The 72089-nt window shown below is 44.1% G+C and overlaps 1 protein-coding gene across 2 annotated transcripts; it reads left to right on the top strand.

The window, feature by feature from the left end:
* Positions 1-17381: 17381 nt before the first annotated feature.
* On the top strand, positions 17382-46877 carry PHB1 (prohibitin 1). 2 transcript variants are annotated; one of them, XM_069237792.1, is made up of 7 exons: positions 17382-17501; positions 36361-36480; positions 37172-37333; positions 38666-38808; positions 39155-39271; positions 45540-45635; positions 46088-46877. In XM_069237792.1, exons 2-7 carry the CDS (start codon positions 36393-36395, stop codon positions 46298-46300), a joined length of 819 nt encoding a protein of 272 aa, XP_069093893.1. In that variant the 5' UTR covers positions 17382-17501; positions 36361-36392; the 3' UTR covers positions 46301-46877. The 2 variants fall into 2 exon arrangements, with proteins under 2 accessions (XP_069093893.1, XP_069093894.1); XM_069237793.1 differs by lacking the exon at positions 17382-17501 and adding an exon at positions 28385-28404.
* The last annotated feature ends 25212 nt before the right edge of the window (positions 46878-72089 follow it).

Below are 72089 nucleotides of genomic sequence, written 5' to 3'. Positions count from 1 at the left end.
ATTCTTTAGCAAGTGCCAGAATACTTAATATAGAACCAATAATATAATGAATGTATAAAGGCAGCCAAATGTTTCACAAAGAAATGATAGACATAATGCAAGAAAGACCCTTTCAATCGTTCATTCAGTAACTACAAAAATGCAAAAAAGTGAATTGTGTGCTCAAAAAAGTGATCATGTGACGCATAGGTGAAGTAGTAAGAAAGAAGTGTAGAGTGTATCAAAGGTGAAAAAAAAAGTCAATTCGAGGCTCGAAAGAACATAAAGGAGAGACAATCAAAAATAAAGGATTCTCATTAGAAAACAATAGTACCAAGTGAAATGGTCCTGAAAAAAGCTGTATAAATGTCGACAGCACGCAGCATGTGGTTGGTTAAAATGTCCTCTTCAGGAGAAAGGGGATGTGAGCACAACTGGACAGTGCAACAGAAATTTGAAACAAATTAGCAATAATGTCAGGGAGAGAAGGCTGGGGAAGAACAAAACTTTGATATGTTTGACTTGCTGCGGGCCAAGGAGGTACCAGGGATGATTAAAAAATCATTGTGGTACAGGAAATCACTATACATGTCACAGCAACAGAGTAAACATCTGGTATGGCTAAGAAATAGACATGTGAAAGGTGGAGAGTTTTTGAAGGCTCAATATTGTGAAATTGGTGGGAGGTGAATTCCACATGTAGCATAAATTACGTACAGTACCTACCATAAAAGTCTGAAAGGCCAAAAACCACCAATGTGGCCTTTAGGCATACGTAATATATAAGAAAACTGGAAAAAGTAAGCGACTGTCATCAGTAGAAGGCCATTAGTTAATGGTGGCGTTGAGTACAAAAATGCGGGGAGAGCTGTAAAGGGTCAGCATCGTAGCTGTTGATCAGTTTGCCATTTGGTATCTAGCGAGCTGGGAAGACCCAGGGGGTAGTGTGGCATCCACTGTGCTTCTCACAACAGAAGTACCAAAGTGCATCTTCCAGACTGGGGAGAGCCAGAAGTAGATAATTACAGTCGGGGTACAGAACCCATGGGAAGCCCCAATAATGTCTTCCCAACTAGGCACAGGCCACTGGTAAATTGTGGGTCTTCTTTGAGGATAACCACGCAGAGCAGCAAAGAAAGTCACCATTGGTATTGAAAAACAAATCACTGTAAAAGCACCAGTTGGCATCTTACACACATGGCAACTGCAAAGTGGGACATCATGGTAGGGCTCCCTATTGCATGTGGGAGCATGAACAAAAGGGAAATAAGGTGAAGTGCCCTGTGGAGCATCAGGACCATTAGAGTCAGCACAAGCAAAAGAGCCACCAGTTGCCACCTGACAAACTGGAATGTCTCATTTAACGTCTACATTGATGGCATCCACCTTCACATGAAAAACATCCTCTCCAGAAGATGTGAAGCACTTTTTATTTGAAACTTCCAATATTGATTGTTTGAACACTGCCTAAAACTAAATTCCCAGAAAAAAACATTTCCTGCTAATCTCCCCCACACCCCAAACTTTCTCTATCCCGATATAAGCTTGGCTTGATTCTTTCACAGTTTTGAACTGTAAACTTTTAATAGTGAAATACAAAAAATCTCTTCTACTTAGATAAAAACCTCAATTCCATTCTCACATCAACACGATGGCTAAAGAGGTTCAATTCCAACTACTCCATGGAATCAAATCATTTATCACTGAGAGATTTAAAACTCATAATGCAGTCATTTGGACTCTCAAGAATAGACTATGGGAACTCATTACTCATAGGAATTCTGATACTACATGCGACCCGTCTCAAAGCAGCAATAGATGTGGCTTCCAGGTTGGCCACAGGCTCTAAAACATTCGACAATATCTTTTTTTTTTTTTTTTTTTTTTTTTTTTTTTTTTTTCGTCCTCATAATTATCACCCATGCTTTGGTAGAGGAAAAATGGTACCGGACGGGGGAAACGTAACCCTTGGGTCGTCCCGTTTGGTCTACGTTTTATTATTCTCCCAATCGTATGCCATCAACCAGGATATACTATTTTCTATGAAACCTAGTCATAACCAAAGCATCGCCCAGTATTGGGTAAGGGGAGTACTAATCATTGGACTTAAGTTGCACGAGGAGGAGACCAGACAGCAAAACAGTAATATACTATTGGTAGACATTTTCCCAGTTCATCCAGAAGTTATCCCTTCTAGAAAGGGGACCTCGTTGTTCCATTATGCACATTCGATTTACAGATATTTGCCAATCCTTAGAACGGGGGGGAAAGGGGTCAACCCATTTACGACAAATTTCTCGTCTAGCCAAAAGTATTAATACAAACAACAGGTGCTCCTGATGTGCTGACAATTTTTGATAATTCATACCCTGTTCACTGACCCCAAACACCACCATAGAAAGATCCAATTTTACGTTCACATTAAATATTATCTTTAAAGTGTTTCCTATCTCCTCCCAATATTCCCACAACTTTGAACATTGCCAAAACATGTGTATATCGTTTGCCTTATCGTCACCACACCTCGGACAGTTTTTCTGAGTTTTCCCGATAGCTGTTAATCTGGCCGGCGTCCAGTAAACCCTATGAAGTGTGAACAAATGGTTTTTCTTCAACTCTGCCGGGCTGGTCGTGAACCACAATTCTGAGCAGGACCTATTCCATAAAGATTTCACATCTAGAGTTGGAAAGATCCCCCCCCACTTCGACAAGGGAAGGGATGTCCCATCCCTTGTTGCTTCCAACAGAGCATGGTACCACAGAGCAACTTCCTTATTAATGATTTTCTGGTTTAATTTCCCTTCCCATATATTCCTTCCTATTTCTCCTATTTGTTGCGATTTAACCCAACTAGCTATCTGAAGATACTTGAATTTGGAGACTGTGCCTCCAGTCCCTTCATAAAGTGTCGACCAGCTTAACAGTTCTGGTCCTTCCATTATCTGGCCCCATCTTACAATCCCACTCACTCTCAAAGGAATTGATAATTTATCAGTGAGGCATTCAGGAGTGCCAGGTGAATCCCAAATGGGGGAAGAGCTGCAAAAATAGGGTATCTCTAGCACCTTCCGAAAGTGCATCCAAATGTTGCATGCATGTCTGAGTGTCTTCAAGCGTACCTTCTTGAAGTACTTAGGATGGCCGAATTTATATAGAAAATGATCTGCTTTTTCCTCGAGGTGTGCCGTTAAGGCTTTCCACGCCGGATCATATTCTGACTTCTTATTCAATAGGTTTCTAATGTTTTTTAATTGAAATGCCAGATAATACTTGAAGAAATCTGGAGACGCAATGCCCCCCCACTCTTTTTTTTTACTCATCTTTTTCCACGAGATCCTTACTCCTTTAGAGGCCCATACAAACGAGGATAAATCCCCCTGTAGTTTTTTAAACCAGCAGTTCTTAAACTCTAGTGGAATAGTGTTGAATAAAAAGGTGAATTTTGGGAGAATACACATCTTCAAAATGTTGGATCTTCCAATTATGGAAAGAGGGAGAGCGGCCCACGTCTTTAGCAATTTTTTGGTTTCTCTGTATGTTATGTTAAAATTTAGTTTAGGTACCTCATTTAGATCATTTGTTAATCGTATACCCAAATATCTGAACTCTTGTTTGACTAAAGGAGAAGCATAAGTCAAATTCCAACACATTATTTCTGTCTTTTCTGTGTTTACGCTGTAACCAGAAAGTTTACCAAATTGCTCCATCAAAGTATTGAACGCTAGTAGGGTAGAACTAACATCCTTGGTGTATAGCATAAGATCATCCGCATATAATGCTACTTTTTTTTCCCAGTCCCCACTTTGAAATGGAGTAATTTCCTTACTTAACCTAAGAGAAATTGCCAGAGGCTCAATATATAAGTTAAAAAGCAAGGGAGACAATGGACATCCCTGTCGCGTACCCCGCCAAATCCTAAATTCTTGTGATAACTGGCCGTTGACCAGAATTCTCGCTGAGGGGCATCTATACAATTCCCTGACTGTCCTAACAAAAGGAAATCCCAAGCCTCCTTTTTCCAGCACTAACCTCAAAAAAGACCAATTGACCCGATCGAAGGCCTTTGCTGCGTCAAAAGTCAGGATCGCCAGAGGGGTCTTTTCTTGTTCCGCCAGATCTATTGCAGCAAATAACTCATGTGTTACATCCTGGAGATACCTCCCTTTCATAAAACCCTTTTGATCCGTATGAATCAGATTGCCTATGGCACTCCCTAATCTCCTGGCTAAAATCCCTGTATAAAGTTTGTAGTCGGCATTCAACAGGGAGATGGGTCTGTAAGATGCACAAGACATTGGGTCCTTACCTGGCTTTAAAACTAGACAAATTATAGCCTCTCTCCAGGATTTAGGCGTCTGAGCCCCCTCAACCAGCATAGAATTAAATAATTCTAATAAAAAAGGACTAATAACTTCCCCCAAGACCTTGTACAATTCATTAGGTAGATTGTCTGGACCAGCGGCCTTTCCTTTTTTTAACAACATTCGACAATATCTTGCCGAGCTTGGTCAATCATAAATGGTCCCTGATTGAAGCAAGATCCATTTTTCAAACTTACCCGCATCACAAAGCTTTATTCAAAAGAAGTCCAGACTGCCTTGTTCAGAAAATAACCATCTCAAATGAACAGCATCTCCTACGGAGTGGTAACAACCGAGTGTTGGAAAGTCCTGGTTTCAAAAAAAACTTGGGGGCTGATTTAGAGGATGGGGGTGCAGGTAAGTCCATCTGTGTGACAAAGTACTTTACTCCCATCATACTCAGGGTCCTCCAGCTGCCGTATTTAGAGCTGCCTGCCAGCCCTGCAGACAACTGTTAACATTGGCATAAAATGCTGTCACCGTGTTTTCTGTTAATGCTTGAAACATTTGATTGACAATCTGTGAAACATGACAGCCACCCGTCAAACTTTTACAATGGTTTACTTTTTCCAAAAACAAACTCCCAAAGCAGGAGTTTATTTTTGGAAAAAGTAAAACTAACTTCCCACCCTCCAACACCGTGGCAGTTGTCTCTCACTGTTCAGCGGTGGTTATATATATATATTTTTTTTTACTATCCCTCACTGCTACCAGCCATGGCTGGCAGTGGCGAACAGCAAACAATACTGTCCACTCTAAATCAACAAAACAATGTTATATGTAAACCTCTAACGGCCTATTCCCCGTCAGACTGGTTGGGGAGTATGTCAGCAACAGAGCTGGAGTAGGCTCTGTCACTGACATACTTATGGTTCGCCGGACTGCAAATCAGGAGGTTTGACCACCAGTTTGCCAGAGAGGGTACTCCGTCGCCAAACTCTAAATCAGCCCCTTAAACTCTTAAACAGTCATTTGCAGGGAGTGGCCCAGGGTCTTGGACTTTATTCCTCCTCCCATCAGAGTTTAAAACCTTCAGAAGAGACTAAAAGCATTACTGTTTTAACATCACTTTCAATCCAGAATCAGCAGAAACAATCCAAAATTCTGTACTGTCACCATTCTACCAATGTGTGAATTTGTTGTGTTCTAAGTGTAATGCTATCTGTATTTAACCACGGGCTCCATCTTGACCACTGACTCAAGTTTGTGCTTAGCTTAACTTCAAGCGCCGTCAAATTGGTGATGCAGGTTTTTTTCACAGATTGTTAACGCATTTTCACTTTTTCTCACTGGGGAAGGAAATATAACATGGGGAGGACAATAGATAAGGATATACTAGGCTGGGAATGTTTATGATAGAGCAGGGCACAGCTCGGTTTTGGAAATACACCATGAAATCTGGCCAGTCTCTATGTGTTTTTACAACACTGACCTGGTACAGCCAGCACTTGAATTTCACAACTTACTCAAAGGGAGAGGGGTTTCTAGAACCTTCCTCTTAAGTTTGTTTAAAGTATATAAGGTAGGGAAGCTTGACAGCTGGGAGAAGAAGGAACTCATCTCTGGGAATGAACGCATTCCCCAGAGAGTAATCTCATCAGGACGTCCATTGCCCAGAGAGTAATCCCATGAGGGTGGTTCTCTTTTGTCTTGGTTGTCCAGGGTTCCACAACCTGAAGTTGGCAGACAAGGGATGATGTTGGAGTCAAGCCCCATGGTGATGCATTTTTAATCCTTATTTCTAGCTTTGCGGTGTGCATGCATGAATATGCAGTCACTATATATATATATATATATATATATATATATATATATATATATATATATATATATATATCCAAAAAGCGCATTGCCTAAATGTACGAGCAATCCCAGCGTCACAAAAGCAACATATCACGGCTCAATATCACTCAGCGTATTTAATTCCAAATACTGCAGCAAAATACCTGCCGCGTTTCAGAGCCTCCGCTCCTTGCTTACAAGTTCAAATACACGTCATTAAAGTTTGGTGACATTATAAAACAAACTTCAGTGAAGTGATTTAACAACATAGAAAACAGACCAACGCGCCCTCCTCTGTTTTCTGAGAGCGTGTTGGCCATATTGGAGTGCTTCGAGTTCTATGTCAATTCTACCTTAAACCTATATAACAATGTATACAACACTTCTATTCATTCTGGAATCATTCATGAAATAGAGTAAATTAAATCAAATCTAATAAAGATCCTTCTCAAAATAACTAAATATAAACAATTATAAATATTATTGTTACTGTAACAAATCATCAATTTAAATGAATATAACATTATAAATAAACACCCTAGTGACTTTTCTCATTTTTTGACTAAATCAACCTTAACCAAATTCAAGGATGAATTTCTTCCTGGCATTGTAATCAACCTTAACCAAATTGGTTACTATATTTGAAAATTACATTCCTTTTCATAATATAATAAAGGAAAACAATTTCCTACTCCATAGTCACTTTGGTTGGATCGAATCTCTAACAGCGCTTCAAAGGAATCAGATATAATAACTCTCTTGTATTTCCATGTCTCCATGCCATCTTCCTCTTCACGATGACTCCCTAATAAATATAAACATGCAAAGAATAATACAATTAAATTTCAAACTTAAATATCATATCTAATGTCTACCAAACCCAATACCCAAATAATCTAAAAATTCAAAAAAACTATTATTAAGAACCTGAAATTCTGAATGCAGTAAACTTCAACCTAAATGTACTGATAGTTCTTCATCCACATTTAACCCTCCTGGATGAATAGCTTATTAAAAAACAACTGTGGGACAGTTTGTAAAACATTTCTCAACGTGAGCAAGCTAAGTGGTGGGAAGGTACCACGCTACAAAAATAAGTGGATTTTGATAGAGTACCGCGAGGGTTAAGGATTTTTATCTAACCAACTCTAGCTAATCCTGATCAAGAAATGATTGAAAAATGGGTAGCTAATAATCATAATTCTTCTATAATGGTGTTAAAAATATTAATTAAATATGCTAAGAGAGACGTAGAAAAATCATCATCAGAAATGGACAAATGTATGGAAACACTTAAAGAAAAATGTAGTGTGGAAGAATTTGAGAAAGAAATGGAAATATTGCATACCTGATTGGAGAAATTAGAGGGAGAAATCATGGCCAAGAAACAAAGAAAAATTCATAGAGACGAGGTTGATTATGAAAAAGGCCAAATACTAACTTTTGGACAAAGGTTTGATTATTTAGGAAGCAATACAAGAGAGATAGGATATGAAGAACAATTATTTCGATTAAACACTACAGCAATTGAATTACAACACCAAACTAGAAGCGAGAAGAGAACCCAGGAAGAAACAATGGGAAGTGACAACAGCGAGAGTGATGTATCCAACCAATCTGAATCAGAAAGAGTAAAATCCCAAATTTTAAAAGAGTTCAACCTTATGGCACAAGGGAGAGTAAAAGCCCAAAGGGGCAGAGGTGCCCCAGTTTACAGAGGTCGTGGAAGAGGAGGCAAAGGAGGCAACAGAGAAGACGGAATGAGACAAAGAGATATCAAAAGCTCTATGGGGATTCGCACGAGAGGTCAGACTGCACCAAATCAATGAATAACAAGACTGTGGTAAATTTATCAAATATCATTTTGACTAAAACACAGGAGGAAGTCCTTTCTTTGGGACTTTCCTTTTGTCCTACAGCATTTTTTGACTATACATCAAGTAGAATTGATTTATTTCATTTCATCAGGAAACTTAAATTGAGGTATTGGTATGCAACAAGGTCATCGAAAAAAAAAGAAAAAGTGAGCATTAGGAGTAATCCGTCAAATTTACAGATAGGCGATATAGAAGCCCTCCAAACAATGGGGGAATTAATGGGAAACAACAGATGACCCTATCACTAATCTGGTGAATGAAGGTATGGAAGTAAATTTAGACTGTGGGACAACAAGTATTTTTAAGCCTAGATCTATTTTTTGTCCCCAACTGATGAATGGACCTATTGACACATTTGAAAAATGTATGATAAAGGAGTTCCACAAAATTGAAAACAGAAAGAAATTTGGGCATATTAATTTAAAGAAGAAACAACTTGAAACTATTACAGAATTGAGAAACAACTGGAATATTGTCATTAAACAATACCCTATTGCTAGGCACTTTGCTATGTATCATCAAAAAAATACTAGCTTATTAAAATTTGCTGTGTTGGACGGTATCCCTATTCATTTGAGAGGAGGTAATAGGGAACAGGAACTCAGGAGAATGGAATCTAAGCTCCTTATAAAATACAGAACTATTCATTCAGGAGGGTTAAATTTGGATGAAGAACTATTAGTACATTTAGATTGAAGTTTAATGCATTCAGAATTTCAGGTGCTTAATAGTTTTTTTAGAATTTTTAGATTATTTGGGTATTGGGTTTGGTAGACATTAGATATGATATTTAAGTTTGAAATCTAATTTTATTATTCTTTGCATGTTTATATTTATTAGGGCCTCATCGTGAAGATGAAGTTGGAATGGAGACATGGAAATACAAGAGAGTTATTATATCTGATTCCTTTGAAGCGCTGTAAGAGACTGGATCCAACCAAAGTGACTATGGAGTAGGAAATTGTTTTCCTTTATTATATTATGAAAAGGAATGTAATTTTCAAATGTAGTAACTAATTTGGTTAAGGTTGATTTAGTCAAAAAATGAGAAAAGTCACTAGGGTGTTTATTTGTAATGTTATATTCATTTACATTGATGATTTGTTACAGTAACAATAATATTTATAATTGTTTATATTTAGTTATTTTGAGAAAGATCTTTATTGGATTTGATTTAATTTACTACATTTCATGAATGATTCCAGAATGAATAGAAGTGCTGTATACATTATTATATAGGTTTAAGGTAGAATTGACATAGAACTTGAAGCGCTCCAATATGGCCGACACGCTCTCAGAAAACGGAGGAGGGCACGTTGGTCCTTTTTCTATGTTGTTAAATCACTTCACTGAAGTTTGTTTTATAACGTCACCAAACTTTAATGGCGTGTAATCGAACTTGTGAGCAAGGAGCGGAGGCTCCAAAACACGTCAGGTATTTTGCTGCAGTATTTGGAATTAAATACGCTGAGTGATATTGAGCCGCGGTACGTTGTTTTTGTGACGCTGGGATTGCTCGTACATTTAGGCAAGGCGCTTTTTGGATTCTTTAGGGTTCGCTACCCTACCACGGACTCGCCGCAACAAAGCGTGTCTGCAACTAAGCGACTGAAGGGGATATATATATATATATATATATATACATATTCATTATTGATGTACTGCATCGTTCCCTCTAGTTCTGTAGTAAAGCAGAACAAATTGGCATGGCCGGCAGCACAAGGGTGGAAGGTTGAAACGTGTAAGATTTAAAAGTGAAAAATGTTTGGCAAGAGGTTAAAAGCAGCTTCACAGGCACTTTACCAGGTTGTACATGAGATTCCTGGGTGAGAGAAAGAGCCTTATAATGTTCTTGCGAAAGAATGGTCTTCTGGTGCTGGTTTATGCAAGAGCTGGGAATGATGTCTTAGTGATGCTGAGGCAAAAAAAATTTTAATGTGTTCACAGAAAGTACCTCTTGAACAGGGTTGTGTTTTATCTATTTTAGGCCGAAGAGGCTGGATTCTGTTGTCTGCTTATAGAAAAATGCATGAAAAATGTAAGCAACTGGAACAAGAAAACCAGAAATTAGAGAGGCAGCTAGTTGAAGCTAAAAATAATGTAACCATGCTGTCTTGTCAGAATAAATTATTGCAAGATAAAACAAATACTTATCAGTTTGTCACAGAGAAAGCAGCTGTCAAAGTCACAAAACGCAGGTATCGGAAACAAAGGGGTAAAATCAATCAAAAGAAAGCTCACTTAGCTATTGCTAAAGCAGGGTTAGGCTGGGACCCCGAAGAATGGGATTTAAACATTTGGGAGTCTACCGATTTTTCAAATTCTAGTGATGAGAAAGTTAAAAATAGGTGCGGGCCAGATCGAGCCAGACGAGCCAAAAGTGGTTTGAGCGCACCCAATATTTAGATGAAAAATGCAGGGCACTCCACAGAACCCAGGAGGAATTGAAAAGTACTCCGTAGAACATTATACCCAGCAAGAAGTCAATGATAATATAAATAGATTCAAACAGAAGTCTGGGGAAACATTGCTTACATGGATGGTGAGGTTGTTTGACACGGGTGCCTCTGGAGTGGCACTAGATGAGGGAGATTCAAGGAAGTTTTGCACTCTTAGGTTTGACCCCATTATACAAGAACAATTTAGAAGTTATGGGACTCAAGGAGCGACTAATTTGTTGCAATTGGCACTTATGGGATGTAGTCAGAAATATTATATTGGATCAGATTGGCCGCCAAATGATAAGCCTTGGTACACGTTGAGAGATGCTCTGAAAAGAAGTAAAGAAGAAAGTATCAAAACTGCTATTCTTTTGGATGAAGCTCACAATTTGTTAGATGTTCCCTTAACAATTTCACTACAAAATAAAATTATTTGCCTTCTCCCCCAGCTTATAAGCAGTTAATAATGACTCTCCTAATTAATCAGAAAAGGCAGGCATTGAAAGATGTGCTGGAGGCAGTTCGCTAGTTGGGAGAGCTGGGAGACTGGAATAAACCAGAGAGAGCCTTGAGATCTGAGGGTTGCACAGATAATAACAGTGTATCTAGGAGAATCATGTTTATGGCATTACTGAAGGATGGTGTCAACAATGAGCAGATTGATGGGATAGATACTAAAAGACTTGTGGAAGATTTACTGCAAGAGAGGGCTGGACAGAAAGGAAGGCAGCAGGAAAGTTAACAAGCAAGATAATAAGACGAGTGAATCAGGGCCAGCCACAGGCCACAGACACAGGAGGATAGAAAAGAAAGGGAAAGAAATGTTTCTTCACAAGGGAAAGAGGAGGAAGATCCGGACAGCCAGTGGTTGACTGCTGAGAGCAGGGAAGGAGAGGAATCTACTCGTAGCTATGAAAACATATATCAGCTGACAAATGTTATTTGCGAGAATGATCATACTAGTCTTTTTTACAGATCATACTACGAGGTGTCTGTGTGCTAGCTATGCTACGTGGTCTCCTTTCGGGCGTATGTGTGTGGGGTCGGGAGGGACCCAATGCCCCCAGCTCCGAAATGATTGATCGACCACGCCTATCGACACCTTCACTGCACCTGACCGAAAATGTTTGGACACATCTGGCATGAGTCGTACTCAACTATGGCCCCCATGCAAGGTACGGTGGATGTTATATCCACCTGTCTGGTGGCCGTTCCCACTCCAGCAAAAGTTTTACTTCACATTTTTTATGTCACTAACAAAGATGGAGACGTTGAAAAAAGTGATGTGTTATCCCATTTCAGTCCTTACAAGCATTGTAGACCTTGCCACATAGTAATGGATGAAAAGTGGGACAACTTAACCCTAGTGATTGCTTACAATGTTACCAAGTGTGATATATTTTTACGACATGACCTGTGATTCTCACAAAATCGGAAAATGTGCCTAGAGGCAACAACAGGGTCTCCTCAAGAGATCCCGTGGGAACAACAAACTCTATGCCACTACCGAACCAATAAACATTACAAACGTATGAACAATGACATGCCTCGTCTTCACATGGTGACTGCTACTTGTCACATCAAGCATGTCAAACTACCTGTGGGATGGTTATTCTCTTGTGGAAATACCACCTTTACATACATTCCTGCTAATATAACTGGTTTACCATGTACCTCTACACAATTAGGACTCATGATTGTTCCATTTCATTCTGTACATACTCCCTATCCAAGGGAAATAGTTCAATTAAGTGAGGATTGTGATTCTGAAATTCAGTTATTATCTAAATCTGAATATATGAGCTTAAGTCATTCTATTGTAGGAGTTCCAGGATTAATTGTTTACAAAAATCGAGTTATTAATAAGTTAGCATGTTTATTGGCTAAGAACATCAACCATACTTCCATTGCTTTAACTGAATCATTGCTAGATATACGGGGTACTAGAAAAGCTGCACTGCAGATTAGGGCCACTTTTGATTATGTACTGTTAAATCACGATAATGATTGCTCAGAATTTAAAGGCCTCTGTTGTTTTAATCTATCAAATCACTCTAAATTTATTCAGTCCCATATTGACACTTTACATGAATTGGTGAAAGAAGTAAAACGAGATGTAGACAAAGGGTGGTGGGACTGATTATTTAGCTGGTTGCCTGATTCTGGGCAATTGCGCAATATTTTAGGCGGGATACTCGTAGTGATTTGTATTATACTAATACTATGTTACTGTGTACAATGCATACCTAATCTGCTTACAATATTTAAAGTGAAAAGAGTTAATTTTAGACCAGTATGTTATGAGAGTCACTTGTTAAAGGGTGGAGTGTAATGCTATCTGTATTTAACCGCTGGCTCCATCTTGACCACTGACTGCATTTTGTGCTTAACATAGCTTCAAACGCTGTCACATTGGTGGCGCAGGTATTTTTCCGCACACAGCTTGTTAACATGTTTTCGCTTTTTCTCACCAGGGAAGGAAACATAACATGGGGGAGGAATATAGCTAAGGATGTACCAGGCTGAGAATGTTTATGGTAGAGCAGGGTACAGCTTGGTCTTGGAAATACACAGTGAGATCTGGCCAGTCTCTATGTGTTTTTTCAACACTGACCTAATACGGCCAGCACTTGAATTTCACAACTTACTCAAAGGGAGGGGGTTTCTAGAACCTTCCTCCTAAGTTTGTTCAAAGTATATAAGGTGGGGAAGCTTGACAGCTGGGTGAAGAAGGAACACATCTCTGGGAATGGACGCATTGCCCAGAGAGTAATCCCAGCAGGGTGGTTCTCTTTTGTTTCAGTTGTCCAGGGTTCCACAACCTGACATGGGCAGACAAGGGATGATGTTGGAGTCAAGCCATAAGGTGATGCATTTTTTATTCTTTTTTCTAGCTTTGCACTGTACATGCATGAATACATAGTCACTAAATATAAATTATATTCATTGTTGATGTAGTGCATTTTCTTTTAACATTATTATTCTACTGATGTGATTATTTCAAGAGTTGCATGTGTGTTGCTCATGTTATTATCTTTGTGCAACTTAGGAAGTGCCTTAATAAATTAATTACTCTGACTAAGAGTGCTGCATTCTCTGCATTCCTTTCACTTTGTTCCATCGCGGTCTTAAGTAAAGTAGAATACTAAGTAATCACAGATTTTTCTTGTATAACTAATGTTAATCTTTCAGGCAAATATAAGAGAATCAAGATGACTCTGGTGATTAATGTACCTGCTGGAGAGAGATAGGAGTTTTGTCGAGTGGCAGTTTTGACTCATCCACAGTAGCACAGATGGTTAATATGCCTGCTGCAAACAATGCGTATCATGCAAAGAACAGTATTGTATGTGTATGGAACATTGGGTTACTGCTTTTGTCACAGAGATTCTTTTGATACTGTGCAGTTCAGACTGCATGGCACAAATCAGAAAGTCATTTTTTTCCCGGTCTTTCATTTTCCTTATGCTGCTAAAAAAGGTTTGTTTGCGTAGAAATACATTCCTATTATTAAAGTCATGGCTAACCACTGTGTTATGTTCTGAATCCTGAGTTTGTGCTTCTCCAGACCAAGCACTCTTAGAAAATGTCTATCCATGTAGATTAAGTGAAATCTACACCTTGTATTCCCCTGTAAAGTGCTCCAACACCCTACACTGGTATGACAGGTGCTATAAAACAAATCATTTACATGTGACAGAGAGTCTTTGGAGAGATGAGAGGCCCTTATGGTTTTACTACCTTTCCCCACCACATATTTATGTGAAAACGCTTTCTCAGATCTTATGTATCTAAGAAATAAAAACAGAAATCGCTTGGGAAATGTAGAACCTGACCTGAGGATTCAGCTTAGCTAACTAAAACCGAACATTGAAAAGGTAGTCACTGAGATGCAGTGCCAACCTTTCCATTAAAAGGTTTTGATTTTTGCAAGGTTTTGATTTTTGCATATGTTTTCAATATAAAATAAGTATATCTTTAGTAATTTAAGTATTTGTTTGGGGTGTACTTTGTGTGTATTTTTTACAAATTACTGTTTTAATGTTCAAAATTGCTTGGGGGGTCCCCGGCTTCAAGTAGTGATACATTGGGGGTCCCCAGGAGTCAAAAGGTTGGGAAACACTGGTCTAAATGTTATGAGGAATGTATGTTTTTAATAATTTGGTTTTAATTAACTATCAAATAAAGATTATTCTTATATAAAAAATTAATAAATAAATGTAAGACTATGCAGGTTATTTCACTAATAATGATTATTCATACAACACACAATACAAACAAACATGTTTATTGGTGGTTTTAATTACTACTAAACTCAAACGTCACCTAGGGTATCAACCATTAGGAGCACAAAAAATATTTAAACCCTCCACAACTTCAAATGTATTACTCACTGTAATGTAAATAGGTATGTTTGACCACTGACTTTGGGTTGCACCACTTTGCAGTTGGATTAGTTGTTCAGTGTTCACCAGTTGCAGATTAAATTTTGTTTTCAGTTTAGCTGCCTATTGAGCTTATCGTAGCGTTAGACATTGCAGTTGAGCTGTGTTTTTCCACATGGTAAACTGTGCTTGTCTTTTTGTATTCTTTCTCACCGAACAGTTAGTCAGTCATCATGATAAGAATGTACATGTTTTTTAGTGCAGGAAATGGTTCAGCCTTGGGAAGAGTGCCTTGAGATTTTGGCCAGTTCTCAATGCTTTTCTTCCCACTTGGACCTACAGTAGCCAGCATGTTTGAATATTTCTCTTTCATGGGAGGGGTTTTCTCCAGAAAGCCCTTTCAGTTCTTTAAGATATAAAAAGGTGGCCCTGCTCAGTAGCGGTGGAATTTCCAAGACCTTGGTCAGGATTAGACATCGAATGCCTGACACACTCTTGTCCCGTGAGGGTGGATTTCTCTTTCTCGCAGTTGAACAGGGTCATCTTGCTGGCATGAGAAAGATGAAGAGCTTGGCAGGCCCTTTGGTGATTAATTTTTACTTTATTCTTTGCTTTGCACTTATGCTATAATATAATCACATATATTTGCTGTGTACATTACAGTTGAGAATCATTTTGATATATTTTCCTTTCATTGCTGTGAGTATTTTTAAACGTGAGCTTTCGACCTACTAATCTCCTTTTAAGGAACCTCGTGGTGAAATAATAATAAATGTCTTCTTTCAACTGAGAAGTGCATTCCAGAGATTTTTGTCAGCTTGGTCATTAGTGAAAGCAAAACACTCACAAAATTCTTTATGAGTGCATAACCCTATAGCCTACTTTCCCAAGACACAAATTTTTTACTTGCAGGTAGGGTTGCCACCTTTCTTCAAAAACAATGTTGGATATTTGTTTAGGTTTTGCTATTCCGGAACATGCAAGAACTGGTACTGGAAAAGAAAGGTGTGTGTGAAATTGTCAGGATTCTTTTGTAACAAGTAGACTATCTACCTGCTCTAATAATCATACTGAGATAATTTAGACAGCTCTCAAATACTTTATAACTGATTTCTTTCTTTATTTTCTGTTTCAGATTTATCGTTCAGAAGAGGTAAATACCAAATTTCGTTAATTTTCCCAATAAACAAAACGGCCAGGTTGCAACCCTACTTGCAGGTTGCACAAGGATGTCTGGAATAAAAGTTTTAACCCACCGAATTTTATCTCACTGGGATACGAGCCGGTGACCTACAGCTACATGCAGTGCCCTGCAACAAGTACATTAACCCGTCCTAAACTACGATTTGAAGAAGTAAATCTATCAATTGCAGATTACACAGATCTCTGTAGGAAATGATTAACCACCTAAATTATATTAGCTGTGTACACCCGTACTTGCTTCGTACACATTAAGTCATAGAAGGTGTCTTAAAATCCTACTGTACCTTAAAGTGGTCTTTTTTTATCCAATAAAGTAAAGCTAAACAGCCCTGCCAAGTTTCACAGATTCGAGCGTGACCAGTTGTTCTTTGAATTCTCGGACTTGTAGTGTTGTTTATGCCATTATAAAACCAGGACTACAAGCCACAGAATCCAAGGAAAGAAATCAGAAACCAGGACTGGAGCAACTCATCACACACGAAACTTGACAGCTATGATAGTGTTCTTAATAGAGCTACACTGATATTAATCCTGCCCCTCATACATTATATCTCATATACAATAGTCATGAGATTTGGGCGTGATATTACTAGTTCCTCTTATTGATCCAAGTATTATTTGAAATGTAGGAGAAACACAGACGCCCCTTAGACTAAAGTGCCCTGTGACGTGTGACTCACTCGCATTATTGACTTTAATGGAGCTCCCACTCTTGAGATCACGTTTCTGTATAAAACAACTCGTGGTCTAAACCTTTAAATTTACATTCTTATAGCAGTCCATAATACATTGGCCACCGTTTGACTTCGTAAAATTTTAACATTCAAGACATTGCTATCAAGTGTGCTAGCCTAATCAACTCTATTTACCTAGGACGTGTTAGGTTGCCACAAAAATACCCCAGATCTGGAATAGTGTACGTGATAACATGGAGTGATTTATTCGTGTTTACGAGTTGGTTTAGTCGAAAGGTTGAAAACTCGGGCTGTCGGTTTTGACGTATTGTTAACGTGAAGGCAGTTTGTAAAAATCATGCATACGTCACTGTTAGGGCCGCTCATGACTGTAGGGCTCTGCCGATAGTCCCACCTCATTCTACCACCGGTGCTGCTAACGTCTATCTCAAATATAAAGTTACATAGTTCGCCAAACTGGGTAGCCATTTTCGATCAGGATAGACAGTAAAGGGTGATTCCTTCCACCTCCTCGCCCTGTAGTCTTTCTTCTAAGTGCATAGAGTTTCCGTCAGTAGTTTGAACATTAGATTTAAAGTGCCATAGTTGTATGTCGGAAGTGGTAGTCCATTCTGTGCCGAGCGCAACGACGAGTATAAGAAAAAAACTATAACCCCCATGAAGCACTGAGAGCAACTGAGCCAATGAGAGAGTTTGTGATGGTGGAAGGCGGGTTCTACATCGCACATGCGCATCAGTTTGGTGTCGCATGTGGAGGTCAGCGCTGCCGGAGGACGTGGTAAGTATGGAGCGTGATCTGATATGTGTGTGCCCAGCTTTACAGGGCCTTTACGCGTTTTACTTTGCTTCCCACTGACACGGTGGACTTATTTTCTGCATCCCGTTCCTTCTAGTCCTTAATGACAGTCGGCTCTTTAGATGCAAGACTAAGACGGCCAGTGACCACCTCAATGGAGGTAGTGGGTTCTGGGAAATGACAGATACAACCCAGTTGACCTTCCCACACAAATGGCACATTATAATATAACATCCCTTGAACAGGTGTCTTTCCTGGAAACAAATTAAATTATCCCGATAGTGGCCAGAAAATATATCACCCACCCCATCCCCCTCTGGTCCCGCCACGGAAAGCTTTATAAGTAGTCTTCAAAAGAGTGTATTTCTTTAACATGCAGAAATGTTTCACCTTGGCGCATAAGATTGTATCACTGCATTGAGAAGCATTTATTAAAAGTGGTAGTTTGAATTTCGAAACAGTCATGTCTGTCATACTGACAATAGTGCCTTGGAGAATAAAGATGGAAGCCAATTGTCATGAGCAGGGCTGGCTTTTGGACTGTGCGACTGGTGCGGCCGCACCAGGTGCTGACCTCAGATGGGGTGGTTGTGTTTAGAAATAACTTCCGAAACTTGCAATTTAAAATCACCTGCTAAAACGTTGTTTGTGTCCAGCCTTCGGTTAGCAATTAAAATGTCAAGATACCTCTTGTGATTAATGTTCCTGCTAGGGAGAGAAATGGGAGTTTTGTCTAGCTGCAGCTTTGACTTGCCATAAAGTAGCACAGAAGGTTAATATGTCTGCTGTAAAGAAAAGATCTGTGTTTTATATGGATAGCTGAGTGGATTAGTAAAGCCAGCATTTGCCAGTGCATTAAAACAAATGAAATGCATGTGAGAGAGGGGCTATGGAGAGATAAGGGGCACTTTTGCGGAGTGGTAGTGAGGGAATCCAAGGAGGTGGTCATTGGGTTGGGTGCACCCAAAAAGATTGTTGCACAGGATGCCACTAGCCAAAGCCGGCTGTGGTCATGGGCACAAAGCAAAAGAGTTATATTAGCTGAGGATCACACAGTTGGTTTACAGAGAAGCCAAGTTAATTCCAGGTTTTCTGGTTTCACAATGTGAAAATCGGCCACTAGATGAGTAACGCCTTCTGCTCGTTGACATAAAAGGTTAATGATATGTCTTAAGATCTTAGTGTATGAGGTTATGGCGAAAGTGGCAGCTAGCAGCTTGTTTTGGGGTCTGAGATCTTGAAGTGAGTCAGAGGCAGGTATTTCACTTCAGCCTTCAGTGATTCGCTGACCTGCGTTTTTTAATTCTGTAGACAGAGAACCGGTTCATCCTTTTAAAATGGTGTGGTAGATCGCCCTGAACTCCTTACCCTATAAACTTCTGCTCTTTCTAGGTGAGTATGCCTCCAGCAACATTCCTAAAGATGGCTACCCCCCATTAACACACCTAAAACTCAGAGCTTGCTATGAACAAATCAGTTTCTCACTCCTCTCCAATAGATAGCAGTCACTCCTTCGACAAATCAGTTTACCTGTCCTGTTGATAAAGATCTTGGCATTCACCTGCTGCCAGTTGGCCTTATGTCACCTTCTACTAGTTTTTAGCAAACAACTTCGTAACTCATAGATGGCTTACTAAAGTATAGCCCAAGTGATCAGAGCTTAAAAAAAAACATTAGCAGAGCTAGTAGGTCTTACATTAAAATGCTGGCACCTGCAAAAGTGGACTTTTTAAATTCTATTTACAAGTGTTAGTACATTAAGCCCAGACCTGCTGGCTTTGTCAATGCTAGGTCTTCCCGGAATGGCAAAGATTTACAATGCCCCAAGCGCAATAACATTTTGTCCTTTGGGCACCCCTTTTCTACTAGCCACAGTGACATTGTTGGGCCATTTGGCACCATTTAGAGCCCATTCGTGATGGCACCTGTTTGCCATGACGTCCCTGTATCAGCAGCCACACTGGCTCTATTCAGTTGAGATGGAGTGCAGGAGATGTAGTGTGGCGTAAAGGAGAAAATCCACATGCATCATAATTGTCAGGTACGAGTTGCTACAGACTCTTTGTAAAGCCTGACACACACTCCAGCGTCCCATTTAAGCTCTCATATTTTGCCTTCCAAAGATGCTGAGCCAGCTGCAAAGGCAGTGCCTGGATGCTAGTTGCTTCGTTTCTCTTCACCTTTTCAATACTGTAAGTGTGAAAGACGCTTCTATCGATACATGTGTCTGTATGCTGTACTTGTGATGTGTGCATATGTTGGAAGAAAACCCCTTTCTGCTGCTGCATGTGCTTGTAGTATCTGCTGCAGTGAAAAAAAAAACCTAGAGAAGTTTGCTTTCTGTGTTTCATGGATGTATGAAATAAATTAATGTATGCTAGTTTAGTGTACATTTTAAGATGCAAAATAGTCCCTTCATGCATTGCAGTGCAACTACTGCACTGGACAAGGAACAAAAGCACCAAATAGCGTATGCATAAGGTGAGAGAAAACACATGATTTTTGTTAAAGTATTGGTTACAGTAGTTGCAGTACACAGCTGCTCTGTCAAGCCAGTCCAATTTAGACAAGCAATGTCCAGATCCTGGAAATATCCCCGACCTCTTGGATAGAGTCCCTCCTTTCACACAGATAACCCCCAAAGGATATGTAAGCTCCCAATCTTCGTGAATTAGACCCTTCTCTCCTGTTGACACTCACACCCTTTCACACTAAGTCCTACCCAGTACTTTTGAACCTAAACTGTTATATAATGTTGAACTAGTACACGTTTTTCATTCATTTAAGTTTACAGCATTTCTGACCTTTGCATGTGCCACCAGTATTATCTCCCGAATTTTCAGGGGGTTGGCCTTTTACACTTGGGAAGAGATTCCTACTTTTACTGTTAAACATAATATGAATCGTGCTTTATCAGAAAAGGCATCAGCTTTCGTAAGAATTGAGTGACACTGCACTGTGTCTGAATGCTAGGCATTTATGATGTTTTCGTATTGTGAACCATTCACAGGTATTTGGTCTGCTGGGACTGGCTGTTGTGCAACAGTTTGGCAGCATGTTAATTTATCATTGTCTGTGTGGCATGTAGTGCAAAGAAAGATGCAGTTATAACCTTCCTCTCAACCCAAGCACCTGCAACTGTGAAAGTAGTTGTCAACGAGACCGACCCTAGGGTAGGTCGCTTCCCCCGCCGCTGCAGCTCCACCTGCCTAGCCCCTGCCACCTCCAGCAGACCGTAAGTGCTCCTTAGCACTCTCCCCTGTCCAGCTCCTCGTTTTTCTTCTGTCTTCTGTGCTCTCTCTTTGTCCAGCTCCTCGTTTTTCTTCTGTCTTCTGTGATTTTCCCCTTTTCTTCCCACTTTCTCTCCTTTTTTTCGGCGGCCCGCCCCCCTGCTCCCATTCGTCCTAGTCCCCCCCCCCCACCTCCCTCTTATGGCGGCTGCGCCGCTGGCGCGCCAAAGGCAAGCCTGTCCGCACCCAGCGCCAGAACCCCTCGCCTCCAGCGCTCCCAAAACCCCCAGCACTGCTACGACGACGCCACCCTCCACGCACTTAACCCGGGACGTACCACAACCTGCTATCAAGCCAGCCCGAAACGCACTCATGGACCCTTCCCCTGTCAAACCTGCAAGCATACCTTCCATTGCGACTGCACCCCGTCCACCAGCCCACGCGCCAACAACCACCTCAAGTGCATCCGCATCAACGCACGCTCCGTCCACAAGCACGCCATTGAACTATGGGACCTCCTGGATTCTACCGCACCGGACGTCGCCTTCATCACTGAGACCTAGATGAACGCTTCATCGGCCCCCGACATCGCCATAGCCATCCCCAACGGCTACAAGATCGCCAGGAAAGACCGCACCAACCAAGTCGGAGGAGGAATCGGCATCATATATAAGAGCTCCATCAACGTTACTACCTCCACCGAAGACACTCCCTCGCCGCCGAACACATTCACTTCCATATCCACACCGACCCCAGGACCACCCTCAGAGGAACTCTCGTCTACAGGCCCCCTGGACCACACGCCCTATTCAGCAAATCCATCACAGACTTCATCTCCCCGCACGCCCTAGCCTCGCCAGACTACATCCTCCTCGGAGACCTGAACTTCCACCTGGAGCAGAACAACGACACCAACACCACCACCTTGCTCGCCAACCTCGGCCTCAAGCAACTGGTGAACACCCCCACCTACATCGCGGGACACACGCTCGACCCCATTTTCTCCGCCAGCAACCACGTATCCTTCAGCCACTCCTCCGAAATACACTGGACCGACCACAGATGTGTCCACTTCACCTTCAGACGCAAGACTCTCCACCTCCGCACACAACCGATCTCACGCAGACCTTGGACCAAATCTCCACAGAACAGCTACTCACCACTCTCAACCACAACCAACCTACCATCACCTCCGACGCCAACAATGCAGCCCTCAGCCTCACACAGTGGATCACCAACTGCGCTGACAACCTCGCCCCCCCCCCCCCTCAGACGCCTCCCTAGACAGACCAACACCAGGAAACCTCAATGGTTCACAGACGCCCTCAAAGAATCCAAGAAAACCTGCCGTACCCTCGAGAAAACCTGGCGCAAAGATCACACTGCAGAAAACATGTCAGCCCTCAAAATCGCCACCTGCGAACACCAGCAGCTGATCGGCGCCACCAAAAGAGCATCCTTCAAAGAGAGACTGGACAAGAACACCCACAACAGCAAAGAACTCTTCAACATCGTCAAAGAGCTCTCCAATCCCAACGCCAGCTCCAACTCCATCACGCCCTCACAAGAACTCTGCAACTCCCTCCCTACCTTCTTCCATAGAAAGATCACCGACCTACACGACCGCTTCTGTCCACAGATCCCGCTGACCACCACGGAACCCACAGCCCCAGCCGTCACACTCAACGCCTGGACACCCATCAGCATTGAAGAGACCAAAACTACCATGAACACCATCCACTCCGGTGCCCCCTCGGACCCTTGCCCACATTACATCTTCAACAAAGCCGATGCCAGCATCGCCCCCTATCTCCAGACCATCATCAACAGCTCGTTTTCATCTGCCACCTTCCCCGAGAGCTGGAAACATGCGGAAGTCAACGCTCTCCTGAAGAAACCCACGGCGGACCCCAGCGACCTGAAGAACTTCCGCCCCATCTCGCTCCTCCCCTTCCCGGCCAAAGTCATCGAGAAGGCCGTCAACAAACAACTGACCAACTTCCTCGAAGACAACAACCTGCTCGACCCCTCCCAATCTGGTTTTCGGGCCAACCACAGCACGGAAACCGCCCTCATCGCAGTCACCGACGACATCCGAACCCTGCTGGACAATGGAGAAACAGCTGCCCTCCTCCTCCTCGACCTCTCGGCTGCCTTCGACACCTTCTGCCACCGCACCCTAATAACCTGCCTCCGCTCCACCGGTATCCAAGGACAGACCCTGGAATGGATTGCCTCTTTTCTCTCTGACCGCTCCCAAAGAGTCTACCTCCCGCCTTTCGGCTCGGATCCCACCGAGATCATCTGTGGCGTCCCACAGGGCTCCTCGCTCAGCCCTACTCTCTTCAATGTCTACATGAGCCCCGTCGCCGACATCGCACGCAAACACAACCTCAACATCATCTCCTACGCCGACGACACCCCGCTGATAATCACCCTCACCAAAGACCCAGCCACCGCCCAAACCAACCTGCAGGATGGAATGAAAGATGTCGCAGAATGGATGAAACTCAGCCGCCTGAAGCTGAACTCAGACAAGACAGAAATCCTCGTCCTCGGAAACTCCCCGTCCGCCTGGGACGATTCCTGGTGGCCCACGGCCCTGGGCACTGCACCGACCCCCCTCAGACCACGCACGCAACCTCGGATTCATCCTGGACCCCCTTCTCACCATGACCAAGTAAGTCAACGCCGTCTCGTCTTCTTGCTTCCTCACACTCTGCATGCTCCGTAAGATCTTCCGCTGGATCCCCGCCGACACCAGAAAAACTGTGACCCACGCCCTCGTCACAAGCCGCCTGGACTACGGAAACACCCTATACGCAGGAATCACCACAAAACTTCAGAAACGTCTTCAGCGAATACAAAACGCCTCGGCACGCCTCATCCTCGACGTACCCCGCCACAGCCACATCTCTGCCCACCTGAGACACCTGCACTGGCTCCTCACCGACACACACAAAGCCCTCCACAACAAGGGCCCGAATACCTCAACCGTCGCCTCACCTTCTACACGCCCACCCGTCAACTTCGATCCACCAGCCTCGCTCTCGCCGCCGTCCCTCGCATCTGCCGAACCACTGCAGGTGGCAAATCCTTCTACCTGGCAGCGAAGACGTGGAATTCCCTCCCCGCCCACCTCAGGACTACCTCGCATTCCGGAGGCGGCTCAAGACCTGGCTCTTCAAGCAGCAGTGACACCCCCCCCCCCCCCCCCCCCCCCAAACACCTTGAGACCCTCACGGGTGAGTAGCGCGCTGTATAAATATAATTGATTGAGAGTAGCTGTCATATGTACGATGTTGTGTTTTTTTTTTTTTTTATCCTTCATAGTGTGTTATTGGTTGTCCATCGGAGGTGCTGGGGGAATCAGAACTTGCAATCTTTCTCAGACCTGAAGTTGATGTCTGTGTTGTATGACTTTGAAGATTTTGGAATATCTCCTATGCATGCGAGTAGATGAGGTTTTGATGATGTGGTTTATTGGTGTGATCTGGTCAGAAAAGTTGTTAGGCGGTCCATACCTGAAAGACGTATTGTGAGATACTGTATCTTCTGGAGGAGGATACGATTTGATAGTATAATTCGGTATGATACAGTAGTTATCTTAATGTAGCATGTCTTCAGGTGTTATTTTGCATAGCGCAGCTTTTTACCTGAGTGGGTATACAGGTGCTTGCTGCAGGCAACATGTCTTGGTAAGGTTAGCCTATTTCATGAGATTTTATTTCATTTCTGACACAAAGTATTTAGCAACTCGGGCAGTGTGTGTGTGTGAATCACACACAGACGTATGGGCTCTTGCAGTGGCGTATGAGTCTTTGGTACGTTGCCTCACTTTGGTAATGTAGTCCCTTTGCTATCTCGCTAGAACTATGATGGTGAAGTATGTGCAATATGGATGTGGTTTGTATTTGGATGTAATTTAGTTTCTACTTGGTGTGTTCAGGAACATGTTGGTATATTGGTTTCAGATAGAGTAGAAAATCTAATTCCTGCATTTACGATTCTTTCAGGTTTCTGTGGGAGTAAGAGAAGCATAGTCAGTGAGAGTGCAGAGATGGTTTTTGCTCTTTTGAACTTCTCTGTTCAAGCAAGATGATTGATGTTGTGGGAGAAATATGGTAGTAAGAAAAGAAGGGTGCACTGTTCCAAAATAAATGGGACTATTTTCTACAGGAGCAAGAACCCTCAAGCATCACATTGGATGTAAAATTTCATCATTGGGAAAGCTCCTCGTTAGGCCGGTGCTGCAATGCCTAACGGTGCTCCACTGAGGGGGCTCTTAACCGTATGTGCTCTACTAATAGTTAGAGGTAAGTAAGGGTATCAGTGATTACCCAAGTGATGTAGGAGAGAAAACAGAAATAAAATTGGTTATCCATCTACGTTCACTAATCATGGTTTTAATCAATACTCTTGTGATGGAGACCAAAGTTAAAAACAGGAGGGGAGTAAGACTGAGTTGTAATGCTCATCTACTCGCACACAAAATATAAGTTTGAGGAAAAACCCAAAAGTGGCTTCTCAAAAAAGGGTCTACATGTTTCGCGTCTGGTGGTCCATATGGATCCCTCGACGCTTCATCAGGACCATAGAAAAACTTCTCCAAAAAATCAAAAATCCAAATAGGAGCAAAACTTACAGTCACTTACTGTGAAGTTGTTTATGTCAGTCAAAGTCGCCCTAGAAAATAAATAAAGCAACAGCATGTAGAGAATAAAGTGGCCATTAGTTACACACGTACGTAATAGGTTAAGTACATCATGTGCAAGACGAATATAATCATCTAAAAAGAAAAACATTTCTTAAGGCTTACCATCCCCGGTCTGTGGATAGAGCCCCATGGGAATCAAATATCAGTAACCGGAACAAACAATCTGAATGTCGTAATAATGTAAAAGAAAAAAATATCAAGAGTAATACCATAGACAATCAGGAATAAAATGAAACAGTTGTCTAAAATGTAGGTATTAATGTAAAGTCAAAGTGGAAAGAAAGATATGTAAGTTAAGTATAATTCAATCCGATGGCACAGTAACATCTAGTATCACCCGTGTAGTCCAAAAAATAAATTAAACCGATCGCGGTCAGAGAAGGAGAACTCAACCCTCTCCACCGTCAGGATCGTGTGGACATATCGCGGGGATTTTTGTTGGGGCAGCAGTAAAGGTATAAGCAATAAGAAGTACTTACTTCTGTCACCGGTGTGTAGGGCATATAGCACCTACCCTCCTGATAACGTCCCCGTACCGACAAAAAACGTGTGTCTCCGTGGTCCTCAAATACGTAATGAGGACCCGGAAGTGTAGTCAAATGTGCGCGCATCTCGCGCTGTCTATTCGGTGGTCATGGAAACCAGAAGTCGAAGACGGACTGTCGCACCGTTGACTATGAGCGCATCTCGCGCTATCTGTTAGGTAGTGGTAGGAGCAAAAAAAAAACAGAAGTCGAAGAAGGACTTGTGCTCCGTCGCCATTTTAAGAGGAAAACAACCGAGTTCGTAACTATCGAGTCCGGCAAAGTGAAAACTTGTAAAACCCTTTCTCATAAAAGGTTGTGGAAGACTCCAAAATTATGAGTTGCTAATGCCAGAATCATAAATAGGAGGGCAGTGAAAATAAAATTATCAAAACCTCGGTAGGCAAACAAAGTTGTTAAAATAATATGAAGGAGTCACAAAACTATAGAAATTTCATCATAATGGAGAGATAAAAAAAGTATATTAAAGTCATGGAGTCGCTAATAAACAGATTATGTCATGATAAAAATTACACAAAAGGTCAGTGTGTTCGATTTTATCAGGGAATGTCGATAGCTAGAGTAAAGACTTAGTTTATCTCAGGGTGAGTGAGGACCATGGAATTTCATCATTAAGTCCCCGGGTTGAGGTACCCAGCCGGAAAACCCAACGTTGTTCAATTCTAAAGAGAGACTGTTTTAAAACCTCTATTCGCTTTCAGACGGACTTCCAATATCAAGGACCTAGTGGTCCATACACGTCCACGTGTATTGCACAACACCTCCACCCAAAGAACATTATGGGACCTTCCCCCAGTCGAGGGTCACTACCCGTGCGGTAATTGCAATGTATGCGCACTGACTGATCAAACAAGGTCATTGGACCTAGCCCCCTTTGGGAGATGGGTTTTAAAAAAACATACTAACTGCAATTCAAAGAATTGCATTTACATGATCACGTGCCCCTGTGGACTACGTTACATAGGGATGACCACACGCCCTGTGAAGATACGTATCAATGAACACAGGAGCAATATAAGATGCCGTAGAATCACTACCAAACTTAGTGCCCATTTTATTGACTTCCCTCATACTCCAGATGAGTTACGGTGGGTTATTCTAGAAGCACCAAGAGTCAAACCCAACATTACACAGTCTCTTTAGAATTGAACAACGTTGGGTTTTCCGGCTGGGTACCTCAACCCGGGGACTTAATGATGAAATTCCATGGTCCTCACTCACCCTGAGATAAACTAAGTCTTTACTCTAGCTATCGACATTCCCTGATAAATCGAACACACTGACCTTTTGTGTAATTTTTATCATGACATAATCTGTTTATTAGCGACTCCATGACTTTAATATACTTTTTTTATCTCTCCATTATGATGAAATTTCTATAGTTTTGTGACTCCTTCATATTATTTTAACAACTTTGTTTGCCTACCGAGGTTTTGATAATTTTATTTTCACTGCCCTCCTATTTATGATTCTGGCATTAGCAACTCATAATTTTGGAGTCTTCCACAACCTTTTATGAGAAAGGGTTTTACAAGTTTTCACTTTGCCGGACTCAATAGTTACGAACTCGGTTGTTTTCCTCTTAAAATGGCGACGGAGCACAAGTCCTTCTTTGACTTCTGTTTTTTTTTTTTTTGCTCCTACTACTACCTAACAGCGCGAGACGCGCTCATAGTCAACGGTGCGACAGTCCGTCTTCGACTTCTGGTTTCCATGACCACCGAATAGACAGCGCGAGATGCGCGCACATTTGACTACACTTCCGGGTCCTCATTACGTATTTGAGGACCACGGAGACACACGTTTTTTGTCGGTACGGGGACGTTATCAGGAGGGTAGGTGCTATATGCCCTACACACCGGTGACAGAAGTAAGTACTTCTTATTGCTTATACCTTTACTGCTGCCCCAACAAAAATCCCCGCGATATGTCCACACGGTCCTGACGGTGGAGAGGGTTGAGTTCTCTGACCGCGATCCGTTTAATTTATTTTTTGGACTACACGGGTGATACTAGATGTTACTGTGCCATCGGATTGAATAATACTTAACTTACATATATTTCTTTCCACTTTGACTTTACATTAATACCTACATTTTAGACAACTGTTTCATTTTATTCCTGATTGTCTATGGTATTACTCTTGATATTTTTTTCTTTTACATTATTACGACATTCAGATTGTTTGTTCCGGTTACTGATATTTGATTCCCATGGGGCTCTATCCACAGACCGGGGATGGTAAGCCTTAAGAAATGTTTTTCATTTTAGATGATTATATTCGTCTTGCACATGATGTACTTAACCTATTACGTACGTGTGTAACTAATGGCCGCTTTATTTATTTTCTAGGGCGACTTTGACTGACATAAACAACTTCACAGTAAGTGACTGTAAGTTTTGCTCCTATTTGGATTTTTGATTTTTTGGAGAAGTTTTTCTATGGTCCTGATGAAGCGTCGAGGGATCCATATGGACCACCAGACGCGAAACATGTAGACCCTTTTTTGAGAAGCCACTTTTGGGTTTTTCCTCAAACTTATATTTTGTGTGCGAGTAGATGAGCATTACAACTCAGTCTTACTCCCCTCCTGTTTTTAACTTTGGTCTCCATCACAAGAGTATTGATTAAAACCATGATTAGTGAACGTAGATGGATAACCAATTTTATTTCTGTTTTTCTCTCCTACATCACATGGGTAAATCACTGATACCCTTACTTACCTCTAACTATTAGTAGAGCACATACGGTTAAGAGCCCCCTCAGTGGAGCCCGTTAGGCATTGCAGCACCGGCCTAACGAGGAGCTTTCCCAATGATGAAATTTTACATCCAATGTGATGCTTGAGGGTTCTCGCTCCTGTAGAAAATAGTCCCATTTATTTTGGAACAGTGCACCCTTCTTTTCTTACTACTGTATATGGGAGACTGTGCACTGGACCATCAATCTCCCAGTTCCCTCCTTTTTGTTTACAGTGGGAGAAATATGGTCACGGTTTAGGTTGTAATGATGTGTAAGAATTCGCACTGATTGTGAGAAACGAGTAGTTTGAGTGTAAAGTAGTATCTTCTTTGCTTAGTGTACATCAATCAGTCATAGCTTATAGAGTGCAACTACTTAAACCGTAAGGGTCTCGGGTGCTGAGGGGGTTTGTCCTCTGTGCTTCAGTCGAAGAGCCAGGCCTTAAAGTCCTTCCTGAATTGACCCAACAATGGGGACTGCCTGAGATGAAGAAGCAATGTGTCCCAGCTCTTAGCTGCGAGGTAGGAAGGATCTGGCTCCAGCTGAGGTCTTCAGTATGCGGGGTTCGTGGCTAGTGCCTGTTGAGTGGAGAGGTCTGGTGGGGGTGTAGAAGGTGATTCAGTGATTGAAGTAGGTGGGTCCTTGGTCATGGAGAGCTTTGTATGCATGGACAAGGAGTTTGGAGTTGATCTTTTTCTTGACGGGAAGCCAGCGGAGGTCTATTAGGTGTCTGGTGATGTTTGTGGTAGTGGGTGTCCAGGATGAGTCTGTCGGAGGCATTTTGGATGTGCTGTAGTTTAGAGAGCATATGTTGAGGAGGATGCATTTGAGGTGCTTCCGGTGGGTGTTTGATGGCCCAGTGGTGGGAGGGTCCAGCATTTGGTGTAGAGTGAGGGTGTGGTGGCAGTAGAAGCAGGAGAACGGTCCATGGGTGTCTCTGGGTGATGCAAGATGACAGGCGGTAGAGCGTCCTGTGTACGGCACATGGAGGGTCACCACATTGTAGAGGTGGATGGTCGGTTGACCAGGGTTTGTGGCGCTAGACACAGATGTGCTTTCCTTTGGTGTGCCCGCTGAGCTCAGTGGCTATTAAGAAGGGGAAGGCAGGGGGGTCCGGTCTGCTGGGAGGCAGGAGGGTGGGAAAACACTTCACAGGGAGGTGGGGGGCGGGGCAGCAGGGAACAGAGTGCCGGGTAGAGGGAAAGGCACTAAGAAAAGAGGAGAAAAGGTGCTTCAATAAAAGAGGAGAAAAGCCAAGCCTAAAGAAAAAAGACAGGAAAAAGAAAGATGACAGAGCAAAGACACACACACATAACAACCCCCCCCCCCCAAAATAGGGATGAGGCGCAGGTGGGTGTCTGTGGGTGGAGGTCGACTGAGTCAGGCAGGCTCTCAGTTTGCTAGCAGCAGCAACAGGTGGAGTTGCGCAGAGGGGAGCGAGCAGACGCTGACCAGGTCGTCAGAGAAGTCATTCGGTAGGAGAAGGCAGAGTGTCATGTGGTGTTGCACACCGTGTTTAAGTAGTATTGGGGGTCAGAAGTTGTCCAAAAAAAGGGTCTTTGCTGCTGATATGGTTTGAGAGTGAGTCGATCAAATACATAGCATAGCAATGCTGCATTGAAGGCAAGGTGGAAGTACAAAGGCCAGTGAGTTAGATGTGAGCAGTAGGGTGCAAGTGATTTGGATATTTTGGCCCCTGGGAAAGATACCAGTTAAGATCTCTGGTAGAGAGCCCCCTTGCTGGGTCCTCCAGACACTGCATCGCCAGTCCGAGGAGCAAGCCCTATGATGAAGCATGACATCCAGTGGACGTGTGAGGGCTCTTGCTTCTACTTTTAGAAGTGCCTAGTGGACTTTTGTCTTTTCTTGTGGAACAGTGTATCTTTTTGATTTGTATTATTATTATTATTATTATTATTGAGGCTGTGCACTGGACCATATAATGTCCCTGTTCCTCTCATGGTTATATAGACCTGTGGAAATATGCATTTAATCATAATATGGCAATTTAATCTAAATTATGCAGCACAAATGCAAATTATGCTGCATAGTCTCAGCATTATTTATATTGATTTGAGATGGAAATATTTTTATTTCAATCTGCGTATTATTTGACAAATGCAGAAAATCCATAAATGTGGTAAATACTTCAGTCATGGAATTATTGTGATTGTTTACTTTCATAATATGCAGCGACCTAGTTTGCAATATGATATGAGGGGTTCCACTGTTGAATATTCTGTTGGACAGTTGCTGTGGCAGAGGGGCAAGGCAGACCTGTTTCCTGTACCTTGAAGCTTTACCGTTAAAGAAACTAATATACGCTTCCGGCTACAGTTTCATCATTGTGTGTGGGAAGATACACGCACAACAAATTGGCGACGAGCTGATTCAGACCTTAATAGCACTCCTGCATCGTAATCTATTTTGTGATTTATTGCTGAGTGGAGACTGCGTTGGAGTTATCATTCAGTTGTTCCTCTGAATTCATTGTACTGTACCTACTACACACCAGGGAGCAGAAAAGACGGTAACTTGTAAAGATTTAACCTGTGGAAACTAAACTTTGCAGCAGGGAATTGTTTGAATGAGCGGCCACCGTTATCTCTATTGTCGGCAGTCACCAGCTACAAGCTTACTTACATCCATGCCAACCATTATTGGCCACAGAGGACCATCACTGGAGTCCGCAAACACAAGACTTGGCAAGCACTGCAATGCAGCAGGGAGATAGCCAATCTCGGACATCAGCATTTCTCAGCAGTATGTGAGCACTAGTGAGACATCCAGCCTTGCAAAACTTACACACAGATGTTATCGCTGTGACAATAAAGAACATTTAACGTATTCTAAAACATGCCCTGCTCTGAAGCAGAAATGTAGCAATTGTGACATTATTGGCCATTTTGGGAGTGTATGCTAAAAGAACTGTTAAATGTTTATACGAATGCAAAAGCTACAGTGGTAGTGATACAGAAGAAGATAGTGTGAAGTTGCACCGTGTTATGAGTTTATACGACAAGTTTGTACTTAACATAAGTGTGAATAGTACTAGAGGCAAACTGGAGTGCTAAATAATTGGAGGTGTGCCCATTAGGATTTCTGCAGGCTCAGGATCACTTTTTACTATTCTAGACAAGGATGGATGGAGAAATAAGTTTGTGGGAAAGATTGGTAATCATTTGTAAACTCGTGATATTAATCCAGAGAGCTACACTGATGAAAAGATCTGCATGCTGGGTTTCAAATGGTTATCCTTTTCCTTCAAAGACAGTTACACTAGGGGTAAAATATACGGCAAAAAGGTGACCTTTGGTCCTAGGATGGGCAGGTTCAAGGGAACTTGTATATTTGTCTTGGATCCGAGCAGTGAAGAAAAAGTACTCGTGGTGGGTGAAAGAAATTCAGTAGGTATTGAAATGGACATTTTTTTTTCCAAAGGTTTTCAGTAAACACTTGAGGAAATTGGAGGCAATTTAACATGACATTGTAATCCAGGGCAATGCTATTCCTAAAGTGCATATGTTAAGGGCAGTACCATTAATGGTAAGAGACAAAGGGGGTTATTTCAACTTTGGAGGAAGTGGTAATCCGTCCCAAAAGTGACGGTAAAGTGACGGATATACCACCAGCCGTATTACGAGTCCATTATATCCTATGGAACTCGTAATACGGCTGGTGGTAAATCCGTCACATTTGGGACGGATTACCACCTCCTCCAAAGTTGGAATAACCCCCAAAGTTTCGAAGGAATTAGGCAAGTTTATCCAAATGGATGTCATTCAGCCTATAGAGAGCTCCCATTGGATTTCCCTGGTGGTTGTTGCATGGTGTAGCAATGGAAATATTAGTCTTTGTGTAAACTTGAGACAGCTGAACAATAACATTGTTATTGATCGTTTTCCCCTACCTAAAATCACTAAAATGGTGTCATGTTTGAAAGGTGCTACCTGGTTTTCAACTATAGACCAATCAGCGGCTTACCATCAAATTCTTCTTACACCACAGTCTAGAAAACTCACGGAGTTCATAACACCTTTTTGGCTGTTTTCAGTTTAAAAGAATGCCATTTGGGTTTTCATCAGCTGCAGCGATTGATGCACAAGTTGTTTGGAAAAGAAAAAGAAATTATGTTTTCCAAGTCGATATTTTAGTGTTCTGGAAAAAACTAAGAATAACATGATCGAAAATTGCAGAGAGTGTTGGATGTACTAGAAAGCAAAGGTCAGACTGTTGAGCCGAATAAATGCAAGTTTGTAGAAGGGAATTATTTGGCACATGTAATTAGTGAGGAGGGGGTAAAACCAAAGTAGTCTTCGATAAGTGCTATTACTGATGTACCAGCACTTACAAACAGGGGTGAAGTGAGGTCATTTTTGTGAACAGCAGAGTATTTCATGAAGTTCATCCCAAATTTTTCAGACAAGGTTTACAACATAAGACAGCTACTAAAAAAAAAACAAAAAAAAAAAAACAAAGTGAAATATGTGTGGGATTCCCAGTATGAGTCTGAATTTAATAGGATCAACAATGGTAAGGTAACTAAATTAAAGGGCTCAAAAAATCTACTGACCACTCCCATTGGTGAGTCTTATTTGATCAGGTCGAGCTATTTTTAATTCTTACTCATCCTTTCTGGTGAGTTGACACTGAACAGGTGTTCTGTTCATTTGAAAAGTGGAGGGGCAATAAAAGATGCCTTTAAGTCTTATTCTTGTGTCACATTTGCTCTGTGTTTACAGACGGAGGTCAAAAGTCAGTTTGTCTTGCAATTAGTTTTCCTTCTGACTGCAGAGTTCCAGGACTTTGTAAGCTGAACCATGTGACCTGCTGTTTAGAGTTTAAAATACAAAGATATAGGGTTTTAGGTTTTTCCTAACACACATTTAAATGACTAAGTCAACTGAGCAAACATTTCAAAATATTTCAGTAGTTGTGAAAGCCCCTTTGTAATATTTCTGTGTGATGAAAAAAATATTTTAATAGGATGAAAACAAATCAGAATACTTTACATGTTGATGTGCAAAGGATATGTTTCCTGAAACCCAATTTTCAAAGATTGTTAAGACACTATATTGTTATATCAGTAAAGCTGCAAGTTAGTGGAGAGGTTTTTAGACGTTTCTTGGAAAGTTACTGTGTGTAGATGACAATATGTTACCGCATCATAGTTAAGTAATATATTTATTTAAATTGATTGTTTAAACAAACTGAGAGACACTCCTGCCCTGATGGCAATGTTGTTAGTAAACTGAAAGCAGTCCTAGGTTATGTGGGTCAGATGTCATGGGTATGTGGGCTAGATTCTTGTGATGCATGCAGCAAACTTTGATCTACTTAATCAAACAAGAGGCTTTTTTGTACTGCAGAAATGCTGAGCTCACATATATGAAGGTGCAATCATATGTTAGAATGAAGAAAAAGGTAACTCTAAACTATTTGCCTAGGATCCCACAATTTTAGACCCGTTTATGGCTCAGATACATTAGTTTGGTCGAGTAGATATAGATGCAAGTCTAGTAACATTTATATGATTTTTCAAGCCCTGAATTAAGTAGTTTTGACCCTGAATCAGATTTTTTTTCCAACTACTGAAGCAAGCAACCGTGGGTTAGGAGCAGTATTATCACAAAAGGATGCTAAAGATAGAGTATTGTTTTATTTGCGTCCAGATCCTTGTCACCAGCTGAAGAGAAATATCCCATTATAAAGGATGAGTCACTTGCATGGGGTTTAGAACTTTTTTGTTTGTGTGGTGTAAAATGGTTGTTGCTGTTCAGTGTGATCATAAACCCTTGCTGTAATTATGTTCTTCAGAAGGAAGTGTGGTAGCGTCTGCCAGGATTGCAAGGTCATCTATGAGGATGAAGGACTATATTTACTAGATGGTGTATGTTTCAGTTTTTTTTACATAATGTAGTCACAGAATATTTATCCAGATGCCTTGTCTGTTAGAAGAATGTGAGGAGGACCCATGGAATGACTTTAAGGTTACACTAATTCACAACTGTGGCAATCCGGCTATCAACAAGAAGATTTGGGAGAAGAAACAGAATGCAAATGTGGTGTTGCAGTCAGTTTTGAAAAATATATATATATATATGGGTTGGCCAAAGAAGGATCAGTTGTCAGAGGAATGTAAACATTTTTGGGATGTTTGATCAGAGCTGTCTGTTGATAGAGATTTGATTTTGAGAGGAAGTACAATTATTCCTTCTTGTGTACTACATTAAGTGATTTTTGAACTGTCATGAGGGGCACTTTGGTATTGTAAGGACAAAATCTGTTGTCAAAGAATTATTCTGGTGGCCTGGAGTTGACAAGGTAGTAGAGAGATTTTCCAGGACCTGAGAGATTTTTGTCTTCTTGCGCACTTTGACTGCCCATGAATTAACATTTAGTCCCAAAACAACCTTGGGGATGAGTAGCCATGGACTTGTTGGGTCCTATAAGGGATTTCCAAGAGTACATAATTGTTTTAATGGATCTTTTTTCTAAGTGGCCTGGGGCAGATATAGTAGAGATAGTTGACACTACATCAGTCCTAGAGTTCCTGCACTGTTAATGAATGATAATGGTGTGCAGTTCGTTACAAATGCTGCAAAGTCATATTTTGAAAGAGTAGGTGTGATGCATAGGACTGCATCCCTTTACAATCCAAGTGAGAATAGCAATGTGTAAATATTTAGCAAAGTGTTAAAGGGAGTTATTCAGAGTGCAATGAGGAAACATTACAATTGGCATGCTGCTGGTCAGAAGGCTGTATGGGCGTCTAGGGTGACTGAGAATGATGCTACATGATTGAGTCCATTTGGAGCAATGCGAGGAAGGAAACCTAGGTGCAAATTCAGTCCAGCATGGCTGCATGATTGTGAAGTTGAACAATAGTCTCTGGACCGTGTAAAGAGGAGATTAGATAGGATACAAGAAAGATAAATGTAAGTCTTTATGATGCGGTACATGGAGTTAAACCCATTCAGATAAGTGGGTGACTGGGTGCAAGTAAAATAAAAAATAAAAAACTTACAGGGTGATAAAGGGAGAAAGTCAGCTTTTTTTAAAACCAGAATAAGTAAGGGAAACGTTACAGAATGTAGTGAGACTGCAAAGTGGAAAGGTATGGAACCTCATGCGTCGTATTGCCTTATGTTCCAATGAACAGAGTGAGAAAGGTAGTGTGGACGATGTGAAGTGTGACGAGTTCCATATGGTTGGAAGACTGAGTCGATATTGTGGGGAGACCATCAACATACACATTAAAAGAAATGCAACACTCTAGGCACATTAGTTGTGATTTCTGAAGATAATGGTGAAGAATGGTCCTGTGGTAAATTTGAACAACAATGCTAGGACAGGTGTCTAATGGTGCTGAGTCCAGTTGTACGAAGATGAAGAGAGTTGCCCGGATGGTTGAAGGATTTTGTTGTAAATTGAACATGCATTTTTGTGGACATTATTTTGTCATATATTGATATATTATTCCTTTGTTTATATTCCGTGAAGTTCTGCAATCCCTTTTCTTATTGTTTTTTTTTCCCCTTTTTTCCCGTTATTTGTTTGATTTTATTGGGTTGCGTTTCCAAAATAACATAATTTGTTTCTGCAGGTTAAACAGAAGGAGCAAACATAAGATTAAATATGGCTGCTAAGTTATTTGAGACCATTGGCAAGTTAGGCCTGGGACTGGCTGTCGCTGGAGGAGTGGTTAACTCTGCTCTTTATAACGGTAAGAAGTATAAAACCTGTTGGCCAAATGATGTGAGAAATTGGAGTGGAGTTGAGTTCTAGTAGATTGATTTGTGTTCTGTTTTCACGTAGGTGTTTTTGGATAGGCTAGATTGAAATGTTTTAAATACCACTGATCAGGCATAACCTGGATTTTGTGTTTGCAGATGTATTTTGGGGGCTGCAACTGCCTGACCCCCCCTGACGATGATAATAGTTTGGATGGCTCTATTTTCAGGAGTGGGAGAAACAATCTGGACTGGGCTTTGAAAAGAAACTTTATTGAGGTTGTTAATAATAAAAGGTTTACTTTAAAAACTGTGGCATTCACAAACTGGTTGGTTGGTTGGTTGGTTTAGATCTATTTTTTTTTTTTTTAGATAAAAACAAGTTTGAATCCTTTGAGCACAATAGTTGATGCAGTAAGGGTATAATGCATACATATCACTACGAGCATGCATAGCATATTAAAGTACTTCTTTCAATTTGATGTGTAGAGGAATTACTTGTGTGGGAACACTTGCCCCATCCTGAAGTGGTGTTACCTCCTCACAGCATTGTTTTATAGCCTGCCTTTCTGTAACCCTTGTTTCCCCCAACATACTCACGCAGCCTATACTCAGACCAGTCTCTTTTGTTTACCTGTGGTGGTTCTTCGTTTAATCTGACACAGATTTTGTTTTCCCTTACAGTGGATGCTGGGCACAGAGCAGTTATCTTTGATCGATTTCGTGGTGTTCAGGATGTAGTGGTTGGAGAAGGAACACACTTCCTCATCCCCTGGGTGCAGAAACCTATCATTTTTGACTGTCGGTCACGACCACGCAACATTCCAGTTATCACCGGCAGCAAAGGTGAGCAGATGACTGAGGCTGAATGCATTTTTACCTTTTCTATTTTTTTCTTTCGTTCGTTTTTGTTTCTACAACTTTATCTGCGTGCACTGTCATATGAACTTGGGTTAAGGCCACTGAAATGGTGCAGCACTAGAGGACTAACTTGTGCAAAAAATGTACAAAATCCGAGAACGGGTGGGAAAAGAATGGATAAGCTAAGTGTGTGGGATGAGGGAGCAACATGGAGCGCTCAGAAGGTGGGTATTTGGAGGGCTGTAGTCAGTGACAGATCTAGGAAACGCATGCACTCGCATGGAATGCGAAAAGAAAATGACAAAACTTGTTCCCTGAATGTGAGCAATGGCATCATACAGGCCATCCAAGCAAAACAATGGCAAGGGAACAATGCACCAGAGAGAGACACGGGAATCAAAAGGAAGACCATTGAATAAGACAGGCAGTGAGTGACGAGAAAGGTAATCAATGGGCTTGCTCTAAGATGTCTCTTCTTTTGACAACTGACGAGGTGAGACCTAAAAACGTATTTGCAGAACTGAATGGTATATTTCATTTTTATTTTGTGTGTCCTACTTGGAGGTACTTTAGTATTTAAGAAAAGGGGCCATTAAAAGAGATGCTGCAGTCTCTTCTAAAGTCTGAGCGCCCTGTTGAAATAACTTCCTCTGTGAGAACATGTTTGATGTGAAATTAAATTTGTAATCAAAAGTGAAATAAAATCAGTGGTGACAGTGGACTGATTCTGCCCACCCTGTCCCAATACATATAAGATCTTAATGTTTTGTTACACTGAAGACAAAAAGCCTTTTCTCACTCCATCAAATGAGGATTATTTCGCTATCTCGCGAACAATAACTCCTCATTTAATAACTCAGTTGGCATCTTCAAGGAGACCAGTTATCTTTCGTAAATTCTGTGCCACAGCATTGCACTACATGTGCTGAAATTTGAATTGAACATTTTCGTTTAAGTGTGCAGATGATGCAGTAAATGATGTGGCAAGTACAGCAAATTCACATATACGTATAAATAGCCGTAGCTGCAGAATCGAATGCTTTTTAACAGTCCTGAACATGCTTGCATCCTACAGCTATCTTAAATGTCCTTGCATTATCCTTAGGCTTGTTTTTCATTTCTGTTGTCTGCCACTGTTGTGTGGCATTCATCTTAATTTATGTGCTAAATATGCTCCCTCAGCTGATAGCATGGCCTGATTCCAACTACTGTATCTTCATTGGTCATCTGTCCATGACTTTTTGTTTGTAATCGTGGACATATGGCAAATGTAAGTATTCGAGCTTCTCTTTTCCTTACTTTGATTTCTCTATTCAGATTTACAGAATGTGAACATCACATTACGTATCCTGTTCAGACCAGTAGCCAACCAACTTCCACGGATATTTACCAGCATTGGAGAAGACTACGATGAGAGAGTACTTCCTTCCATCACTACAGAAATCCTGAAGGCTGTTGTTGTAAGCAAAGCTATCCAATTTTTTACTTGATTTTTTGTTAGCTATGTCTCTTACATACATCAGCACACATTAATTTACATTGACGTTGCCTGTTGTACCTCCGTATACAGGACATCTGTTTGCTGCATGGTTCCTCTTGTTCTTTCTCCATTTATTTTATTTTTTTATTTTTTATTTTTTTATTTTTTTCTTTGCCCAGTCTTCTACTTTGCCATGTTTGTTCACTTTTGCATAGGTTTTTTTCTTAACAGTTCTACCTTATTCCTGTCCTTTAGCTCCTTACCTTCCCAAAAAATGCAGATGGCTCACTTCCCTGATACTCACTGTTTCTATTCTTTGGTTCTAGGCTCGCTTTGATGCAGGAGAACTCATTACGCAGAGAGAGTTGGTCTCCAGACAGGTCAGCGAAGATCTGACTGAACGAGCCTCAACTTTTGGACTGATCCTTGATGATGTGTCACTGGTAAAGACAAATATTATTTTCCTGCACTCTTATCATGCGGTCTCTTGTCCAGTGCAGAGTTTTTGACAACTTTAGGTACACCGCTGCTCTAATCAGATGTTTTGCAGCATGAATCTTCTTTTTTTAGATTCACATGCTGTGCATTATTCCGCCATCTAGCAGTCCAGAAACCTTTAGAACTTTTTTTTTTCTTTTTTCTGGGTGCCTTTAATGGACACTTGGTGTTAGCCCACTCTTTTGTGACATCAGAGGTGTGCACCCCAGAATCTTCTGTGCGTGGTTACCATCCGCTGTTGGGTCAGGTAGCATCAGTCAGTTTCGTGGGCACAGAAGAAAAGGAGAGAGAGAGAGAGAGAGACCGACGAACCCGGACCCGGTTACTGGTGCAAAGAGGACAATAGGGCCACTGAAGGAGTTTAGGCTGAAAGGTCTGCCGTTGAGTGAGAGGTCGTTGAGATGCCACAGGGTCCCTCAAAGAAGCACAAGGTGGGAGAACCCCGAAAATGATCTGTTACCGGGGGGAAAGCAGGGGGAAATCGAACAAAAGACATAAGTCCGCTCCACGCCGAAAGTTTGACGACCAAAGGAAATTTGAAACACAAAGAGCCCGGTAGCCAGACACAAGGACACCAGAGAGCCAGCATCCCCGGCCCTACAACAGAGAAAGATAGCAAAAGGTGGGGGAAAGATGGTAGGACAAGCACCAGAGAGATGAGCAGGCACTCAACTCCAACACCCTCCTAAACTGGTATGCCCATCAGCACTGGGGGGAGGGAGGAGGAGATATGGGCAAACTCATGAAGCACCACCCAGACCAGTTCCAAAAGCAGGCAGCCACCCTTGTGGAAGAAGGCAAGACCATCGCCAATCCCAACACATGCTGTAATCCGCCTTCATATCACTTTCAAGGCTTTCCAAGTAGAGGGGCAAACCCCCCCCCCCCCCCCCATGAGAAGGACAGCCAGAAGGGGAAGCTTCAGGGTACGACACTAGACAACCACCAACAGTGGCAGTCGCATACAGGACACCAACAGCTCTTTCTTGGCAGAGCAAGAGAAAGAGGACTGCTTCCCAGAGAAGCCAGCTCCTCAGCCAAATGACACCAAATGCCTGCTGCCCCACCACACAGCACTCGTGGAGGTTTGGGGGAGGTGACAGAATAAAGACCTTCCTACAAGAGTGGAGGAGGGTCATATCAGACAAGTGCTTTCTCAGTATTGACCAACACACAGACAAAGATAGACACTGTCTAGAACGTGAGGTGCAGGACCTATTGGAAAAACCGGCACTAGAGAGAGTGCCATCAGCAGAAGTCTACCAAGGGAGCTACTCAACATACTTCCTTGTTCTAAAGCCACACAAATCGTTCAGACTAATTCTGGAACTCCTGTTCTTGAACAAATTCATAAATACACATTCAAGTTGTGCACCCTACAAGAGGTGATCCCGCAGCTGCTGGAAAAGGACTACATAAGCCTACCTACGCATCCCTGTCAACCACAAGCAAAATAAATACCTGTAGTTTGTCATTAACCAAAATCATTGCCACTGGAAGGTGCTCACTTTGGGGATCAAGTCAGCATCAAGGGTATTCCCAAAATGCCTGGCCACAGTGGCAGCCTACCTAAGAAGGAAGAGGATCCACGTATTCCCAAACCTGGGGGAACTAGCTGGTAAAAGCGAACTCCTTCCCACCAATGCAAGAACATCATCAGAACTGTCATCCTCACGCTCCACAAGATAAATTTCACAATCTACCTATAAAAATAATCCACAAAGCCAGAAAGGGAAAAGACCTTTCTAGGAGCAAGGATCAACACGGTGGAGGCAAAAGCATTCCCTACCCTCAAGAAGGGTTCAAGCAATCACTGAGCAAGCTCTGCGCTACCACAAGGGACCATCTCGGACAGTGGGGACTGTGGGGAAAATGGCCTCCTGAATCCTCATACCACAAGCGAGACTACACATGAGACCCCTCATGAGAGTGGATTCACAATCAATGGTCACAGGCAATGGGGAGTCCTACAAAGTGCAGGAAGAGATGAAGTGGTGGAATAAAAACAACATAATGGAGGACCAGGCCTTCACACAACCAACTCCAACTGTGACAGTTGCCACAAACGCATCCCACACAGGCTAGGGAGTGCACGTGGGAGAGCTAAAGTCGGAGGACTGTGTAGAGTGCATGAAACAATCAACAGATAAATATCCTGGAACTAAAAACTGCCTTCCTGGTCCTGAAGGCTTTTCAGAAACAAGTGAATGAAAAGAAGTACAAAAAAGAAGCAAACAGCACAACCACAGTGTTCTGTCTGAAGAAACGGAGGAAGAACTTCACACATGCTGTCTGAGCTAGCCAGGAAATATGGACATGGCCATCAAAATAACCTTAGTAGCAATACACCTACAAGATGTACAAAACGGAAAGGCAGACAGACTAAGCAGACCATCTTCAGTATCTCACGAATGGGAACTAAATGGACACATGCTCCGAGAGCGCTTTACACATTAGAGCATACCAGATATTGACCTCTTCACAACAATAGGAAACATAAAATGCCAAGACTTTGTGTACAGGCACACAGACCACCACTCCAAGGAATGCCCTGTGAATAGACTGGCCAGATAGATATGCATACGCTTTTACACCAGTTCCCCTCAAGACCTGGTAATAAGCAAAATGCAAACAGTTGCGGATGATGAGGATGATAATCCTCCTTGCTCCTGAGTGGGAAGGAGAAGCATTTTTCTCTACCTGGTGGAGATGGCAACGGGGGAACATTATACATTTGCTGAGAAGGCACAACCTTCTTGCCTTGCAAGGGGGATGAGTCCTCCACGAGGAAGTAAACCCCTTGATTCTAGGGCCATGGTTCCTGAGGACTTAGAATTTGGCCACTTGAACCTCCCAAAACAGCCAATGGACATCATAAAATAGACAAGAAGACCGTACAAAAAGATACTTTTTGGCAAAATGACAGATACGTTCTGTGGTGCATGGACAAAGAACTACTCCACTTCAGAACTGAAGACACTACAGTAGTCCGATGCCTCACACACCTGCTAGATGACAAGCTAACCTACACCTCACTAAAGGTACACTTAGCAGCAGTAGGAACCTACACAAGAGGATATCTAGGAAGAAGCTTCTTCACTGCACCAGTGATCAAAAGGCTTCTAGAAGAGGCAAAGAGACTAGCTCCGCCCAGGTCTCCACCAGCACCAATGTGGAACCTTAACCTGGTACTGACATAATGAATGAAGGCACCCTTAGAACAGCCTCACAAGGCAGAACTGCGATTCCTGACCTTAAAAACAGCCAGGTTGCCTAATTGTGAACAGATCACAACTTAGGGTAAGCTAACTGCAAGCGCTAACCAATCAGGAATTCTACCTACAAACACACAAGGACAGGATTGTCATGAGGACAAACCTGCACTTCATTCCTAAAATTATTATATCCCAGGTCTAAATAAATTAAACGGTTCTTCTCCAAGCTTTCTTTTATCAACCAAAAACACAGGCTGAAAGAGCCCTACTCATGCTGGACATCTGTGGACAGTGATGTCCCACCTCCTAAGAACGAGAGATCAGAAAGTGAATCCAGTTCTTCATATCCTTTGCTAATTCAAGCAAAGGATTGCCTATACCAAAGGGCACCATCTCAAGATGATAGTGCAAATAATTCAACCCTGCTACCAGGAAGCTGGTGCGCACTTGGAAGCAAGAGCTAGAGCTCATTCCACAAGAAAGGGACTACCTTAGCAAACATGGTGATAAGCAACATGTGCGGCAGCCACCCCACCTAGTCATTGGTTCATTCACAAAGCACTATTGCGTGGAGATCCTGATGAACAAAGTCACGAGTGGTAAAGAGGGCGCTGAAACACCTATTCCAAACTCCGCCTCATTTTAACACCACCTCCTATAAAAACATAAAAATACAGCTCCAAAATCAGTGCACAGCGTGTGAATTCAGAAAAGGAGTCATGCTTCAAAACGAAATGGTTAATTACCAGTAGGAGTAGTTTTGCAGCTTTTGAATAATTTTCTGGGTTCACATGCGACCCTTTACCTTCCATCAAATTGAGAGGTTGCGAAGAGGGTTATACTCTGTGATGCCTAAAATAATCAAGGAGCCTACAAAGGCAGAGGTCACCAAAAAAAAAAAGAATCTGAAGATGACAATCAACCACTGAGGCTTCCTAGGTGCACGCCTGACGTCACAAGAAGATGGGCATAGCATCAAATGACCACAGACAACGCCCAGCACACACACAAAAAGAGGACTAACAAAGGTTACAGACCCAACCACTAGATGGCGAAATAATGCACAGCATGTAAATCCAGAAAATTCTTAAAGCTGCAAAACTACTCCTAGTGGTAAGTAACCATTTTGTTACTGCTACGATGTAGTCCTTTCTCCTTCCTGTGTCAGCAATGGCCTGCTTGTTTGTGGGAAACTGTTACCTGTCCTTGGAGTGCCAGTCTTAAATTCTTGGGACGAATCGCTTTAGCAGTTTTGGTTTTAAAACTCAGTACTTAAGACAACATGCTCTGGTCTAAGAGCACTCATTATTTCAGTATGTTTTCTGCAACGGTGACTATATATTCTAACCACTCGAGGCAAAGATGACAGACCTGTGTGTTAGAAGGGCAAGTAATATTGTTTGAAAGACCTGCAGTGCTCACAGGTTTTAGAGTAAAGATGAAAAACGCACTGCATGTTTAAACCATTTATGCTTAGTCCCTAAATAAGTATTCCTCTATATTAGAAGTATAGCGTTAAATGTCCAACATAGAGTTCTGTTTAACCTCTTAACAACCAGCAGAAAGAGAAAATAGGTGTCGGGTTGTAGCCATATTTGCAGCATGATCCTACATTCGGTTAGCAACTTTAGCGGGGGTTTGTGTTTTCATGCCGTTATCCCTTAATTAGAATTTTGACTTCTGCCTTGTCCATCATGGGACACTCCCTGTCACAGTGGTAACATGTCTAATATCAGCACCTTGACCTGAGCTCAACAATCCATTGCCAGTATGTTCTCAGTAGAGCGTGGGTGGCATGTTTTGATGGGGCTCATTGCTCGAAAAGCAGCACAGCTGCTGGGTGCTGCACTTGTTGTTTTTTTTTTTTTTATGTGCCCTACGTTTTAATCAACTGAGGATAGTCGTGCGAAAGGTACATTGCCCTTATGCGATTTGGGCAGATGGGGCCCCTGTGGACTACCTCTGTATGCTGTTAGTATGACTGTCGTATCTGCAAGCATCATTGCTGTTTTTGCAGTAAAATCTGGTTTGTCAGCAGCCTGAGGTAGCATATAGACCTGCTTCCCACATATTGCCACAGCAAGGTAAGTACGCTAATGTTAGGTGTTGGTGCCTGCGGATGAATGGGAAATCCCAGAGAGAAGGGGATGTTACCAGTGGTTAGTGAGTGACCCTTGGGCGGCCTTTACAGCCTGTGACTGAGGGAGCCTCGCATACTTGTAACCCCCAAATGTTGGACAGCCCTTCTTGCACCGCCTGCATTTTCACCTTATTACACCTGCCTTCTTCCCCCTAACCCAGACCAGCAATCTAGTGCTTTGTAGTTAGGGTTGTGTTCTGTAGAATCTATACATAAATAGCAGTGAAGAGTAATTGGAGGCATGTTGATTTGGAGGTGGGCTAGAAGTGGGCTAATGGATCATACTCTCATGCAAACACTAAAGTGCGTAGGTAACCGCTACTTCTGGTTCCGGGTTACCACTGGCACGCTCAGCAGGGCATCTATACTGTTAAGGTAAACAGTGGGAGCACTTGAGAGCCGGCCTGCTGTGCATGGTGTTAGATCACAGCACTGGTAATTCTCAGCATGTTTGCAGTTCGTGAGGTGAACATCTGCATTGGTTGCTAAGAGCGGCAAACTACACCCTCCCCCTCCCCCAACACACACAAGCGCACGCACAACACCCTTGTTTTCAGGAAACTCGCTTGACTTCTTGATGCATCGTCACAAACGCACATGCTAAACTAAATGTCGGCTGCAGTGTGAGTGATGTGGTTTGACACCTTATAGTTTCAGCATTTAGTTGCTCACACTGTCCATTTATATGTAAGGGAGGGGAAGACCAGATTAGGAACTATACTGGTTTTTCAAGTGCCCTGATTGCGAAATGTGAGCATGTTCTGTAGTTTTACGTTCTTTTCCAGATATTCTGTCTGGTCCAGCTTTGTAAACGGTGCGGTTTGCATCCCTGTTTCTGACCTATCTGTTCTGCCCTAGACGCATCTGACCTTCGGTAAAGAGTTCACCGAAGCTGTAGAAGCAAAGCAGGTGGCCCAGCAGGAAGCGGAGCGAGCCAGATTTGTTGTGGAGAAGGTGAGTCCACGATCTCGCGCGTTATGTAGAGCTGCAGGGACGTGAGTGTGCGCACTTATCTGTGGTGTTTGTAGGTTGCTTGTAGAACGCTTCTGAAGCAGGATGCTGAGTTAGGTTTGAGTGTTTCATTGAGGGAGTAGCTACGCCAGAGGTCTAGTGTGGGAGCAGTGGAAGTGTTCTGAGGCACCCCTCTTCCTCTTCATGAAGTAAGTCGTTGGACTCGGTTGGAGGAGAGTTCAAACATAGCATGCCAAGAACATCCCTTTGAAACAGGATCCCCCTCCCACAGGAAATGTTGCTAGAGAGCATGTTTGGAATATATTCATTGGGTAATGTGGAAGTCTTTAGTGTTAAATAATGTGCTAAAAACTCAGATCTCCCCCACCTCCATCAGTATAAGGACTTGGCTTGCTATCTTCTTATCTCACTTTTTCACATTCCTCCACCCACAGGCTGAGCAGCAGAAGAAAGCTGCCATCATTTCTGCAGAGGGCGACTCCAAAGCAGCTGAGCTTATTGCCAACACCCTGACAACAGCCGGAGACGGTCTGATAGAGCTGCGCAAACTTGAGGCAGCCGAGGATATAGCATACCAGCTCTCCCGATCCCGCAACATCACCTATCTGCCCTCTGGCCAGACGACACTGCTCCAGCTGCCGCAGTGACCCCACCTGCCCCACCACCACAACCAGTGATAGTATCCTGCTGCCTCAGCCCTTCCCACTTCAATGTAATTTCAGAAAGAGAACAGGTCGGCTGATGCGAAGGCATCACTCAACACAAGACCAACACAGAATGGCAATGATTTCTACAGCAAGTCCCTCTGTCTTGTAAAGAATGTCACTTGAGACGGCGCGGAGGACCGTAGGGGATAGGAGTGTATTACAGAACATGATTGGTAGCCAATGCAGTGCATGCGTGAACTGGATATAACTGAGGGTCTGTGACTGAGTTTGTCCACATAGAGTGCACAGGCTGTGTAGAGAAACCTAACTGCCATCCTGCTGTGGTCTTTCCTGCCGGTTGAAAGTGGAACTTGCCTGCTCTATTCATTCCATGTAATGTGTAACAGCCTTAGAGGGACAGGGACTGTTGACGTGATCGAGCAGCATAAAAACCCCTTCAGCCCAGGGCTCGATTTTTGCCTTTTTCTGTTCGGAATGTTCGACCCTAAAAATCTGTGATCTGTATACAACCAATGTACTTCAAATAAAAGGAGTTTGAACGCCCTGTTTAAGTATATTCCTGCACTTGGCTGGTGGTCTCTGATTAGCGCACTCTTTGCTTCTCTGTCTGAGGATGTTGAGATTGAACGTGTCTATTTTTCTGCATTTTTTTTTTTTTCGTTCTGGATGTGTGCTCCTGTTTTCACTGAAAATGTATGCTTCATAAATATGGCTAATTCCTAGTTGTGCTTCTTAACTGGCATGATTTTGCACGTGAAAAAATTGGCACATCAAACTGCAGTCGGGGAGTCCCAGGATGTGTGTGTGTGTTAGTGCACGTCTTGCCCAGGGCAGAATACATGTGTGTTTCACACGCCTTGGTTGAAAAAGGCAATGTGATTTACTTTCATTTAATGAAGAACAAGATCTAGAAGTAAATTTCAATCATGTCTATCTTCAAATTTTGGAGTATTGAATCTTTTCTGTGAGGACAACCTAGCACTCATGTACCTGGCTCCAAAAATAGACTTCTGCTAAAGTTTCTACCCTAAGTTAGCATCATTCATCAATTCCAAAATGCCTAAAACTGGGGTATATGAATTAGTCCAAACTAATAAGAAAGGGCATTCCAACCTTTCTCACAGATTCCACTGGTTAAGGAGTACACAACATTTTATACAGCATCTGCTCTGTCTGTTGCTTCTAGAATCACCTGCTGGCCTTCATGATATGGTCATAAGCGTCATTAGCTATTGGAATATTCCAGTGGAGCAGAATGGAGTCTGAAAATGTTTTTGGGGTGTGTTTTTGTCTGTTTCTTTTTTGCCGGATAGCACGCTTTCTAGCTCTCCTCCAGAGGATGCAAGATAGCTAGTGGTTTGAATTGGCTCTTCATTGACTTGTTCCAAATCCATCTGGTTCCTACTCACTTTTTTGTGTGGTGTCATTATTGCACCTTCGTTTTAAGAGTTTTTCAAAATGCTGTGATGAAGGAATAGAAGAGCGGGAGCTTTCTCCCATTCTGATGCCATAGTGCTGATGGCTGCAGGATCTCTGTAGCTGTGCCGCACGACGTTTTGAGAAGGATAACTCTTCAATTTTAGATATTTCTTTTGAACACCGGTACGGAAAGCAACTGGAAACAATAATAGTCCTCATACATCTTGTATTAGGAAAGATCTGCATTTTTACCACTTAACAAAAACAAATCATTATCCTGGGATTGATCCTTCTGTATTTGCAAAGCATTTAGTGCATTAATAACGTCAGCAGCAGAGCTAAATCCTGTTTTCCGGGAATAATTCCTCCACATACTTCAACACACGAGTATTCAAAGGATTCTCTTATGTTCTTATTCATTGAAATCTGTAGAGGAGTAAGCCTTTGCCTAACAATCAGGCTTTCAAATAGATAAAACCTGCTGATGTGTTGGTGTGCAGTGTCTCAGGCTGCAGATGTGCATGTCTTGTTCCACTGGGTGGTTTCATTACTGCGTCCCATAAGTTTCAGTGTAACCTTTTGCAAAATAATCCACTAAACATCACTGTCCACTATCTAATGCTCCACAGGATGGCAGAACACCATAGTTGGCATCAAGTAGAGCTCTCAGAACATGAATGAGGACTTCAGCAAATTATCCAGACATAGACCTGTTCAGAACGGCGATCTCCGAAAATAGCATTGCTAGTAGTAGTAGTAGTAGGCAAGCTACTTGGCACGTCTCGGCAACTTCACTGATACTGCTAAGTGACATGGCATTTTGGGTGACTGTGACCTGCTCTTTGTGCCACGCTGTGTCATGTCTCTGGAAATGCACATCATACATGTCTTCAGGCTGGCCATCCTTGTGCTTCCTGGCACCACTAAAGGGTGTGCATTTCGCAGCTGCCCTATATTTTATACAGATTTGAGCATGCACTAACATAAAATCTCAAATTTTGCGGCATACACCCTATACATTTGCAAAACAATATAATATATTTTTTTCCAAATGCCATCTTGGCACCACATTTGCATAACTAAATTTGGAAGTGCTTTGGGACATGATTTGTAATGGTTATTCTTAAGGCATTAAATTAAACCATACCGAAAACCTTATAGATATCTTATGAACACTTGGGCCTCTAAGTATTCATACATTAGCACTTTTTATGCCTCTGCTCAGGAGAGCTTTATATGTCTTGACAAATCTGTTGTCAATTCCACCCGCACATACTCCGTCTCTCTTCCCATGTTAAAATATTTTAAAAATGCATTTATTTAGGAGTTGACAGCAACAAAGTGCTACTAGGCTGCGGGTGCTTTGTGTGCACTTCATTTTTTTTATTTTTTATTAATGACTGGTAAATTTACCATTCTAACATTACTTGTACCTTTAATGAAAAGCCTGAGTCACACTAGCCTTTGACCTTAAATCAACGCAGATATCTGGAAACCCTAAGAGGAATTGTCAAGTCCCTAGTATATGGTACCAAGTATACCCAGGGCTTGTAAATTATACGCTATTAGTATCTACATCGGTCATGTCCTAGCCACTACAGTGGCACTGTAAAGTGTTTCTCCAAGCCTGGCTGTGCAGTTTTAAAACTATAAATTCGGCTTGTCAAAATAACCCCTTTTGGCAGGCCTAAACCTTCCTTTTAAATATTAATAAGTTGCTCACAAGTAGGCCTTACTGCCCCCAAGGCAGCGTTCTCTTTGAAATATTTATCAGAAGCCCTATTCACAGGTGAAGTCTGATTCGTAATAAATATTTTGGAAAGATTAGTTTTTGAAGTTATCGTTGCCCTACCCGAAGTCCCTAAAATCTGCATTTTGCTCTCCCACTTCTGCCAGCCAGCAAGTAGTATTTGAATAGACATGAATTTGCTCTCAGGAGCAAACATTAGGCTGACTGGAGTTAGCAGAGATGACCCATCTGAACAAACTGAGCATGCAGGGTGGGACTGTGAGGATCCCTTTTCCCATTAAAGTGTCAATTCCTGCTTAAATCCTGCTTCACAGGTCTGTGGTTTTTCATGACACTTAGGGCACACTTAAAAGAGGCCTTCCCCATCACAGGAAATGTTGCCATGTTTTTTTTTTTTTTTAAATGTCCCTGTTGGATAAGCTGCCAGGCCCTCTCCTATCCATCGATCTGTCTATTCTGAAAAAACACACTTAACTATAGTAGACCCTGGCACTTAAGGGAACTACTTTGTTTGTGGATGTACTCCTTGACAGAGCATAATGATGTCACTCACATTAACTTTAGCCAGTGGCTAAAATGGGCTGACCCATTCCTCCATGCTGTATGAAAAATGTGACTGACACAAGAACATACCAATCGATCAAGAGAGCTGGCTGAAGTATTTGATATAGAATTTTAGTAAAATCAAAAGGTCTTGGCTAACACCAGACTTCAACTAACAGCATTCACTGGAAAAAACAGTGAAAAACTGAATTATCCTTCTTGCTTGACCCATGCTCAAAACACCAGTTTATCAACAAGAGAATGACATGTCAGGTGGTATAAGTTATGTCATGGGTTGTGTGCACTGGTAACTATAACAGCAATTTCTACCATTTTCCACGTTTTAGCCAGAACCGTTACTCAGTTTTCAGTGTAAGTATGTATTTCTATGTGGCATCCTTGAAACTAAAGAGTCAGCTAAATAAATCCTCCTGCCTATGGTTCAATTCAGATCTCCACAAAGAGAAGACACTGCTCAGAATGGTGGAAGACTATGGAGGCTCGGACCTACGGCCCTTCTTCGAACTCAAAAGAAATAAATAAAAATCATCTTCAAAGCAAAAGCCTGCTTCTTCAAATTTCAACTAGACAAAGCAAAAAAAAAGTCTAAAAAAAAAACTTCAACATAAGACAACAAACCAACTCCTTAACTGAGACTGTCTCAGACTCACATGGGAGATGTGAGGAGTTCTCTAACTTCACAGGTAAGATAAAGAACAGTCTCTGACTAAAAAGTCTACCAACGGTCTGTCAATTTAAACATTGCTATCTGGCTATGAGAGCTACACCCACAAATCAGTGGACCTCACTGAAACCAAAAAGAATGCCACCTAGAACAAATTCAGGGCAGTTAATGTAGTCAAGAGCACAAAAATCACTCCTAATATGAAGCCTACCCACCTTCCATATTTTGGATCCACCCCTTCCTCCCTAATCAGAGATCACACTTTCTCGCCTCTCTAGTCCTCCGTAATCAACTCATCCTTGTCACAAAGTTGAATTCCAGACTGCCTGACATCAGTGGACCCTGTGTGCCCCATGCCACTGGAGTCAAGATAGCCTGGCTGATACCCTAAAAACGGTCCCATGATGCTTGTTTCCAGTCCAGGTAAGACCTGGCCTGTCAGTTCGGGCTGGACTGTTCGCATGGGGAACAGGGTCAAGACTGCTTTTTATATGGCTGGGTCCAAAATGTAAAGGCATGGGTAGCAACAAAAATGTTGGATTTAGGACCATATCTCTGTACTGGGGGTGACTGTTTGACATTGTTCAGCATACTGTCCATCACTTGTTTTTGCAATTGTTGCCCCAAGTATCACGGGTATGCCCAGACATGGTTCCCGTGCTCCCCATGCCACTGGAGTCAAGCTAGTTTGGCTGATAGCCCGAACCTGTTCCCAGGATGCTTGTTTCCGGTTCAGGGAGGGCCGGGCCAGCAGTTCGGGCTGGACTGTTCCCCTGGGGAACAGGGTCAAGGCTGATTTGCATATGGCTGGGTCCAAACTGCAGTGGCATACTTAGCAAACAAATTATGGATTTAGGCCCAGATCTCTGTAATGGGGGTAAATGTTTGACATTGTTCAGCATTCCGTCCATCACTTATTCTTTTTGCAATTGTTGCAAGTCTCATGGGTATGCCCAGACATGGTTCCCATGCCACTGAAGTCAAGCTAGCGTGGCTCATGAGGGGTGATACCCTGAAACCGGTCCAAGGATGCTTGTTTCCGGTGCAGGGAAGACCTGGCCTTACAGTTCAGGCTGGACTGTTCCCATGGGTATCAAGGTCAAGACTGATTTGCGTATGGCTGGGTTCAGACCAATGGCATGGGTAGCAACAAAAAAAAAAAGTTGGATTTAGGACCAGATCTCTGTACTGGGGATGAATGCATTCCACCCATCGTTTGTTCTTTTTGCCATTGTTGCCTCAAATGGCACAGGTATGCCCAAACGTGGGTCCTGGGCTCCCCATGCCACTGGAGTCCATCTCACCTGGCTGATAAGGGGTGATACCCCAATACTGGTCACAGGTGCTTGTTCCCAGGAAGGGAAGACCTGGCCAGACAGTTCAGGCTGGATTCTTCCCATGGGGAACAGGGTCATGACTGATTTGCATATGGCTGGGTCCAAACTAGAATGGCATGTGCAGCAAAAAACACAATGGATTTAGGCCCAGATCTCTGTACTGGGGGTGAATGTTTGACATTGTTCAGCATTCTGTCCATCAGTTGTTTTTTTTGCGACTCCTTCATAAAGCCAGTAGGCCCACTTTTTAGGTTGAGCGTAAGCATACGACCTCTTGTATACTTCTTCTATGGGCTTCCAGCTATTTGATTTGTTAGTTTCAGTGGCATTTAAAAATCTTTGCTTGCTAGTGTCAGTCATGCCTCTTTGTCCCTCCTCCTGTGTGAGAGCAGGGACCAACTACTGTATAATTATGCTTTGTCCTGTTTATCTGGTTTGTAGGGACTTTTTTTTTTTAACTGTTTCCTGCTCCTGTCCAGGCAAGCTTCCCTTTTCATTTGCAGACCCTTCTTCCTCTGAGCTTAGCTGTAAACAAGGCTATAAATCATCAATCGTGGTCACATTTGGTCTTTGTGGGGTCTCTGCACCCTCTCTCAGCTGCCTGGCTCTTGCCCATCCTTGGCTTGGATTTTCTTTACCAAGTGTGCCTGCCTGTGTGCTGAGAGCAAGGGCGAAGGATTGCTTGTAATTGCGTATAGCCTAGGCACCCAGCTCTACCAGGGCTCCGCAATCCATGGAGACAGTGCCCACTTCTACTCCATACTGGGATCCCACTCGCAGCTCCATCAGTACACCTCAGTTCACACATTCCAAGCCCTCAGCCGTGGCATTGCCAGGAACCTCACGCACGCTGTCTGCCAGAGCACCTTTGTTCTTGCAGTCACTATACTCTGCTGCTCCAGTACTGGGACTTTATGTGCAGCTCCACCAGTGCACTTCAGTTCACACACTTCAAGCCCTCAGCTGTGCCAGGAACCCCACACGCTGCCTGCCAGAGAAGCTCAGTTCTTGCAGTCAGTACACTCTGCTGTTCCAGTACTGGGACCTCAGGTGCAGAGCCATCAGTGCACCTCAGTTCACACACTCCAAGCCCTCAGCTGTGCCAGTGCCAGGAACCCCACATATGTCTGCCAGAGCACCTCAGTTCTTGCAGTCAGTACACTGTGCCGCTCCAGTATGGGGACCTCGGGCGCAGCTCAGTCAGTGCACTGCAGTTCACACACTCCAAACCCACAGCATTGCCAGGAACCCCATACACGCTGTCTGCCAAGGCACCTCAGTTCTTGCAGTCAGTACACTCTGCTGCTCCAGTGCTAGGACCTTGGGCGCAGCTCCATCAGTGCACAGCACTTCACACATTCCAAGTCTTCTGCAGTGCCAGTGCCAGGATCCCCACACAATGTCTGCCAGAGCACCTCAGTTCTTGCAGTCAGTATACTCTGCTGCTCCAGTACTGGAGCTCTGGGTGCAGTTCATCAGGGCACCTCAGTTCACAAACTCCAAGCCCTCAGCCGTGCCAGTGCAAGAACCCCACACACGCTGTCTGCCAGAGCATCTCAGTTCTTACAGTCAGTACACTCTGCTGTTCCAGAACTAGGACCTAGGGTGCAACTCCATCAATGCACCGCAGATGTACCCCCGCGAGGTCCCTTTCTTTCCTATACCGGGACTTCGCTCACATACAGTTCCATTTACAGCAGCTCAATTCTAATATTCACTCTGCCAAGCCAATACTGGACCCAAAAGAGCAAAACACAGCTCAGCCAGTGCACCTCAAGTCTAACACCACTATTGATGGGAACCACCACAGATCCACCAGAATACATCAATTTCTAACATTCAGTGCACATTTTTTCTCAGCACAAAGACTCACACACAAGCTCTTCAGGACTCCTGCTTCTGTGGTTCAGAGGCAATGCCACTCTCATACTGGGCCCCACTTGCAGCTTCACCAGGGCACCTCCAGGCTAACACACTGCAACATTGGTACTCCAATACTAGGTTCAACACAGCTCCATTAACGTACCTCACTTCTGACCTTATGTGCCTGTTACTATTCCAGTACTGGAACCCACATACAACTCTGCCAGTGCACCTCAACCCTAACCTGCAGTGCCCCATTATTCCAATACCAGGAATTCTAGGGATGGGCCATCACTCCTGCCAGGCAAACACTTGAATAGGTTGTGCTCATTCGATTCCTCAACACTAATAAATAGTATATTATATCCTGTGCATCTGCATGTATTGGTTATGGCATGCTGGTTTGTTATCTTTAGAAGTCTTACATAAATATATTAATTTAGATCCCACATACAAGTGGCTAAATCCATCCACAAATATAAACTCACATTGACTACACCTCTTGTCACATGACCGTCACATTAATGTAATAGGACAGTACGCAGTGCTTTCTTATTCTGTTTTGCTGTAATGCGGTATTCAGTGTGTTTATTAGCACACTTGCTCGAAATAAAATGTGTTATTGTGACGTATTTATTATCAGTACAATGGCATAAATGATAAGTAGCTTTATACTGTAATGCGCTACGAACCACGTTTTACTCACTTCAGAGCTCTATAAGAGCCCTCGACTCGAAGGGTTCTGCCGTATCTCGCTCAGTTGTTTCTCCTTTAGAAAAGAGCGGACACTGTTAACTGGCAGGCCAAACAGAATAAAACATTTGAGAAAAAAATGGAACTTATAATTTTTGTTTGATTTTTATTGTGTATCCGATATGGAATATAGCAAAATTAGTTAACCTCGATCTTAGGCCCATTCTTCTGATTTGAAAAGTTAAGTAATTATTTTTTTCTTTATCAGTCTGAATGTAAATTAGCGTATAGCATTGCTGCTTCTCACCATTGCAATTTTACTGAAACATGCCACATACAAGGTGTGTGAATTTGTAACATAAGGGAAAAAAAGTCGTGATATTTAAATGTAAACAATTTTTACTTTGGTGCAAACATTATGCGATTCGATTTATCGCAGTACTGGTAGATGATATCTAAACCGTCTTACAATTTTTTTTTTAAAGTGATACAGAGAAACACGTGTAACGTTAAAGCGACACATTTACAGAATTAACGCTGAGTGAAGAAGTACACTGACAGCCAACTTGCTAAGCAGCCACGCTGGGCCTTTCGTCGGAATTGTTTGTAGTACTAACTTATGTCCACCAGGTGGGAATATTTCATTACAATACAGGCTAGTACTCTAAAAACGTTCGCAACGAAAAGAGTGGAAGACAAACAGATGAATAATTGTTTGTGCCAAACAATTTGCCCTCTGAACGTTCTTATTGGCTTGTGCAATGACGAAAGGAACTAAAACCGGATAAACCAAACCCAAGACCACTTCTTCTTCAGAAACCTACAGGAAAGTGTCTGCCCTGACAGAATTTAGCTGTCCTGGTTTGTGAGATGATGCTTCGACTGTGGATTGACTAATTGAGTGAATGATAAAATCTTTATTGTTTAGCTTTTTTAATCGTATCCAATAAGTATCACTTCATAAAAGATTAGTTGGTTACAATACATCATTATACAATGAGTATTATGTCATAAAACATATTTTCATAAATTAAAATTTCAGAGAACAATATCCTGTGTTTTTGCTCTCGCTAGTCTTAATAGACATATTTAGAGGTTTTATAATATGGACAAGAGGTGGTCACTTGTCAACGGAGGTGGTGGGGGGTATTAAAAAAAGAATAAAATGAAATAAAAAAAAGTACCTTTTATGTTGGGAGAGACGTCTCTCCTTCCTCCTTGGACTCCAGGAAGCACACAGGCTTCCAGATTCCCCTCCATTCACAACACTGCTGTCAACAGCAGGACAGCAGCGTCGTGTCTTGTATGAGTGCTCTGCTTCGGGCTCAGACAGGGAGTAGGGTCCTGTGCACTTTCTCCTCCTGGCTGTTCAATACCGGTGGAGAAATGCAAAGTGAGTGTGACTGTTTGGCCGGCCCAACACTGCGGCTAAAGCATCATGCTCACCTATGTGCCCACAGCCCTCCTCCAGCCCAGCCCTGCCCTAACTGTGCTCCAGAGTAAAAATGAAATTATAATAACGTTACCTTATTATCATATTATTTTTCCCTTTCGTCCACTGCATAACGCAGTGAGGCAAGAGCACCTTACTGGAGGAGCTGCCGCTGATATGAACAACATTTTTTGGTGATGTATCCATAAAGAAGAATAAAATTGTTTCAGATATTGTTCTAATGGCTCCCGCTCGACATACACACAAACAAAACATATATTCTATAGATTCCTGACCCACATTACAGAGCCGGCAAGAGTTAGGGGGTCATTCTGACTCCCGCCGGCCTCGGTAACCGCAGGGCCGGCGGGAGCCGCCAGAATAACGCTGCGCGGTCAAAAGACCGCCGCTGGTATTCTGGGTTTCCCGCTGGGCTGGCGGGCGACCGCCAGAAGGCCGCCCGCCAGCCCAGCGGGAAACACCCTTCCATGAGGATGCCGGCTCCGAATGGAGCTGGCGGAGTGGAAGGGGTGTGACGGGTGCAGTAGCACCCGTCGCGAAGGTGGGGCCCTGTTACGGGGGCCCCTGCAGTGCCCATGCCGTTGGCATGGGCACTGCAGGGGCCCCCAGGGGCCCCACGACACCCCATACCGCCATCCTGTTCCTGGCGGCCAAAACCGCCAGGAACAGGATGGCGGTATGGGGGTCGGAATCCCCATGGCGGCGCAGCAAGCTGCGCCGCCATGGAGGATTCCCCAGGGCAGCGGAAAACCGGCGGTACACCGCCGGTTTTCCGTTTCTGACCGTGGCTGTACCGCCGCGGTCAGAATGCCCTTGGGAGCACCGCCAGCCTGTTGGCGGTGCTCAGGCGGTCGTTGGCCCTGGCGGTCAATGACCGCCAGGTTCAGAATGACCCCCTTAGTCTCTTTCGCAGGGTATTTCCAAGAGCCTCAAATTGGCTGGAAGGAAGATATACAAGTTCAGTTCAGGTAAGTACAGTTTCTTTTCCCGAGTATTTATACTTAAATCTAGATGATGTCTCTGCAGATTGTATGATCCTATGATATATTTTTTATTTTCATACCTTGTCGATTCCTCTATGTCCATTAGAAAGTAGTTTGTATTTATTTCTTGTTTTAATAGCAACTTAATTTTTGTTATTTTATTCAGTGATAGTAGATTGTGATCTGACAAGACCTTGGTAATATGCCTCTGGGTATAATCTTCCCAGCTATTCTTTGAGCCATGATTTTAACATATTTGTCCGCACAGACTGACTATCTATAAAATAATTAATATGGTTAGTACAGACCATTGCCTTCAGAGATGTGAGACCTAGCTCAAGTCCTAAATGACATTTCAGGATCAAACATCTTAGGCTGAATAGTTTCATGATGCAATTGATGAGCCTCCCTCCTAGTTTGTTCCATTTAGTCAGAATTCCAGTTAGGTGAACCATATAAGAGAGCAGGGACTAACTTTGATTTGGTTACAGTTAAGGTTGGGCCAACTGGACATATATTTTGCTACAAATCTTTTTATGGTTCTCATTATGTTAGACGTTTTGTGACATAAATGTTCAATGTGAAGATTCCAATATAATTTTTTATCCATTTTAACTCTAAGATAAATGTAGTGTTGTACATACTCAATTTTAGTTGAACTCATATTCCTGTTGAATGTTGACTTTTTACATCTGAATGACATTACCTCAGCCTTATTATAATTAATCTGGAGACTATTTTGATGTATGTGAATTAATGAAAAATGAAAACTAAAAACCACTTTGGAGGAAGCAGCCTATTTTAAGAAAAGGCAATTTTACAGAAATACAAATAATAAAAAAATTAAAGGAAACGTTTTAAAGGAAAGTTAATAAAAGGAAACACCCAAAATCAGACCTTTGTGTGAAGATTAGAGGTACTGAGTGTTTTTTGGATTCAGATATGGGTAATGTTTAGGGGCGATAAGGGCTTTTAGGGTTCAGGGATGGGTGGAGTTTATGGGTGGTGAGGGTTTTTTAAGAATCAGGCATGGGTGAAGTATAGGGTGGTAAGGGTTTGTTAGAGTTCAGGTATGAGTGGAATTTAGGGGTGTTGAGGGGGTTTTAGGGTTCAGAGATGTGTGGCATGTAGGTGGAGGTTAGGGCTTTTTAGTGTTTTTAAGGTTCAGTGATGGGTAGAGGTTTGTGGTAGTGAAGGGTTTTTCATGTTTGGAAATGGGTGAAGCTTAGGGTGCTGTGGGGTTTTTACAGGCTCTGAGATAGGTTGAATTTATATGTTGGAAGTGTTTTTAGGGTTCAGGGATGCAGTTTAGGGGTGGTGAGGGCTTTTAGGGGTCACGAATGGGTGGTTTTCAGGGATAGTGTGTTTTTTAGGGTTCAGGGACGAGAGGAGTATAGGGCTGTGCATAATTTTAAGGGCTCAGGGATGGGCAGGGCTTAGGCATAAAAACTGTTTTTTACAGTTCAGGAATGGGTAGAGTAAAGCAGTAGTGAGAGTGTTTTAGGTTAGGAGATGGGTAGAGTTTAGGAGTAGAAAGGGCTTTTAGGGTTCAGGGATGGGTGGAGTTTGGGGGTCAAAGATGGGTATAGTTTATGTGTGGGCAGGCATTTTTAGGGGGCAGAAATGGATGATGTTTAGGGATAGTGAAGTTGGGTGAATTAAAAGCATCCAAAGTTTTTGCTTGATAATGTAAAAGATATAAATCTGAAATAAAGTCCCCTGACGTAAAGGAGTGAATAAATACATTAGACAAAAATGTTTCAGAAAGTAAAACCTGCAACATTTCATTGACATCGTAAAAAACTAAGGGGGTCATTACAACCCTGGCGGACGGTGTTAAAGGTGCGGTAATACCGCAAACAGGCCGGCGGACAAAAAAAGGGAATCATGACCGTGGCGGAAACCGCCAACATAGACAGCCACTTTAACACTCCGACCGCCATGGCGGTACAGACAAGCAGCGCGGCGGTCACCGCCAACAGACAGGCGGAAGACAATCTCCCGCCCACAGTATCACAATCCGCCACCGTTTCCGGGGCGGATTCACCGTGGATAAAAACACGGCAGAAACAGCTTTTGCAATGAGAAAACGCTCACCTTCTACACATCCCACGAGGAAGGAGGACACCATGGAGCCGGAATTACAAATCCTATCTGCCCTTGTCTTCCTGCTCATTTACCAACACCAGCATCGGCGGCGGCGAAGACAACGGTGAGTACTGCACCTACGACGTAGGGGAGGGGGGAGGCAAAAGTCAGGGGGATACACAGGCAACACCCCCACCCCCACCCTCACCCTCTCACATTACAACACACACACCAACACACCAATGCATTTAAAAACATCACAGTAACAACCCACAACCCCCCCCCCGGAAGAATGCAAAGACCAAAGGAAATCAGTTCAAAAATTGTAATGTATCAAAATACAGTTACCAAATATATACAGATATATATATACACATTCAAAAGTATATACATTATGAGAAGTAGTGCAGGTATGCACATATCAATGTCCGTGCACCACTGGTCCAAAAATGCATGGGTGAGGCCCACAATAGATACCTGTCCACAAACGGAGAGAACACTGCTGGGGCATCAGATAGAAATACAACAGGCACCTCAGGGGGAAGGCAAGGGGGGGCACCTCAGCCGGATTACAGCACCACGCCAGATCCACGACGGGTCTCCATGCCCATTGATGTATCCTGGGGAGTGCAAAGCCACAGTCTCTCAAGTCTCTACAGTGGGTGGTTTGCCCACTGTTCCATCCTGGGGAGTGCAAAGCCACAGTCTCTCAAGTCCATACAGTGGGGGGTTTGCCCACTGTTCCATCCTGGGGAGTGCAAAGCCACAGTCTCTCAAGTCCATACAGTGGGTGGTTTGCCCACTGTTCCATTATGGGGAGTGCAAAGCCACAGTCTCTCAAGTCCATACAGTGGGTGGTTTGCCCACTGTTCCATCCTGGGGAGTGCAAAGCCACAGTCTCTCAAGTCTCTACAGTGGGTGGTTTGTCCACTGTTCCATCCTGGGGAGTGCAAAGCCACAGTCTCTCAAGTCTCTACAGTGGGTGGTTTGCCCACTGTTCCATCCTGGGGAGTGCAAAGCCACAGTCTCTCAAGTGGATAACAGTCTCCACTGGTTCTGGAGGGGGAATGGTGGCCACACTGCATTAGGCTCCCCGTGACGGTTCCTGTTCCGTCACAGTCCCAGCTGTACATGGGATAACGTTGCTTGATGTGGCGGTGTTTCCTTGTTCAGCGGTTCTCTGCCCTGTTCAGCGATGCTTTGCCCTGTTCAGCGGTCTTCACCATGGCGGTGATTTCCTTGTTCAGCGGTGCTTTGCCATGGCGGGCTCTGACCTGTTCAGCGGTTCCCTGCCCTGTTTAGCGGTCTTCACCATGGCGGTGATTTCCTTGTTCAGCGGTGCTTTGCCATGGCGGTTCCCTGCCCTGTTCAGCGGTGCTTTGCCCTGTTCAGCGGTCTTCACCATGGCGGTGATTTCCTTGTTCAGCGGTGCTTTGCCATGGCGGGCTCTGACCTGTTCAGCGGTTCCCTGCCCTGTTCATGGCGGTGATTTCCTTGTTCAGCGGTGCTTTGCCATGGTTGGCTCTGACCTGTTCAGCGGTTCCCTGCCCTGTTCAGCGGTGCTTTGCCCTGTTCAGCAGTCTTCACCATGGCGGTGATTTCCTTGTTCAGCGGTGCTTTGCCATGGCGGGCTCTGACCTGTGCACTGGTGTGTGGCATGACGGTCCCTCATTGCCCAGCGGGGCTGTGGCAGCCGGGGCCCTCCTGGGCACTGACTCCGGCGGTGGTCTCCTGACCAGTGACGATACTCCTGCCCTCCTGGGCACTGACTCCGGCGGTGGTCTCCTGACCAGTGACGACGGTGCTGGCGGTGGCGTCCCGGCCGCCAGGGAGGATGGCGCCCTTCTCCGCCGTGCTGCTCTCACCAGACTGTGCAGACTTCTTCTGGCACTTCACCACCTTTGGAGGAGTCACAGCTGACTCTGCAATCCCCCTGGGACCCTTGTGAGCAGTTTTGCCGCCAGGAATCTTCACCCTGTCCCGTCGGCCACTTTCCAACTTGAGATGCTTTACAGGGGGTGGACTGGCAGTGCTTTGGCTCCGTGTCACACTGCCTGCCCTGGTGGCCGGTGCACTCCACACACCTGTAACACGCACCACTGGTACTGGAGTATTTTTGGCTGAGGCGCTACTACGGGACTTATGAATTGGAGGGGTGGGGATGGGGGCAAAGAGGTCAACGTTGCTGAGGGAGAGTTTCTGACGAACACTGGGATGGGTAGCTGGAGGGGGTCTGGGAGTGGAGGAAGAGGAGGTGGTTGTAGGAGGTGTCACTTTAGGTGTTTTGGGTGCAGGTGCAGGTACTGGAGGCTGTCGTGAGGTGGATGGATGTTGGGTGTGTGGGTGCCCGCGTTTGTGTACTTTGGGAGGGGGCGTCACAGACGCACTGGGAGAGGACACAGGGGACGTGTAAATGGTAGTGGGGGTTGTGAGTGCAGGTGAGCTGGGTGTGGTGCTGGGTGTTCTGGTGCGAGTCCTAGTGCCTGTAGATGTAGTGCACGCAGGTGAGAGTGTAGACGACACTGGGAGGGAGGAGGGAGACGACGAGGAGGGGGACACAGTGGAGGCAGTGGATGTTGCTGTGTCTGTATGTGGGTGATGCTTGTGTGAGTGCCTGTGGGATGTGTGGTGCCTATGTTTGCCTGAGCTACTTTTGTGTGTTGAGGTGTATGCATGCTTGTCTGATGGTGTGCTTGGGATGGGCTGGGGTACAGAGGATTGGGTCTGGGTGGAGGAAGTTGGAGGGGGGAGGCTAGACACAGGGACAATGGCTGCCATCAGTGCTGAGGCCAGAGATTGCAGGGTTTGATGATGGGCAGCCTGACCAGAATGCATGCCCTCCAGGAATGCATTAGTGTGTTGCAACTCCCTTTCTACACCCTGGATGGCATTCACAATGGTAGACTGCCCAACAGTGAGTGACCTGAGGAGGTCAATGGCCTCCTCACTGAGGGCAGTAGGGGTGACAGGGGCAGGGCCTGAGGTGCCTGGGGCGAAGGTGATGCCCACCCTCCTGGGTGAGCGGGCACGGGGCGAACGCTGAGGGGCTGCTGGGAGGGCGGTGCTGGTAGGGGAGGTGGCGGCTGTACCTGTAGAAGTGTGGGGCACAGATGGTGCTGCCACCACAAGAGAGCTTCCATCGGTGGACGAGTCCATGTCGCTGGTTGGGGATCCGGTGACTGACGTGTAGCTCCCCTCACCCTCCGTCTCACTGGTGCATTCTGAGTCCGTGGTGTGGCCCTCCATGGCCATGTGGGATGCAGCTCCCTCGTGCTCCGGTGCCACTGTACCTCTGCCTGATGATGCTGATGCACAAAAGAACAGGGAGAGCTGAAAAAGGGGGGGGACGACAGAAGAAAGACAGGTTGAGTGCATGGCTTACCGCTACCGTTTGCGGACAATACAGACACAGCAGCCCCCTGCACTACGCCGTGCTCTTGGCCTCTACAGATGCTATTCCTGGGATATGACCTACATCGCTATGGTGGACATCTGCACACATGGATGCCACAGGGGCATGTATACCTGTACTTGGCACTCTCCTGCGGTGGGGTGGAGTGGCACATGGCCTGCATTACGGCGGGGCCTAGCCTATGGAAGTCGCCCTGGCCTAGGGAAACCCACAGCCCTCCTCCCACACCCAGACCCCTCAACTGCGCGCAAAGTCCCCAGAATGAGGGTGTACTCACCCCCTTGTGTCTGCTGTGATGCCCTCAAGCGCCCATCCAACTCAGGGTAGGCCACCGCCAAGATCCGGAACATCAGGGGGGGTCATGGGGCGACAGGCACCCCTCCCAAGTTGGGAGGCCATCCCCAGCTGAGCCTCTGCCATCTTCTTGCTCCAGCGGCGAATGTCCTCCCATCTTTTCCGGCAGTGGGTGCCCCGTCTCTGGTGGACCCCCAGGGTCCGGACGTCCTTGGCGATGGCACGCCAAATGTCCTTCTTCTGGTGGGCGCTGACCTACATGACATGCACAGGGGAAGAAGAGAAGTCATTAGCAAGAGCACCGTCGAAGTGAGTGGCCCACATCCCTGCCCTTGCCATGTGGCACATGCTTTCACAGTCCTTCATGTTCACTGCACTCTGCCCCCTTCCCTCTTACAAACAGCCCTCTACACACAGGCATAGCCCATACAACGTGCTCCCTATGTACTTACCTGTTGGTCTGGAGGACCGTAGAGCAGCGTGTACTGGGGGAGGACCCCGTCCACGAGCTTCTCCAACTCCTGAGCAGTGAAGGCAGGGGCCCTTTCCCCAGACGCAGCAGCCATTGTCTCTTCCAGACCGAGGTCACAGCAGCACTTGCAGTGTATGTCCTCTCCTGTCGAAGATCAGGTATCGAGTGATTGAACAGATAGAAAATGGCGGTCACGTCCGCGGCGGTGACGTCCGTGGCGGTGTGTATCATCACCGCCGGCGCACTTCATCATTGGCTCCTGGGACCCATAGGGTCCAATGTTAACCAATGCAGCATTGCGCCGCGGTCTTCGACCGCCTACCGCGACGGTGTACAACGCCAGCGCAGTTACCTCACATCCCATTGTCCCAGTTTAGAGGTCAGGCAGCCGCCATTTCAGGGGCCCACATGGCTTCATTCACAACTGCGTCACACATACCTAGGCCTACACTCGACACACATACAGGAAGATTTTTGTCTTTGGTGTCGTGTTCTGTGTATCTGTGGGTACATACCTGGGATTTTGTTGACTCTGTGGTCGCTGTTGTCCTTCCTAGGCACCGTCAGCTGGGACATTTGAGAAGATGGCGGAATCCTCCGGTGTACCGACCGCTGGTGGACCTGTTGACAATGGAGGAGCGACATTTACTCATCATCTACAGGTTTGACCGTGCCACTATCCAGGAACTATGTACCCAGTTGGAGCCAGATCTGATGTCACCAATCCGCCATCCCACAGGAATCCCCCCTGACGTGCAGGTGCTGTCAGTGCTCCATTTCCTTGCAAGTGGATCTTTTCAGACAACAGTGGCCATGGCATCAGGGATGTCCTAGCCTATGTTTTCAAACGTGTTGTCCAGAGTGTTGTCTGCCCTGCTGAAACACGTAAGGAGCTACATCGTTTTCCCTCAGGTGGAGGATTTGGCTACAGTAAAAGGTGACTTCTATGCCCTTGGACATATCCCCAACATCATAGATGCTATTGATGGGACCCATGTCGCTCTGGTCCCCCCCCACAGGAGTGAACAGGTGTACAGGAACAGGAAGAGTTATCATTCGATGAATGTACAGATGGTATGTTTGGCAGACCAGTACATCTCGCAGGTAAATGCTCCCTGGCTCAGTGCATGACGCCTACATCCTGCGCAATAGCAGCATCCCTTATATGATGGGTCAACTCCAGAGACACCGGGTGTGGCTATTGGGGGACTCTGGTTACCCCAACCTGTCCTGGCTATTGACCCCAGTGAGGAATCCCAGGACCAGGGCAGAGGAACGCTACAATGAGGCCCATGGGCGGACTAGGAGGGTGATCGAACGCACCTTCGGCCTCCTGAAGGCCAGATTCAGGTGCCTCCATATGACAGGTGGTTCCCTATTCTACTCACCAAGGAAGGTGTGCCAGATCATCATCGCCTGCTGTATGCTTCACAATCTTGCTTTGCGACGCCAGGTGCCTTTTCTGCAGGAGAATGGTCCAGATGGCGGTGTTGTGGCAGCTGTGGAGCCTGTGGACAGTGATGAGGAGGACGCTGAGGAAGAAGACATAGACAACAGGGAGTCAGTCATACAGCATATTTCCAGTGACACACAGGTGAGAACAGTTTTCTTTTAACCATTACATTCACTTTCACACTTCTACCTCTATCCTGTCTGTCATTTCATAGCAGTATTTGGTAACTGAGTTGTACCTTTCCTTTATGGTTTCACAGGTGTGGTTAGCAACGTATGTCATCTGCTTGCATCCTTCAAGGACTTGTGATGTGTGACATAGGTATGTTGGCTTTACAATTGGAAACGCATGTTGACATTGTCATTGATTATACATATTTAGCAAATCACAGACTGACTCCAGATTGTTTTGTGGTTCAAGGGTGTTTATTTAAGTGCTCAAAAATGGAGGGGGGTAGTAATATGGTGATGGGGGACGGTGGAGGAATGTCCATGGCAGAGTCCAGTCTATTAGTCACACAGGTGCACTGCCCATATGGGCATAGGAAGTGGAGCTGGGGCAGTTTCAGTATGGCCAGGGTAACAAAGTGGGACAGTGGGAGGACAATCATGGTGGTCTCATTTCCTGGCGGGGGTCTTGCCATCTTGCTCTGTCCTGTTCCTGGATCTCAGGGACCGCTTGCGGGGTGGTTGTCTGTCTGCAGGGGGTGGGGTGCTGGTGTGGTGGTCCTGTGGCGGGGCGTCCTGTCCACTAGCGCCGGCGGAGGTGGTGGGCAGTTCATCGTCCATGCTAGTGTCAGGGGCCCCTTGGAGTGCCACAGTGTCCCTCATGGTTTTTTGTATGTCCTTCAGCACCCCTACGATGGTGCCCAGGGCGGAGCTGATGGTTCTGAGCTCTTCCCTGAACCCCAAATACTGCTCCTCCTGCAGGCGCTGGGTCTCCTGAAACTTGGCCAGGACCGTCGCCATCGTCTCCTGGGAGTGGTGGTATGCTCCCATGATGGAGGAGAGGGCCTCGTGGAGAGTGGGTTCCCTTGGCCTGTCTGCCCCCTGTCGCACAGCAGCCCTCCCAGTTCCCCTGTGTTCCTGTGCCTCCGTCCCCTGGACCGTGTGCCCACTACCACTGCCCCCAGGTCCCTGTTGTTGGGGTGGTGGGTTATCCTGGGTTCCCTGTAGTGGTGGACACACCGCTGATTGACGGGTCCTGGGTACGGAGGTATGGGCCCGCTGGGTGGGTGCTGTGCTGGTGTTACCAGAGGGTGGAAGGTCAGTGTTGGGCTGTGCCTGTGCAAGGGGAACCGACTGTCCCGAGGCCCACAATGGTCCGGGCTGGTCATCAGGATCCAGTAGGGCAGAGCTGCTGTCGTCACTGTGGGCCTCTTCTGTGGGTGGAGTTGTCTGGACCCTCCAGTGTGGTGATGTTCTGTAGTGGTCCTGCAGGGATATAAGAGCATGATTATTGCAGGTGTGTGTGTAATGGTGTGCAATGGGTGGGTGTTTGTGTACCCCAGTGCAAGCATTCCTGTGTGTGGGTTTGTGTGATGATGGTTAGGGGGTTGTTATGGGTATGTGCAGTGAGCATGCTTTGGTGAGGGGTGACCATGCTTTGTTTTTGCATGCGGGGCTTGGTGTTGGGATGGGTGGTTTGTGTTATGAGTACATTAGTGAGGAGTTGGAGTGATAGGGGAGGGGGTGGGGGTGGGGGTGTGTGATAGCATGCAGGCAGGGTGGGGGATATGATAGTTGAGATTTAACTTACCAGTGTCCATTCCTCCACCGACTCCTCCGAGGCCCTCTGGATGCATGATGGTCAAGACTTGCTCCTCCCATGTTGTTAGTTGTGGGGGTGGAGGTGGGGGACCGCCGCCAGTCCGCTGTACTGCGATGTTGTGCCTGGAGACCACTGAACGCACTTTCCCCCGTAGGTCCACCTCTTCCTGATGTCCTCCCGATTTCTTGGATGCTGTCCCACAGCGTTGACCCTGTCCACGATTCTTTGCCATAGCTCCATCTTCCTGGCTATGGATGTGTGCTGCACCTGTGAGCCAAATAGCTGTGGCTCTACCCGTAGGATTTCCTCCACCATGACCCTGAGCTCCTCCTCGGAAAACCGGGGGTGTCTTTGGCGTGACATGGGGTGGTGTGGGTGATGTGTGGGGTGGTGTAAGTGTTGATGTGTGTGTTGATGTGTAGTGGTGTGTGGTGTTTTGTGCGTGTAATGTTGTATGGGTGATAGTGTTGTGTGCCTCTGTGTGGTGGGGTTCTCAGTTGCTGTGCTCTCTGTCTATCTGGCCTTCGTCTGTGAATTGTGGTCGTAGGGGTTTGTGGGTGATGTGGGTGTGTGTTTTATATTGTATTGGGTGTGTGGGAGTGTTGTTTGTATGTGTATCAGGTGTGTGTATTTGGAATTGTCCAATGTGGCGGTGTTTTGGAGATGTGTGTGTATTTTGATCGCGGCGGTGTGTACCGCCAATGGAATACCGCGATTGAAAGACCGCCGCGTGGATTCGTGGGTCATGATAGCATGGGCGTGTTTCTGTTGGCGTGACGGTGGAGGTTTTGTTTTCGCCAGTTTATCACTGACCTTTGGTGTGGCGGTCTTGTGTGGGTGTCTGAATTTCGGCGGATTCCGAGTTGTGGGTCATAATAGCTGTGGCGGAATTCCGCGGCCGTGGCGGTGTTTTGGCGGTCTTCTGCATGGCGGTAAGCGGCTTTTACTGCCAATGTTGTAATGAGGGCCTAAGTATGCAGAAGCCAAAGAATTTCTATGAAATGGAAACTTTCCATTAAGCTAGGTGAAATGGTTTCTGAGAAATGGTATTCGATTATATCTTTTTTCTATGAAATCACACAAAACCAATTATTTTCCGTGTTAAAAGCATTTAATCATGTTGGTAGCCATTGTAAGCCAATCTGAATAGTGTAAAAGATAACAAGGCCATTTGCATTGGCTAGATACGGAACCCGAACACTAGCTAGTTTAGGTGAATCTCCATCGCTCTGTTGTAATACTTTAAAAAATCAGATCTACAAAGGGAAAAGAGTAATGGTGCCAGGCTACAACCTTGTTTCGATCCCTTATTTGTGCTAATTATTGAGGTTATCTCCCTTCCATTTGACAGTTTTACCCTTACCCGGGTATTGCTGTGTAGTTCGATGATTAGACTTAACAAACTAGGATCTAGACACCACAAAGCTGATTAAGCCCATCGTCAATATCTGTACACTTTATCAAAAGCTGTTGAAAAATCAATAAAGCGTGCAAAGAGTTCTTTGGTCTTAGATACACATGCCTTTTGAGCTGGGATGGGTAGGGCCACAATATTACCATTTGTTAAACATTTTGGTTGGAAGCCACTCTGATGAAATGTTGAAGTGTTTGTTAGTTCCATCCAGTCTTCCCAATAGGATAATAGATGTTCTGTAAAAATGTTGCAGTCCACGTCTAATAATGCAATTAACCGGTATGTATCAAAGCTGTCTTTCAGTCCTCTTCTGTAAGTGGACTGTATTATGGAACTTTTCCATGATGGTAGTACGTGACCAGAGTATATTAGTTAGATAGGACTCAGCGAAAGTCTGCAGTTTACTATATTAAGTTTCATGATTGCTACCAAGAACCCGTTAGGACCAGGATCATATTAATTATTACGTCCATTGATGAGCTTCATTGTTTCCAGTTGGGGGATGACATGTCAGGACATTTCCCACATGCAATCTGTGTTAGTCAATCATTCAGTGATTTCTAAAGCGCTTCAAATCAACCGTAGGGTCTCATGGCACTGTTAATGGGCTTGCTGTTCAATCGAAGAGCCAGGTCTTGTGGTCCTTCCTCTTCTGCGTCAGTGATGCAGTCTGCCTGAGTTTGAGAGGTAACGTGTTCCATGTCTGGGCTGCGAGGTAGGAGAAGGCTATTCCTCCTGCTGTGCTTTTCTGGATCTTTGGAACGGCTGCGAGGGTGAGCTGGGAAGAGCAAAGTGTCTGTTGGGTACGTAGTTGTCTGTTGGGTACGTAGATACGGTGATTGAGGTATGCCGGTCCTATGTTGTGTAGTGCCTTGTAGGTGTGGATCAGGAGTTTGCATGCAATGCGCTTATTGACTGGGAGCCAGTGTAGGTCTCTGAGGTGGGAGGAGATATGGCTGTCGGGGGATGTCCAGGATGAGTCTGGCTGCTGCATTCTGGATTCTTTGTTGTCTTGATTGTAGTTTCTTGGTGATGCCAGCATAGAGTGTGTTGCTGTAGTCCAGTTTGCTAGTGATGAGTGTGTGGGTGACTGTCTTGTGTCGGAGGGGATCCACTTGAAAATCTTTTGAATGAGTTGGAGGGCGTGGAAGCATGATGATGAGATGGTGTTGACTTGGCGGGTCATGGATAGAGAGGAGTTTAGAATGATGCCCAGATTGCGTGCGTGGGAGCGGGGGCATTTCCCAGTGTGGTGGGCCTCCAATAGTCATTCCAGGCGGAATGGGTGGAGCCGACTACGAGGATCTCCGTCTTCTCCGAGTTTAGTTTGAGGCAGCTGGCTTCCATCCAGGCAGCAACTGCTCTCATCTCATTTTGGAAATTTCTCTTGGCTTTTGCAGTGACATCGGACAGGGAGAGGATCAGTTGGTATACCTCCATGCAGGGTTGACAAGTATTCCTTCCATATTCTGTAAGGAATATGGTAGTCACAGCCTGTTTTATGGGAGTTGCAGTAGGAGCCTATTTTGCATTAACGTTTTTAGTTTTTTCCAAAGGGAAAAGTTTGCACAGGTTTGGGAGGCCTCGGGTCTGGCTTTAAAACTTTTAATGTACTTTTTCTCTATTTCCTGTGTGTTGTTTGGGAATTTTGCACTATTTTTTTGTTCATTTTACTGTGGGGCCAAGTCTACCCACTCCACGGGCAACTGTTGTTTATGTAGTACATGTTTTTTTAAACATCTATTGATTTAGGGATGGCATTGGATTAAATGTAAAATGTGTTTTTTTGTATTTTACATTTTTAAGTGTTAATGTTGGTGGGTGAAATTTTAAAGTTGACAGATAATTTATTTTCGTTTTTGGCATTGCTGATTTGTTGATAGTATTTTCTTCAATGTTTACCATGCCTCCTTTCTTTGCTCACAGGTGGCCATTTCATTTGTGTGGCCACTGTGCCTGTGTGTTTGCCATAGGCCACAATTTTGCCTTTCTTTTCCATGCTATGTGGCAGGGTGGCCATTTTGTTGTGCTTTGCTGTTGTCATACGCCTGCATATGTTCTTTGTTGTTCATGCTTTTGCCCTTGATGAACATGTGGTTGGTGGCCTTTTTGTTGTCAGTGCCCTTTGCTGTTTCCATAGGCCTGTACGTGTTCTTTGTTTCACTTGCCTTTGCACTTGGTGACCATGTGTGCTTTGCTTTTCTCATAGCTCTGTATGATTTTTTTGTTGTCCATGCCTTTGCACTTGGTGGCCATGTGTGCTTTGCTTTTGCCATATGGCTGCATGTGTTCTTTGCTGTCTATGCTTTTACCCATTGTATTCAGTGTCCTTTACTTTGGCCATAGGCTTACAAGTGTTTTTTGTTGTCCATCCTTTTGTTCTTGATGAACATGCAGCCGGTGGCCTTTTTGTAGTCAGTGCACTTTGCTTTTCCCATTGGTCTGCACATGTTCTTTGTTACCCGTGCCTTCGCTCTTGGTGGCCATGTGCCAGTGTGGCCATTTTGTGTAGTCAGTGTGTTCCTTTTCTTCCACTTTTCAAAGCCATTTTCTAGGGACATTAATAGAAGAGGATTATGCCTTTTTGATTTTAGTTCATTGTTTCTTTTAATGTTCAGTATGATTATGGTATGTATGTACAGTGTTTTTCAAGCATTTGTTTCCATTTGCCCCTGCACCTCCTTGCTTCACATAGGATTTCTCATAGTCCCTAGGAAATACCAGCAATATATTTTTTTTAATTATTTGATTTTATCCTGCACCTCTTCCTTCCATAGGTTTACAGCAGCAAAATGTTTTTTAAGGATTATTCCATTTTCCCCTGGCCAGCCCTGAACCCGCTGTCTGCCATAGGCCATAGGTACACACCAGCAATACATTTTTTAAGGATTATTCAATTTTTCCCTGGCCTGCCTTGCACCCTCCACATGCCATAGGCACACACCAGCAATAAGTTTTTAATGGATTATTCCATTTCCCCACGCAATCCTTGTCTGCCACAGGCCCCTTGTAGGCATTAGAGGCACATAAAGTAACTTTTCAATCTGTATTTTATTGAAATATTATGTTATTATGATTTAGAATGGATATACTATTGTTATTTTTTGTGTTGTGACGTCTATAAATTATATTGTCTTTAGATTCAAAATGCAAATGCCATGTTTCACCGATTTGGTTTCTTGTTTGCTTTTAGGTGCACCAGAGACATCATCACACACAGTGCAGCCAGACAAAAGGCTGGAAGCGAAACACACAGGTTGAGGTCTCCGGTGATTCTGCAGCTAAGTGGCAACTGTCACACTAAGAAAGAACTTGAAGATGGCCTCAAAGAAGGGTGTTCCTGCCAAGAAAGTAGCCAGTGAGGAAGAGAAGAAGAAGGAGAAGGATACTGCCCCATTAACATGCCAACCTTCACCTTTTTCAGGAAACATGGTGTACCTGCTGCACCCTCCTCTGTTCAGTAAAAGGATGGGAGCAGCACTCCTACATCATCAACAGCATCACCCCAACCTAAGGCTAAGCCCAAGCCCATGTCTCTCAGTGATGCATCCACTGCAATAATGGTGACGAGAAGTGAGTCTTAACTGGATTTGTCTCAGGTGCAATAGTACCCAATCATCATAAGAAAGTGGACAGTTAAAATAGGAGCAGGAGGTTGAGCTTCCTACTGAACAAGATATTGCTCTTCAATCATTGACTTCACAATCTCCAGCAAGAAGAAGAAAGGGCACTCCATCACCTTCTCCTAGGCCCCCCTTCTGATGATCTGGAAATGTATTGGACCCTGGCCGAGTCCGACACCTGCCCTGAGACACAAAGGATAAGGAAAATTCAAGAGAGCCTTAGAATTATGTAAAGTGACAGTGATGAGGATGAACCAGTGATTATCAGTATGGAGAGCAGCTCACGAGGACGAGATGACCTCTCTTATTCAACCTGCTCAGAGGGATGCAGTTCCACCACGACCACCATCAGCTTCCATATTTGTAAGACTCTCAGTGAGACCTATATCTATCCCTGCCACAGTTGAAGCAGGGCCTACAGAGAGGCAAACAGCACACCCAGATACCTCCAGTTCATCAGGAATTGGCAAACTAAAAAGTTTTCATCCCCAGCTTAGAACCTTTTTATGATTAGCA

This window comes from Pleurodeles waltl, chromosome 6, assembly GCF_031143425.1.
Source record: "Pleurodeles waltl isolate 20211129_DDA chromosome 6, aPleWal1.hap1.20221129, whole genome shotgun sequence".
NCBI lineage: Eukaryota > Metazoa > Chordata > Amphibia > Caudata > Salamandridae > Pleurodeles > Pleurodeles waltl.
The sequence above is the reverse complement of the archived record's forward strand: the minus strand, read 5'-3'. Positions and strand labels throughout refer to the sequence as shown.

Coding starts and splice junctions, on each gene's coding strand:
- PHB1 (XM_069237792.1), top strand. CDS start 36,393: ATGGCTGCTAAGTTATTTGAGACCATTGGCAAGTTAGGCCTGGGACTG. Junction 38,809..39,154: donor AAATCCTGAAGGCTGTTGTT/GTAAGCAAAGCT, acceptor CTTTGGTTCTAG/GCTCGCTTTGATGCAGGAGA. Junction 45,636..46,087: donor CCAGATTTGTTGTGGAGAAG/GTGAGTCCACGA, acceptor CTCCACCCACAG/GCTGAGCAGCAGAAGAAAGC.